At 36.5% G+C, this 72,089-nt stretch overlaps 1 protein-coding gene and 1 long non-coding RNA gene across 3 annotated transcripts; both read right to left on the bottom strand.

Annotated features, from left to right (window-relative positions):
• Positions 1 to 29,823: 29,823 nt before the first annotated feature.
• Positions 29,824 to 49,656, bottom strand: LOC142533367 (uncharacterized). The gene is made up of 4 exons (XR_012816734.1): positions 49,410 to 49,656; positions 49,191 to 49,298; positions 30,471 to 30,692; positions 29,824 to 30,234 (listed from the first exon to the last, which is right to left on the bottom strand). It is a non-coding gene; the product is annotated as an uncharacterized LOC142533367 (long non-coding RNA).
• A 14,076-nt stretch (positions 49,657 to 63,732) lies between these two features.
• LOC142533678 (RNA polymerase sigma factor sigE, chloroplastic/mitochondrial-like) lies at positions 63,733 to 68,094 on the bottom strand. Of its 2 annotated transcripts, none has more exons than XM_075640524.1 (6): positions 67,841 to 68,094; positions 66,488 to 67,264; positions 66,177 to 66,323; positions 65,336 to 65,572; positions 64,997 to 65,254; positions 63,733 to 64,063 (listed from the first exon to the last, which is right to left on the bottom strand). In XM_075640524.1, the coding sequence occupies exons 2-6, from the start codon at positions 67,199 to 67,201 to the stop codon at positions 63,863 to 63,865; spliced, it is 1,557 nt and encodes a 518-aa protein (XP_075496639.1). In that variant the 5' UTR covers positions 67,202 to 67,264; positions 67,841 to 68,094; the 3' UTR covers positions 63,733 to 63,862. The 2 variants fall into 2 exon arrangements, with proteins under 2 accessions (XP_075496639.1, XP_075496638.1); XM_075640523.1 differs by having other exon boundaries at positions 67,850 to 67,981.
• Between the last annotated feature and the right edge of the window lie 3,995 nt (positions 68,095 to 72,089).

Raw genomic sequence — 72,089 nt, 5'->3', positions numbered from 1 at the left:
AAATCTTTGAGAAATACCAGAATCAGCAAACATTGTTCTAGCAGCTTCTTTAAGGGTTCGATTTCTTCTCTCAGCTACACCGTTTTGCTGAGGAGTTCTTGCTGCTGAGAGCTCATGCTTGATTCCAGCATTTTCTAGAAAGCTTGAAAGTGTTTGATTGATGAATTCAGTTCCTCGATCAGATCTGATTCGATCAATCCCAACTGATTTTTCATTTAAAAGTCTTTTAAAGAGTTTAATCAGTTGTGCAGCCCTACGGTCTTTGGATTTGAGAAAGATAACCCAAGTAAATCTTGAAAAATCATCTACGACCACCAAGGTGTATTTCATTCCCCCTAAGCTCATGACTGGTATTGGACCGAAGAGATCCATGTGCAATAGTTCTAAGCATCGGGATGAAGACTTACAGCCCTTGTTTTTGAAAGAAGATCGTACTTGTTTTCCATACTGACATGCTTAGCAAAGTTTTTCTTTTGAAAATTTATTTTGAGCAAACCAGTTACAAGTTCATGTTTACTCAGATAGGCAATGAATTTAAAGTTTAAATGATTTAACCTTTTATGCCACAACCAGTTTTGAGATGATTTTGAAGCAATAAAGCAGACTGGTGCATGAGGCTGTTCATTCCAACTGACTTTATATGTGTTTCCACATCGTTTGCCAGTTATTATGATTTCATCAGTTGATGTTTTAACTGAGCATGAGTTTTTATTAAATTGTACCGAGAATCCATTGTCGCATAACTGACTGATGCTAATCAAGTTATACTTCAGATTCTCTACTAATAAAACATCTTTAATAGTAAAGTTACCATGGATAAGCTTACCCTTACCCACGGTTTTACCTTTGGAATTATCTCCGAAACTGATGTTTGGACCACTATATTTGGTCAGTTGAGATAGCATACTTGCATCTCCTGTCATATGTCGTGAGCAACCGCTGTCCAAATACCATATTGAATTTTAATCTGTACCTGTTACCTTCAAGCACACACATAATATGATTTGGTACCCATATCTATTTGGGTCCAAAACTTATTAGTCCCTTTGGAACCCATACTTGGATTAGTCTAACTGACTTTCCAGTAGCTGTATTCCAAATGGTTTTTCTCGGCTTTTGTGTGCTTGGTGAGTAGTGTACAGTTGATACAGTATGTGTTTTAGTCTTATTCAACTGATTGTTCAATCTGTATCTCTTCTGAACTGGCTTGCAGTTATAGTAATTGACATAGCCATTCGAATAGTTTTTGTGAAATCTTTTTGATGACCCGCTTTGTGAATCAGTTGAAAGCTTTTGGCTATAGCCAATCCAATATCTTATAGCCTTGTTCAACTTCTCAGTAGGTTGTTCAATCAGTTTACTGGGCTCAATTTGTTCTTGTACCACTGCTGATTTGACAAAGTGAATGTACTTCCCTTTGTTCATTGTCAGCTTTGGTTGAGTATCATTTGAAAACGTTTCTCCTTGATTACTGAACCCTAAACCAGTTTTATCAGAAACTGATTTTTGTGAATTCTGCATCTCATTCAATGCAGTAGACGACTTATTCCAAGATTGACTGAGTTCAGTCTGTTGACTTGTAGATTCTGCTTCTGTATCATTGGCCATTAGACATTTGACTTCCTCTTCATCACTTGAGCTATATAAGCTTTCTGGTTCTGATTCGTCACTATCAGTTTCTGCCCATTTGGATTTGTTCTCTTCAGCTAATAGAACCTCATGTCTCTTTTTGTAGGTTTTCTTATCATCTCTGGATCTTCTCTTATGCTCATATGATTTCTTTCTTCTGTCAGTTGATCCTTGACTGTCCTTTTTAGGTTTAGGACAGTCAGCAATATAATGACCTGTTTTGCCACAATTGTAGCAAGCATTTATTTCTTCTTTGGAATTGTTTCTCTGGTATTGCTTCTGAAAGTTTCCTTGGTTCTTTCTCATGAACCTCCCAAACTTTTTGATGAATAATGACATAGCATCATTGCTTAACTGATCGGCAGATTTCTCGACTGAACTGGTTGATTCAGTTCTTAAAGCTGCTAGAGCAGTTGTAGCTGTAGGAGTAAATGGTTCTCCTTCTCTGCTCTGCAATTCAAATTCATAAGCCTTTAAATCAGCAAATAGTTCATGAAGTTCGATCTGGTTCAAGTCTTTAGATTCTCTCATAGCCATAGTTTTGACATCTCATTCATTTGGAAGACCTCTCATCACTTTTAGTGCAACCTCTTTGTTAGTATACACCTTTTCGAGTGCATTTAATTCATTTACAATACTGCTCACCCTTTCATCATACTCATTCATTGATTCTCCAACCTTCATTTTGATATTGTCAAATTTCTGAACAGCAACAGAGAGTTTATTTTCTTTTGTTTTGTCATTTCCTTCATATAACTGAATCAACTTTTCCCAAATTTCTTTTGTTGTTTTGCACATCTTTATTTTGTTGAATGTTGCTTTGTCCAGTGTTTTGTATAGAGTATCTTTGGCCACATTGTCAAGATTGGTTTTTCTTTTGTCCTCAGTTGTCCACTCTTCTCTGGGCTTTTGAATTCTCTGTGGTTCCCCTTCAGTTATAGCAATTGCTGTATTTGCTTTTAGAATCTTCATGGGTCCGTCTGTTACGACATACCACATGTCATCATCTTGTGCAGCTAAGTGAGACTGCATTCTGATTTTCCAGTCATCGAAATCTTCTCTTGAGAACATAGGAATTTTATTGAATGAAGTCATGCTAGCATATTTATAGATCAGAAGTATTCAAGAACAAGATTCAACGGCTCTGATACCACTTGATAAAATCGATTGACGTGTCAAGAGTGTTTAGAAGGGGGGGGGGTTGAATAAATACTCTCAATTAATATTGGTCTTATCGAATTTTTGAGTTCAGTTTGGTGACAAACTGATTCTCGGAATCTTGTTGGTCAATATCAATCGGTTAAACTGAGGTAGTTGCGGAAGGTAACTGACTGACAGATAGAATACAGAACTGAAATAAAATACACAAGGAATGTTTCTGGATGTTCGGAGAATTCAATTACTCCTACGTCACCACTTCTATCACAAGGATAGGATTTCCACTAAAAGACTTTGATCCAATACAACACTTGTACAGACCCACTTCAGTTAGGACTTACCCACTGCCTAAATTGAAACTCTTAGTATTACAAAATGATCTTTGTGCGTAACTGATCTTAACACTATTGAATTAACAAATATTACAGAGTGCTAGTTTGCTCAACTTGTAGCCTTGATTGCTACGAATAAATCAAGTAAGAGTGAGCTGAGATTTTGACAGAGTAATAGCAAGTTTTGAATGATGTATCGTCACTTCTTCTTTTTCTTCTGCCATATTTATACTCTTCTTTTCCAACGGTAATCTTGAGATAAATTTGAATCTTTGTATCCGTTGGTTTCCACTTGATTATTCCTTCGATATTGTTTGCTTCATTTATTGTAATTCGGCGTCTTAATTGCTTTGTCCGGAATGCGTTGTTTTAAGTAGTCTTGGTTGTTGTGCGGTGCTCTTGTAATCTGTTATGTCTTCTTTGTTCTTTCCTGAGACATCTTCAGTTGAGAGACTTTGAGGCATTCGGCTGAATGTTTTAACTGATCAGTTTACTCTGTATCATTTTATCACCTGATTTCAGTTGATAAGTTCAGTTGCCGAATTTGCTTGCGCGTATCAGTTGATTCATATTTTGTTAATCGATTGATTCATGTTTTGTCAAACTCCAGAATCTAGTTTCCAACAGGTTCGGAACGCTGTCTTCGGTATATCAACATCTCGGACTCTCAGCTGGTGATATCCAGATCTCAGATCGATCTTGGAATAGACAGAGGTTCCCTGCAACTGATCAAATAAATCATCGATACGAGGCAAGGGATATTTGTTCTTTACTGTCGCTTTATTCAATTGTCGATAATCGATGCAAAGTCTCATCGAACCATCTTTCTTCCGAACAAACAGTACCAGGAGCACCCCAAGGAGACACACTCGGTCTAATGTAACCCTTGGCCAATAAATCTTCGAGCTGTTCTTTCAATTCTTTCAATTCAATAGGTGCCATTCTATAGGGAGCTCAAGATATAGGAACGGTACCTGGTAGGAAATCAATACTGAAATCTACCTCTCAGACTGGAGGTAACCCTGGGATCTCATCTGGGAATACATCCGCAAACTCGCATACCACTGGCAGATCTGCCAATGCTGGGCTCGATTTCAGTAGATCTACTGAATTTACAAGGAACCCCTCTGCTCCTTTCTGCAACAATCGGCTCATAGACAACACAGATATCAAGGGAATCCGAGCTTTGGAACCCTTATCATAGAATTTCCACTCATCAGCCATCTCTGGTCTGAATCTGACAATCTTCTAGAAACAATCTACAGTGGCTCTGTACTTGGTTAACATATCGATACCGACAATACAATCAAAATCAGCCAATCCAAGTACAATGCAATCTAAGTCAATCTCGTGATCCTCGAACTGTAGCATACAATGTTTAACCGAAGTCACTGATATAAGACCACTTCCCAACGGAAGAAGAAATAGACACTACAGCAGATAATGACTCGACAGGTAAAGCATGCATCAATGTAAAGCGCTCAGAAATGAATGTATGAGATGCACCCGTATCTATCAATACATAAGCAGGATAACCGCAAAGAAAACAGTTACCTGCTATCACATCGTCTGGTGCATCTTGGGCCTGCTCTTCTGTCAGTGCAAATACTCGAGCCTGATGTCAGGGAGGTTGGCTCACAGTCTGGCTCCCTCCTGGCCTCGACTGAGACGGTGCAGATAGCGGCTGGAAGGAATGGACAGATGATGCTTGCCTCTCAGACTGAGATACTGATGCAGACGATCCTGCACCCTGTGATCGCTGTGACCCTCTCTGTGGACAGACTCTGGCAAAATGTCCTTGCTGTTTGCAAACATTACATCGCCCAACAACTCCCTGACACTGATCTGTAGGATGTCTGCCTCCACAAGTACTGCAATACACACCTGTATACTATGCACTCTGGCTAGGACCCCTCTGTCTCGGGCCACTGGAACTGGATGAGCTGTTGCCCGATTTCTTGAATTGCTTCCCTCTGGCATTCAACCAGTCTTTCTTACCACTACTGCTACCACCACTCTCGAATTTAGGAGGAGGGGGTGAAAGTTGTGTAGTAGGTTGTGGAGGTTTTGGAGTCTGCGCCATATATGATGCTCCTCGCTGCTTTATCAAGCCAGCTTCAGCACCTTTCGCCCTGTTCAATGCATCAACAAAGTTGTTCGGTCTGCCGGTATTCACCAGGGTAAAGATATCGGGATTCAAGCCGTTGATAAACTGATCTGCAATGGCCTCGTCATTCTCTGCCACGTAAGGAGCAAATCGAAGCAATGTCGAAAACTTTGCCACATATTCTTCGATGTTCAGCTGCCCCTGTCTCAGATTGGCAAACTCGGCACCTTTATCCTTTCGGTAAGACACGGGAAAGAAGCGTTGATAGAACTCTGCTTTAAAAACTTTCCAAATGATTTCTGTGCCACGATGCTCCAATGATCTTTTTGTGGTAAACCACCAATTCTTCACGACTTCATGCAGTTGATGGCCAATTAACTTCACTCGTCGTTCATCGGTATAGTCAAGGGACTCAAATAACATTTCAATGTCGTCTAACCAGCTTTCGCACTCAATAGCGCTTTCAGTACCTTTCAGTGTTGGCGGTTTAAAGGATTGAAACCGTTTCAGTAGTTTCTCCATCGGTGTTGCAGTAAGATCCATCGGATCATTAGAAGTACTGCCATGTTCTGGTACCGGACGTACAGGCACTGCTGCTCTTCGAGGAGGCATATCTGATTATCAAACGGATTAATACACAATCTATACAATCTGTCTCAGTCCTCCTCTGATCATATACCTCTGATCCAGAATCGGTTCTGATTCATTTTATTCTTAATACATGTAGCAATCGATCAGATAAACAGGTAACCATGGATTACTACAAGAAACATGCTTTCATATAGAACATATGTAAATCAACATACAATTAATAGCATGCTAGCATCATCAAAGCAAGGAAGACGACTCGATCTACCCCGCTCATTCACTTCTAGTTCAGTCTAAGGATCTATCGCTCTGATACCACATGTTGTGGGGACCCGGGCTCTAACTCAATTGTCTTTGGGATTAATTGGATCTTTGCTAGAAAATGTGGGTCAAAATTTTGCTTTTAATATCAGAACAATTGTATATAAATCATACATCAACGTTATCTCAATTTTATTTCAACAAACGTCGGTACATGTCTTGTTCAATTACAGTCATACAAAATAGCGTTTACAACAAACTACATAGCAAATGTACAACTACTAGTTCATTTCTCACGCCCGAAATCACCACGCTATCCAATCTCAGTCACGCTCTCCTTGACCCTGATCATGTCCCACCTGTTGTCATGCACACATACAGACACAACAACAGCAGGATACTCCGGTGAGAACAAATCCCAGTATAAAACATGTATACATGCATGTCATGCAATTACATACAAAATCATAACACATAAATCAGTAATTATGACACATTAGTGAATACAGATAAAACAATTCGACTCTTATTCTTTAACTCAACTCATATCTAAATCTAAGGATCCCGGTGTGAATAAGACGTAACAATCTCCCACCTACTCTCCCAATCAGGGTGGCGGTACGTCTTATTCCCGGACTTCGGCCCTCTCTATATCGAATATCTACAATAGGAGTCGATCTTCTCATACGTACGTCGATATCACCAAACATCCGGTATCTTGGCATGTCTGCCAACGACTCACCTATCTCATGTGCATTGCTACAACTCTATATACAAGGCATAACCGTATCAAATTATAAACAATCTAGTATGTGATTTTGGGAAACTCAAACCAGATCTGATTCGAGTTGTGTCTTCCCGAATCAAATTGAATTATACCTTTCGTTGTTCAGCCTTTGTCGATGTCAAAGCTAGTCAAGACAAATCTAAAATGACATATTCAAGATGCATTCTATCAATCTCTAGCTTAAATCAATACACATACGGATCAATATTCAATCTCGGTACATTTCAACGACATAACGGCGTAATCTCGCAATACCGGTCATCTCAAACACCAGTAATCAATAACAATAACTCATAATCATCATCATAAACACAATCTATCATGCTGAAATCTGCAAATACTCCACTCAATACATGCTGGAAATTGAACAAAATCACATATCATATCCGTTCTTCGATCCGGTTTCGAATATACTATCACCGATATAATAATAACAATTAATAACAATCAAAATCTGATTTCCCCAATCATCTCAACTTCAAAACATGCTGAAATGTAGTAATACTTACATCCTTTAGAAGCCTATGATGCAAGGAACAAGAATCTAAGCTCGGATTCAAAATCGAATGGTTAGATGTTGCACAAGATCAAATTAAAATTACACTTGAGGAGTTTCTGAATCTTGCTCTCGTTCTTTAGCTGAAGAATGAAGGAAATGAAGTACACATAATCTATATAGCATGCATGGTGAGGGGCAATTAGCTTATTTTGTGTCCAACACGTTTTGCGCTCGGGCAGACATAAAGTTCCGCCCGGGCGCGAAACTCTCGGCCCTGAAATTTTATACAAGCGGGCTCGGGCGGCCAAAGACCTCCGCACAGGCGCGAAACCTACGGCCCTCTTCCCTTATCATGTAACGCTCGGGCGGTCAAAGACTTCCGCCCGGGCGCACAACATTCGGCTCAACTCATCTTTTCTTCCTTTTAATTCTTATAATTTGTCCAATCTGGTCTCGGAATGGCCCGGAAATAATCATATCATTTCAAATTCCATAATTCCATATTAACAGAGTCAAAATCTCGGGCATTACAATGTTGAACCTTAATGGACGGTCGCCATGAGTTCCCTCAATAATATGAGCCGAAATCATGGGATTTCCACGTATTTCACATCACCATGTCAATGGATGTCACAGCTTTCCGGTGTCCAGGTCCCCCAATAATATGAGCCGAGCCCCGAACACAGGTAGCGTTCATCATGCACACATTGTCGATCGAAGACATGGAAATTATAAACAACTTTATAATTCCGCTTTTCGGGCTTGATATTAATTTTGAATCTTATTCAAAATGAGGTTTTTAATTTTGAAAGGCCTCATCATTAATTTATTTAAAAGCTCGCCATGTTTGATCGTATGTTTGCCGGATTCATGCAACTTTGTTATTATCATAATAATAACGCACATACTCATTATTTATAACATATCATGCATATATTATAAACAGTAAACAAAACAAAGATGATCAATTGCCCCAAAACTAATGGCCTGTGTGAGCTAAGCACGGGCCTAGGTCCAATCCTAGGGAAATGCATGGGATGCAAATGCAACTTTTACATAAGCCTCCAATATTTACATGTCTTCAATCTTCATAATCATCAAGGCCACCATCTTCCCATCTAGATCTTCCACTATACTAATATTTACAAATAAATATCCATTGCAAATAGCGATACATCTAATGGGGTGGGAACGTGCCATAAACCAAGCCCACTTTATAAATTTATAATTACTGCAATCATTAACACAAAATATCCTAGCATACACCTAGCAAATTGGACTTGGGATTTTGATCATCCTTCATGCATAATATCACATATCATACACCATCAATTAATTATCACAATAATCAATTGATCGGATATTATATATCTTGATCCAATCACTAACCGCCACGATTATAAACTAAATTAACAAAATATACAAACTCCTTTGTCTACTTTCTAATTAATTTATTTATAACCGAATTTCTTGTAAATCAAAATTTACTACAAATAATTAAATTCCAACTTCAATTATTTATTTCATGAGAAAATATGTACAACTTTTGTAAATTTAAACTTAAGGGCCCAAAAAATCATTTTTCACCAAAAATATTTTGGCCCATTTAAATTCACAAATTGTATTAAGCCATCTAATGACCAAACAACTTCAAGGCACATGACACTTTAATATTCCAAAACACTTTTGGAAACCCTAGTCGTCATCGACGTCGCCGGATTCCGGTCAACATGCACAATTTTTTTTTTTTAAATTCAAGGGGCTGTTCGGGCAGCCCAAGGGCTGCCCTTGTTGCCCGTTTTGGGTAGCCCAAGCTGCGCGAAATGGGCAGCAACTTGCTGCCCAAAGTACCCCAAAAATCGGCCTTCGATTTGTTGTTTTGATTGTCTCATGCGGTTAGAAATTGACCTCAATATAATATCATGTATATGCTACACAAAATAATAATCATAGCTCTGATACCACTTGAAATGGGATCGATTAAGGTGCTTGTTTGTGCAACGAAAGTTTCAAAATTATTTTTCTTGCAAAAACCGAGCACCCTAAACACTATAGTGTGTAGCAAATACAATAAAACAGAAAATGACATTCATAGGGTGTTTTAAGAAATATTACCTATCAATCTCAAAAGATTGATGATGGCTCCAACTAAGATGTAAACACCTTAGCTCTTGAATGGTAGATTGATCTACAAGCTTCCAAGAGCACACCTTGCTCAAAATCAAGCCCACCACCAACAAGGAAGATCCACCTTACACTTGCACTAGAAAATGTAAGGCATTTTTCTTTGAGACTGTATATTTTCTTCAACAATTGAAGAACAAAAATTGAAGGGAAAAACGCACAAGAAAATTCGGTCATATGCTTTTGGGAGAGAAGGGAAGACATTTTTCTTGGTTATGTAAAAAGTTAAAGTATGTCCCAAAGGCATGCATGCCTATTGACTCAAAATGTTGTCTCCAACCTTTTACCTCCCAAACATGCAATTCTATTTGGGCTTGTAACAATTACAAAGTCCATGGACTTTAATTTAATTGTCTCAAACAAATTTGACACCAATTAAATCTTACTTGATTTTACTCAAGCCCACTAGTTTAATAATTATTTCTAATTGGGCTCTACAAGGCCCAATGTTGTTTAATTAATTCAACACTTGAATTAATTTAATTATTTAGAATCTACTAGGTCCACTAGTATTTAATTAATTCAACACTTTAATTAATTTAATTTATTGTATAATAATGTTTATGAAAATCACAATTTTCAAATACATTATTTGTTTGGCCAACTTTTAATTTAGGAACTCTTCCACAAGTTAAAATTTACATTCTCCTTATAGAAGTCATACTTCTATTTTTTTTTACACTTATAAACTCTTTTATAAGTCGTTCAACACATTGAACTATTTTAACTTCTCAACGGGATCTAGGAAGTTAGCACTTGTGTGGCCCTCAATGGTTCTGTTGGAACTTTTCAAGTTCGCAATCTTGATTTTGATGTTAACAAAAATTGTTATTGTGTTTCTAACATATTTACTCAAGTGTGAAGTTGCAAACACAAGAAGCAAGCTGAAACTGAATTTTGCACAAACTGAATTTCTGGCGAGCTTTGGTATTTTGATGATATCTCTCAACTGGATTATCCAAATGACAATCCGCCAACTAGACTAATTAGAAAACTCAATTTGGAACAAATGATATTTCACGTCAGTTGGGCAAAATCGGATGTTATGATGGTCTAACTGATCGCTCAATAACCGAACTGATCACACGAAAACAGCAATCAGTTGAGTTTGAGCAGCTGCGGTATTTTGGTCATATCTCTCAGCTTGGTTATCGAAATGAAGCGATTCAATATGCGTTGAGAAGATAAGACGATGATCTACAAATCATATTCAAAAGTGAAAGTCTGAATCAAAGCTTAAGATGCTGATAAATGACGATGAAGTTACTGGTTGTGCACAAACTAAAATCAGCTAGGCTGATTTTAGCACACCAGCTGAAACTGAACCAACTGTTGACCAGCTGACCAATCAACTGAACTGAACCTACCTGCTGACCAACTGAAACTGAACCAGACCAGCTGAAGACCAGTTGAACCAGACCAGCTGAACTGAACCAGCTGAAACTGAACCAGACCAGCTGAAGACCAGTTGAACCAGTCCAACTGAACCAGTTAAACTGAACCAGACCAACTGAACCAGTTGAACCGATTGACAGTTGAGTTGACCAGTTGACCAGAGTTGACCAGTCGAGAAAATGTCCAGCAAGACGAATTTGACCGTTGCAATTCCACAAACAGTAAAGAAACTTTCCAACGGTCATATTCTTGTGTCTAACGTATATATCAGTGTTGGATCCTATAAATACAACATATTGAAGATCAAACAACAGCTTTTGAAGTGGATTCAAAGCATGGGCTGTTAGCATGAAGATATCAGCTAGTTGAGAGCACAAGCCCTTGTGTGAGGATACATTTGAGATATACACTATAAATGATAAATTCCTCACACACAATCACTCACACATATACAAGAGAGTTGAACTTCAAAGATTAGTTGAGTGAGTCTTGCACAAAGACAATAAACTTGTGTATGTAGTCTTTGCATATGAGACATTAAACAATATGCTGATTGTGAGGTGATGCCTACAATCTTGAGTGCTAGGAGTTCTAGTTGGGTGCCGCCCTTCCGGAATGGGTTTGTACAAGTAGTTGTATAAATCAAAGTCTTCTAGTGGATCCTTCCCATGGGGAAGAAGGGGTGACGTAGGAATATTTGAAATCTCCGAACATCCATAAACAAATGCGTGTCTATTTGTTTATTGCATTTGCTTATCATTTTCACTGTTTTTAAAGATGCATTGTTGAAGCATTTTATGTGTTCTTCAAATATCAAAATATTGTATACCAAGTGTTTGATAAAATGCTTCAACTGAATATTTTTACTCATTCAACTTGCATATATTTTAAATGGTTTACAAAATATTTAATCAGTTTCTACGAAGGATTATTTCGAGTATCTTTCGCTTGATTTTTAAGCAAACTCGATTTAATTTATCGGTGTTCAATATTTCAAGAACCAAACTATTGTAACTCAACGATTACCCCCCTAATCGATCCCAACAGGTTCATTGATACAACTAGCCGTGGATTCACATCTCCATGTGATTCGGGACTAAACATGTCCTTATATGAGCATACCCCAATTGCTCCATTTTTACTTATCAACTCTTTGATAATAAGAACGTCAGAACTCAAGTCTGATAGTACCCAACCAATCATGTTAAACGCCTAGCAGCATCGCTTACATGATTCCCTAGGTATCAAATGATAGTGCCTGCAAGAACCATTCAATTATGGTTAGCGTACAATACGGTCCCTTCAACTCATATATCCCGACCGATTCGACAACTATTGGTATATCGAGAGCTGTCAAAGAATCGATACTATGTGTCATGTCGTAGTTGCATCGATGGTGTAATCTATGAAACCCCATTCATAATTACCACCATACTTTGATCAGAGATTTCAAACTACATACACATAGGATATCCATACCCGAAGGTAAGCGGTGAATCTCCGACTACAATGCATCGACTCCTATATGTTTCGACAAAACACCCAACCTTGCCACTTGATGACCCCATATGAGTCGGTAAACAAGTCAAAGTGCAATGTTAGCTTATAGAGTCTCAATGTTGTCACGGGTCGTAAGGACTAATGGTGTACAACCATAAACTAGGACGTTTCCACTCGATAAGTGAGAACCACTTGGAAAGTCCTTTATGGAGGGTTGTTCAGTGCACTCTACAAGGAGCACCTATCTGCATGTTCGGACATCACAATGTCCCCTACTAATGAAACATGGTACTCACATCGCAGATACTAGTCTCGAACTCGAGCGGCCTATATCCTTCTTAGCGACGGCTGAATCGACTAGGAACTGTTTAGAATATACAGTATTGCAAATATGAGTTTCATGATACTCATCATATGAGCATGTCAAATTCTTTATACTATTTGTATATTCAAGGACTTTATCTATGCAACTAGCATGGGTATACAGATAAAGATGTGCCAAAAAAATAATTTCAAATATTATTAAAATAAAGATTGTTTATACATAGAGTTTCATTGTGAACACTCGGCCAACACTTGGCTCGACGGGCACCTACTCTAACACCAACATAGGGCGTGTTATGGATAGAAAGTGGACGTTTAGGAGTAAAACGAGGGCTGATGAAACATCTACTTATTTAAAATATGGAAATATATTTTTTTAAAGCTCACATTTCGAAAATCCCATTTAAATATTTTGCACTCATGCAACTCTACTGAAAAATATATCATTTAAAAACAATCATAAATATTTGACGGTAAGAATTGAGCAGTTTAAAATGATCAAGCTCATCCATCAATATATTCTTAAACATAAACAAGTAAGAATCATAAAAACAACAGCATATAAAAATCAGTGTATAAAAAAATGCTCATGCTTTCTCAAAACTCATAAAAACATCATGTGCGGAAGAAATGTAGTCCTCGGGTCGTGCACGCACATCCAGTCCTGCCAACTCTGAGTTCGGCACCTCCTGTCCCCTCAAAAACATGCTCACCTGTATCACACACGTCTAGTGAGTCTAAAAGACTCAACACATCTGTACCAAAAATAACAAGTACATATACATAGCACACAGCAGCCTGTTTAGGATAATCAATGTTGGTAACGATACGTTGACGAAGAACAACGGTTCCATCTCCTTTTGGAAAAGCTCAAATGCCTATTAAACATGTTTTCAATAGTCTTTCACGCCGTCTCGATCCTCAAATGCTGAAGTAACCCACGCCATACTCACAAGAAAAGTTCGAACGACCTTTAAGGTCTTCTTTATTTAGAAAATATTTTATTTTGATGTTCGAGATCGCCTCCAGTGTGGTTATATGATGATTTTTCAACTTTCTATATATAGAAATGAAATAGAAAGAGAGAGACTAGACCGCAGCTTCCTTGTGGGGGGGAGGGGGGGAGTCAAGTTCCTTGCCAACAATCAGGTTTTATTATTTAATAATATTATTGGTAAATCTTAGGGGAAAGAAAGCTTTAAGAAGTAGAAGCTTCCTCGTGCTTAATGGTTAGGTCCGAATTTGCCTCTACTACCCAATTCTTGTCTTCGGAACTACCCTCACCTAATGCAACCTTTGATTGACCGGGTTTACAATTGGTCGGTGCGGCCTTTACTACCCTCCATAAATGATGTTTTGCCCGAGACAAACCTGGGATTACTTGTTAATTGCTGCACTCCCGGACTGATCATCTTGCTGCAATGAAGGACGTGATCTTGCTGCTGAGGGTAATGCAATTATCCATGAGGCTTGCAAATGGAATGAAAATATAATGTAATCAACATACCTTTCATGCATTTTAAAAGCGTAAATGTGGACGTGCCATATGAAATAATTACATGTCAAAACAGTTCATCATTATCATCATTCATCGTTCATCATTATCATCATTCATCATTTACATAATTTCCTTTGGTTAATTCAGTTCATTAGTTGTGACTATCGTACATCATTTAAGATGGATCCATCATACACAGAATCGCGGTACCCGGCGGCTATCGGACATCAATGACAGTATTACCCATCCACTGTGCCTAGGCCTCATCATCATCATTTACATATACGTCTTAAGCATTTACATATACTTCGATTGCCACAACTAATTCTCACACTTCAAAACATCATCATTTTCATCACTTATCAAAATCATGCACATGCATAAATTTTTATTAAAATCAAGCATGCAACGTATATTTCATAAATTCATAAAATCGTGATCATGATGCATAAACATTTAGAAACATGATAATATTGTGCTCAGGGCGCTGCCGGTACTAAAACTCACCCCGGGGTGCAAAATGACCATTTTGCCCCTAGAAACCCAAAATGACCATTTTGCCCCTGGACCTCTAAATTTCGACCCGAAATCTACCAAACTCCTTAAAACTTCCCAAAACATATTTATGAGCATCCTTAGATGTAAACTCGAGCCCATTTCAATTTTAAATGATTCGTTTTAAAACTTGGACCGGGGTGCCCGGTTTTAACCCGAATCGACTCGAAACTTAACCAAATCTATTCCAACTTTAACCGTGACTTAAACCTAGATGACCAGCCTATAAATAGCCCATTACAGACCACTTATGACCCACGAAACAAGCCCAAAGGTTGCTGGAATATCCAGCGTATTCACACAATTTTCACAGCTTGAGCGATTTTACGATAAAAATCATATCTATCTCATTTCTTATCAGAAAATTACGAATTTGCTATCGAATCGAAGATAACACAGAGTCCTACAAATAATTGTTGAAAAAAGTCCCAGAAAACCAACCTATAAGTCGAAAAATTCAAAATAACCGAGGGTGACGGGTTTTGTGACACAAAATTTCACAGCTTGCGTGGCTTTACGATAAAATCCTATGTCCCTCATTTCTTATCAGAAAATTACGAATTTGCTATAGAATCGAAGATAACACTGAGTGCTAAAAATCATATGTTGAAAACATTTCCAGAAGAGAAATCTTTTGTGACACAGAAATTTCACAGCTTGCGCGGCTTTACGATAAAAATCATATCTCATTCGTTTCTTATCATAAAATTACGAATTTGCTATTGAATCGAATATAACACAGAGTGCTACGTATCATGTGTTGAACACATTTCCAGATAACCAACCTATAAGTCGCATAATTCAAAATAACCGAGGGTAACGGGTTTTGTGACAAACTACAACAAAAAAAAAATTGATCGACCCTCGACTTAACCCATCTAACCATCTACTCCAGCCTATCGACACCCTCTCACCATCGTGTACATCCCCTAGAAACACAAAAACAGGCAGCCCCTTGCACATATACAAGAACACATGAGTTTTTAACCAAACGAATGCACATTCATGCCAATTCTTGCATAAAACCGAAGCTTCAACTAGCCGAAATAAATCCTCATGCATTCATAAATATATCGGCAATAATATTGGCATGAATGATGAGAAAACGAAGATACATGTGTGCCTTGATGTATTTTATGCAAGAAGGTCGAAGAAACGAGCGTCGAGGAAGCACCGGAGGAGCAATGAAAAGCCTTGATGCAAGAACTTTTGAGGATCGAAATGTGCAGCAAGGTTGCTGCTGGTTTTGGGACGTAAATGCTGATGTTGGGAGAGGGGGACGGCTGCTAGTGTGTAGGGTTAGGGTGGATTAGTTTAGTGTTTAAATAATAATCCATGTATTAATGGGCTCTAATTGGGTTCTTAAAAGGTTTAAAAGGGTTTTAAGCCCAATTAGAAATAAAACAAATCAAAAAAGCTCAGAAACACTCTCGAAAAATATTTCGTTTAGGTACGTTTTTAAAATTATTGCCCTAGCCCTCAAAAAGTCCTCCCACTCACTAAAATTCGCTTATCGATTAAAAAAAATACGACCGGGCGAGAAAAAATACCCACTAAGGCCCTTTTTTGAAAAACACACTTAAAAACAGTCCATATTAATTAATTAAAATTAATTATTCCATAAAAATTATTTTCCAAAAATCCCCGGTCTCCGTTCCTCAATCGAGCGCGAAATACAACTTAAAACTCTAATGCGTGAAGCTTTAAATAATCAAAGAATTAAACATATATATATATATATATATATATTCATGTTAAAACCATGCATTTAATGTATTAAAATAATTTAATTAAAATATACAATAAATTGATAACTTGCATGCATGTGGTTTACGTGTACCTTCAAATTTTTTGGGACGTTACAATCTTCTCCCCCTTAAATTGCATTTTGTTCCCGAAATTCGCTCATCCTTGATAATAAAAAAGTTTAGACTCTTACTTCTAGTATCCCAATAATCCACAATTCCGCTGCAGTCGCTCTAATAAAACAAGTTTTATGTTGTCATTATATCTCCTCAATCCTAATTAAGTATGCCTTCAAAATCCTTATTTGTGAATAGCAACTTAGAACGACTTATGGCGACTTAGTTCTATTCTACTCAGGCCTCAAATTTTGACTTATCTCGCAATTCCTCCGAGATGGACGACCAAACTTATTTAATTTTCTTATGCAATACCCATAAAATTTATCGCCCTAATACATTAGCATTTATGCAGTTCAACCTAAGAAATCTTAGCATCAAAATTTACAGATCAACTTCTATCATCGATCATACACTTAAAAGTTAAACCGTATTTCAACCCCATAATATTATTAGTCTAAGATTCTTGAATCGAATCTTTATCGTATGACACAAAACTAACGTAACTTAACTATTTACAAGTACATCCCAAATACAAAATTGTTGCAAATCTTTAAATTCGAGAAGCGTTAATCCATAAAACCCAAATATACACTATCGATCTTCTACCTAATTAATAAAACCTTTCTAGCAACATTGTTAAACTATTTTCTTCTCAATTACAATTTAGTTGATGCCTAAGACACTTGGACTTTCCTCATTGAAGTGAATGTCGTATTCTTACGTATCTTTAATTCTTAATTAATACTAACGTATAAAATTTAATAAGTTATCCCATGTTAGTATTAGACTAACTCTAGTAATTCAACTTCACTTATGCTCCATAGCATTCTAGAATCCTCATTTCGAGATTTTAAATTACTTACTCGACTAAAAATCTTAATATTGGTTCACTGGTAACCTATGTTGAACATCAATACTTTCTTTTTGTTTTTCTTTCACCCAAAATTTTCGTATGAACATTTATCGTATAAATCTTGAAATTCAAGCTTATGCAACTCAAATAATATTAGATAACATAATTCCAACACATATATTCACGTATTCTCAAGTTTATTACTTACTTTAAAAAAAAATTACTCAAGACAAGGTGTCTACCTCAATTCTTACATGTGTCTATCAAGTAATCTAACCATCAATCATACTAAATTTTCTAGAAAAATTTAGCCCTTAACAAATATATAAATTTAACTCTTAAGATCATGATTAAAACTTATGCTACATCAAACCTTAAGTTCCCAAAAATAAGTGAACTCAATTTCTAATCTTATAACTTAACTAAATGATCACTTTATCTTAAATTGTTATCATTCTAAATTCTTAATTTTCCACTGCTTTATTCCATTAACACTTAGATTTTCAAGTCCAATATTGGATCATCCTACAATGCCCTTGATTGTCATTCCTTATTACATTATAACCCAGATATAACAAGGTTCTAATTATCTCTTCAAGCTCACATCACCGAAAATTCTTATCATTTAAACCATTCAATTTTCATTTATTACTAAACTAGTCCCGAAATTTCTTAAAATTGCAATAACTATTACTTTCCTCGAATATTATCTAATTTGTCCTAAATCTCGAAAATTCCATAATTACCCACAAGTTTTTGGCATTCCTAATTCCTTTTTATATGTTTCTCGTAACATAAAGTTCAATAATTTTAAGCTTATTAGATCCAAAATCAATTCTCATAACCTCGAAAAATTACTGATTTAACCCAAGTGTCCCTCTAAGGTTCAAATTTATTCCTCAAAAATTTCAGAATTTGCAATTTTGCCGTTAAAAATTCTCTAAAATTACATTTTTCGCCCTACAACTTTTCGAAATTTGTATTTTTGTCCCCATAAAATTTTCGACTTTGCCTCCTTAAACCTTAAAATTCTCGAAACTCAAAATTTAATCCCAAAGTTGGTAAATTTGAAAATAGTCCCTTAGAATTTTATTTTTGCACTTTGTTCCTCAAATTATTGGTTATTACAATTATCCTTAAAATTCTTAATTCATGCCATTCAATCCTTAAATCCAATTAGGTAGAGCATGCATCCTAAATAAATTCTATGTTTTTATACTTCCAAAGATCGTCGTACTCTTCGAATCATTAATTCTTATATGAAATCCTAAAAAATTAACTCAACTAGCAACCATGAACCATCAATAATTTCTTAGAAATTCTACAAGTCCCAAAAGCATTCATAATCTTCATGACTAACTTCTGACTCAAATAGTAGAACATCAGTACTTACTAACCAAAAATCAATACAAACAAATCATTTCCAACCTTTCCTAATGCCCAATAGCAAAATTCTTATTCATGTCCCATTTCACCACAAAGCCATCATGCATGAAAATTATATAATTTCTCATTTCATGTCGCAACATGCATAAATTTTTTTTTAAAAGCATCTAATCTCAAAACATAACGACAGATAAATATTTCCCGTTAATTGGATATCATGCAAACATGCAGGTGATATCATAAAACTTTCAAACCATTTAAAACCTTTAAACTTACAGACTTGAGGCTTGAAGACTAAGCTGCAGAAGCTGGCGGTGGCACGACTCTATACAGGACCCTTGCTCTGATACCAACTGAAACAGTTACTTATTCAAAATGAGGAAATATATTTTTTAAAGCTCACATTTCGAAAATCCCTTTTAAATATTTTGCACGCATGCAACTCTACTGAAAAATATATCATTTAAAAACAATCGTAAATATTTGATAGTAAAAATAGAGCAGTTTGAAATGACCAAGCTCATTCATCAAAATATGCATAAACATAAACGAGTAAGAATCCTAAAATAAACAAGGTATAAAAATCAGTGTATAAAAATGTGTTCATGCTTTCTCAAAACTCAAAAACATCATGTGCGGAATAAATGTGGTCCTCGAGTCATGCACGCACATCCAGTCCTAAGGAATGGTTTGAACCATGGCTAAGGGCCCTAGGCCAGCCACAATTCGAACCACACCATGAATCACCCGATAGGTCCCACCCGAGAGCACCCTTGCGTGCGTGGGGAGTAATGCTTCGTTTGCTGTCTCGTGCCATTCCAGTGGCCATTTGATTGACCATGGCATGATCTAGACATAAAGGGTATGGTATGAACCGTGGCTAAGGGCCAGAGGCCAACCAAGATTCACACCACACCACAAAACCGAAATATACACATGCAGAAAATTGAAGGGGTCGAAGGGGGCTGTTGTTGTTTTGATTTAAAAACCGATTTCATCATGGACCAAGCTTTGAAATACAGACTTGTTCACGTCTTAGACATAATAAGGAGGTGTTATAACCATTGCTATAGCTCCTAGGGCAGCCAAGATCAGAAACTCCCTCTTGACAGCAAGATAATAGAAAATCGAAACACAAGTGACACTAGGAAAGAGTTGCTGTCATTTCTGAATTTCAGCATGCATAGGGCTTGAAAAAATGGTCCAACATGATCCTAATACACCCTAGCACATGTCTAGGGGCAGCCTTGGGAGCCTGGACACGAGCCAATCACCTGAAAACATCAAACAATACCCAAAACCGTGAAGCAATGAAGTGACCGTAAAATTCTGCACATGATTTTCGAAAAGTGCTGATATGTATTTCGGTTTTCATGCAATTAAATCATGTACTATGTGATGTTTAAAAATACCTATATGGCTTGATTGAAGAGTGAAAGAAAACATATACATGCCTTGGTTTGTTTTGAAGGAAAAATAAACGAAACGACAACGCGGCGCGGAGGAGACGGAGTGCTCTTTTCTTTTCTCACTTTCTCTCTTATTTTTCTCTTGAACCTAACGATTTCTTGGCTGGGTTTTCTTCTGAATATGCTCTGAATTTTGAGATTGGGGGAGAGGGAAATGTCTAGGGAAGAGGATGGGAAGTTTGCAAGATAAAAGGGAGGAATGAATCTTGCTATCTTAGTTGTTGGTGAGATAATGGAAATGATTTGCTATCAAAAAGATTTTGAGGAATATTTTCTAGGGTGAGGGCCGAATTCTAGCTTAGTAAAGTGAGGGAGGATATTGCTTAATTGTTAATTAGTGGTGATTAAAATGAAGGGTATTATCTACTATGCAAAGAATAAGGAAATGAATCAAAGGAATGAGTTGCCAAAAGATTTGAATCTAGAAATGGTGATGGCCGAAATTTAGTAAAAAAAATGGATAGGAAAATTGCTTAATTAATAATTATTGAAGATTAAATGTTGAAGGATTATCTATCTAGAAAAGGTTAAGGAAAGATAATAAAGAAATGAGTTGTCAAACTAATTTAAATCTTTTATAATAAGGGGTGACCGATTTTTTTTTATTTAAAAAGTAAGGGAAAAGTTGCTAGATAACATGTTAGAAATATTGCTTAAATAATAATTAAATGAGGATTAAATGTGATGGAATTATCTCCCAAGAGAAGATAAGAAAATAAATTAAAGATGGAGAGTTGACAATATTTAAATCTTTTTAAAGTGCTATGGCCGAAAATTTTAATAAAAATGGAGGGGAAAATATTTCTTAATTATTGAATTTTAAATCTCTAGTGTTTTATCTACCCATTAAATATTTTAGTGAATTAAGAAGTTGATTATTGAACTTTATTTACTACTCTTCTCAAATTATTTAAATAATTCCTTAGATATTCGTTTACATTAAAGTAACTTATTATTTATCTTAAATAAATTCTAGGAATGTTTTCTTAATATTAAATTTTATCTCAATACTCCGACTCCAGTCCGACCTCACTTATTTAACTAAAAAGGTAACAATTAAACTATTACATGAAATAATAAAATTTAAAGAAAGGAATTTAAGTTTTCATGCATAAAAATCATTTTAATTTAAATACTAGAATTATGCATGGCTTATACGTAGTCTAATTTACGGGTTCTACAAAACGAGTCACCTAGACACGTACACGCCTCGGCCCTTCAACCTACAACAAGCAGTAGCAAAACCTATCCCCCAAAACACCATTTCGTCACCTTTCTCAGTCCCTTAACAACCAGAACTCGCATCCCTTGCACAACAATAAAAAAAACGTGAGTTGGAAGCCAACCATGCAAGGTTTTCATGCCAAAAATGTTCGAATGTGCAAGCTTCAATCAGATCGAGACATTTTCATACAAATACATATATTACAGCCTACTATTGGCGTGCATGATGAGAGAAGGAGTATAAAAACGTGCCTTTGATGTATATGAACAAAAAATTTGAAGAACCGCGCAACGGGAAGGTACCGGTGAAATTTCTTGCAAGAAAAGTGCTATGGACGATGGTTTTGCTGAAGAGGGGCTGCTGAAATCGAGAGAAATTGATAGGGGAGAGGGAAGGTGTCGGAAAGTGTAAAACAATTAGGTTTAGTGGGTGTTTATGTGTTAATTAAATAATAGAATTGCTCTAATGGGTCAATAATTATCATTTAAAAGTTTAACAAAAGTTTTAAGCCACATAAACTTAAAATTAGGCCCATTAAGCTCAAACACACACGCGAAAAATATTTTATGTTGGAATGTTTTTGTAAATATTAGACGAACCCTCAAAAAGTCTCTCGATTCGATAAAATTTACGTGCCATTAAAAATTATGCTCTGGCGGGTAAAAATACCCAAAAAAGCCCATTTCTTGAAAAATACCTTTAAAAAACCTTATAATAATTAATAAAAATTAATCATGTAATAAAAATAATTTTCCTGATAATTCTCCGGTCTCCGTTCCTCGTTCGGGCGCGAAATGCATCAAGAAACCCTAATGCATGAACTTTTAAAATTTCATGCAATAAATCCTATCATGCAATAATTATGCATAAAAATAATTAAACAAATAATTTAAATAAAAATCCTAGATTGCATGCATTCAGGTTACGTAATTAAATTCTTGGACCTTACGACTCTCCCCCCTTAAATAAAATTTTTTCCTCGAAATTTAGAACGTACCGAATAACTCCGGTAGCGACTCCTCATCACGGTCTCGGTCTCCCAAGTAGCATCCTCTTCGGAATGATTCAGCCACTTGACCTTGACCATCTGGATCACCTTGTTCCAGAGTCTTTTCTCCTGCCTGTCCAGTATTTGAGTGGGTTTCTCCTCGAATGATAGGTGCGGTGTCAGCTGAAGTGGCTCATAGTTAAGCACAATGCGAAGGATTCGACATGTACTTACGCAGCATGGAGACGTGGAACACGTTATGAACTCTTGCCAGATTCGGTGATAAAGCAACTCAGTATGCGAGTGTCTCAACCCTCTCTAGGATCTCAAAGGATCCTATGAATCTAGGACTGAGCTTGCCCTTCTTCCCCATCCTAATCATACCCTTCATCGGTGCGACTTTCACGAAAACATGATCCCGTACTGCGAACTCAAGATTTTGCCGTCTCTTATCTGCATAACTTTTCTGACGACTCTGAGCAGTCTTCATCATGTCCCGAATCCTGGCAACTAAGTTTACTGTCTGCCTAACAATATCCGGACCCAACTCTATTTGCTCTCCCATCTCATCCCAATAAACTGGCGACCTACAATTCCTCGTGTAAAGTTCCTCATACGGATCCATACCTATCGATGCCTGATAACTGTTGTTGTACGTGAACTCCACAAAAGGCAATTTCGGCTCCCAGCTGCCCTAGAAGTCAATCATGCATGCTCGGAGTAGGTCCTCTAGAATCTGAATCACCCTCTCTGACTGACCATCTGTCTGGAGGTGAAAAGCAGTACTGAACAGTAGCTTCGTACCCAATGCCTGATGGAGACTCTTCCAAAATGCAGACTTGAACCTCGGATCTCTGTCTGACACGATGGACACTGGAATCCCGTGTAGTCTGACTATATCTCTGATGTACAGCTCTGCGTACTGATTCATGTTGAATATCTTCCTTATCGGTAAGAAATGAGCTGATTTAGTGAGCCGATCGACAATCACCCAGATTGCATTTAATCCTCCAGTTGTCCTCGGAAGCCCTGTCACAAAATCCATATTAATATTCTCCCATTTTCGCTCGGGAATAGTGAGTGGTCTCAGCTTCTCTGCAGGTCTCTGATGTTCTGCCTTAACCTGCTGACAAGTCAAACAATTGGAGACGAATCATAGGATATCTCGCTTCATGCCCAGCCACCAATACAGAGTCTGTAGATCTTTATACATCTTTGTACTCTCTGGATGGATGGAGTACGGGGTGATGTGGGCCTCGCACAAGATATCCACTCAAAGGGAATCACTGTCAGGAACCCATAGGCGGTCTCTATATCTGACAATGCCGTCTACAACTGTATAAAGTCTCTGGCCTTTGGTCTCGTCTCTCTATCTCCACTTCTGCAACTGCTCGTCAGAAGTCTGCCCTGTCCGGATTTTGTCTCTCAGAGTCTGCTGTACTGTCAGAGTAGAAAGATTTGGGGCCTCCCCTAGCATAAACTGCAAGCTCCAATCTCTGAATCTCAGCATATAGTGGTCTCTGCACTGACAGATGAGCAATCATTGTGTGCTTCCTGCTCAGAGCATCTGCAACAACATTAGCCTTACCCGGATGGTAGCTAATTTTGCAATCGTAATCTTTCACCAGCTCAAGCCATCTCCTATATTGCATATTCAGTTCCTTCTACGTGAAGAAGTACTTCAGGCTCTTATGATTTGTAAAAATCCTGCACTTCTGCCCATACAGATAGTGTCTCCAGATCTTCAGGGCAAATACCACTACTGGTAGCTTGAGGTCATAAGTCAGATAGTTCTTCTCTTGGACCTTCAGCTGTCTGGACGCGTAGGCTATCACTCTATCCTTCTGTATCAGAACTGCGCCCAACCCAAGCTACGATGCATCCGTATAGACCACAAATTCTCCCTGCCCTGATGGCATAACTAGTACTGGTGCAATGATCAAAGCTAGCTTCAGTCCGTCAAAGCTCTCCTGACACTCAGGTCCCCAGATAAACTTGACATTCTTCTTCGTCAAGGCGGTCATAGGCAACACAATAGAAGAGAAGCCTTGGATGAACTTCCTGTAATAGCCTGCCAATCACAAGAAACTACGGATCTTTGTCACACTCTTAGGAACTGGCCAATCTCTGACTGCCTATACCTTGCTAGGGTCGACCTCTATGCCATCCTGAGATACAATGAAATAAAATATCACATTTTAAAATTTCCAAAATTGTCGCCGGTCTCTTTTCCTCGATCCCGCGTTGAATAATCGTCTGAAACACGAAACTCATGAAAACAATTTAACGTGCATCACATAAACATAAATAATTTAAAATAATGCAATTTCACAAATTATGCATCATTAATTTCAATTTAAACTTAAATAGATAATTTAACAATTTAAATAAATGCATGGGTTTTATGTGTGCTGAATTTGGGCTCTACATTTAGCCTCCTGCATAGTCCCAGTCGGCTCATTGGTCCTCACCCCTAGTCTCCTCAAAGTCTTCCTCACCTGCATCGATCAAGTCTAGTAAGTTTAAAGACTAAACACGTATAAACCGGAGCTAACAAGTAATACGTAATAAAATCACATGCAACTTAAAAGTAGAACGTAAATACATAAACTTGAACGTAATAACATAACCACTGATGTGTCATCATCATAAAATTTTTATAAAAACATACTTGAACATGCATAACATCATCATTTTGCGTTGAGATATGTTTCAAAGCAAGTGACTCATACATAAATGTGCCTGATCAGATTAAACCACGGTACTAGGCTGGCAGGAAAAATCCACTACCACATACATGAGATCCCCAGTCATGATTTACCGGGTGGATTGGTCCTTGGTCATGCTTTACCGCTTTTCAATCCTAATCTAAACTCGGTCATGCTTTATCGGGGTGGAAGGGGTCCTCGGCCACGTTCACCAACTTCCAAACCCGTTCATAATTTGTCACAAGACATTTAACATACCTCAAAAACATAAAATATATTTTCCTTTTCACGTCGAACATACTTACATAGCCTTGAGGGATTCGTTGGATCTCGCTTGGGGCCACTGCTGCACATACTAATATGAGTTCAAGCACTTATCTTTCATAATGTAGACGTATTAATCATGCTCACACCCATAAATGACAAATTTCTTATGACGTTCTAAATTTCTCGGGACTCGACCTCTTTTAATCATCGTACTAAACCATGACATCAAATCCCAAAACAATCCCTATACTTTCCCAAACATGGAAGACACGGAACTCATGTACACATCCGGGTCTGGGTCTGTTTGTCCTCTACAAACTTAACCTACGAAATTAACAAAGGCACGGACTACGTGTCAGGGTCCGGCTCCGGGTCCGTGTACTCAGGAATTTCACACTCCGAAAGAAACAAGGGCACGACCCCGTGTCAGGGTCCGGGTCTGTGTAGACTCTGAAAAATGATAACCAACGGAAATCAATACACTTGTGGCTTAATCCTCATAACTCGATCGTGCGGACCGTGAACCAACACCTCGAGACCCATCCTAGGATTCTATGGCAATGTTTCAAACCCATCCTAGGATTTTATGGCAACGCAACTCAAACCGTCAACACACTATTTTGACACCAAAATGCTTCCTACGACTTCTAATGCAACCAAGTGCCTATCGACACAAAACGAAGCACCAAAAATCATCCCAACATCATACTCACAATACTTAAACGCAGCAGCAATCACCCAATGGTTCCCAACGAAGCTTGCAAAAAATAAACTTCAAGAACAGGTCAAGAACACATTTTCAGAAAATTACAGTTTGAGCAGTCCTACGAAAACGATCATAACTCGCTCATTTCTAGTCCAAAAATTATGAATTTACTGTCAAATCGAAGGTATCCAAAAGTACTACGTTTTATATGTTGAAAGATTTTCCAGAAAGTCGACCAAATTTTCGCAGAAATCGAAACGACGGTAGAATTTGGGTTTCCAGATCTAAAATTGTTTCAAAATCGATCCAACCAATTTTTGCTCAAACTTTACACAACATTCATGAATTTTTACACATAATAAACATGAGAATATGTACTATAACGAGATTGATGCATAAACGAAAGAATATTAATGCCTTTTCGTATTTAAAATTACCGAACCAACGATACCGAAGCGGGAAGGATGCGAGGGTTGATCCGGGACGAATGTGTTACGATTTTCTTTGAAGAAAACGAACAAGAATTGCTGAAAATACAGAGGAGAGGGGCGGTGGCTGAGAGAACTCAAGGAACCCTAAGTTTTGCTCTAAAAAAAATTGAAATGAAATGAAAGGGAGAATTGTGTGTGTCGTGTATGTGTGTGTGGGTGATAATGTGTGTGTGCGTGTGTTCGTAGGTAATTAGGAGTAATGATATGCTTAATTAATAATTTAACAACTAATTAAAATACTAATCTCCCTATAACTTTAAATAAAATATCTTAATTTAAAATAAAATGTACAAGTGACAAATCTTTAAAACTTTAAAGTCATAAAATCACTTAATAATTAAATTAAGCTTTAAAAATGATAAAACTAAATAAATCATTTAAAATGCCTCAATCCTAACTTAAAATAAAATACCACATTTTAAAAATCGCCAAAATCATCGTCGGTCTCTTTTTCTCGATCCCGTATCGGATAATCACATGAAACATGAAACTCGAGAAACATTTTAACGTGCATTACAAAGCATAATTAATTTAAAATAATGCATTTGAATAAATCATGCATCGCTAAAAATCAATTTAAACATAAATAAACAATTTAAATAAATGCATGGATTTTACGTGTACTGATTTTGGGCTCTACACCCTAGTTCCTGCACAATCAAGATATACACACGAATCTATAACATCAATGCTTACCTCATTCGACCCTTTCATGGCATGACAGATATTAAAAATGATTGATTCTCCACCAACTTTCAAGGTGAGTTCTCCCTTACGTACATATATCAATGTTCTTCCTGTCGCTAGGAAAGGTTTCTCAAAGATTAATGGAGCATTGTTATCTTCCTCCGTATCTAGAATTACAAAATCAGCAGGAAAAATAAATTTATCAATTTTTACCCATACATCTTCGACGATCCTACGTGGATACGTGAAACTTCTGTCTGCAAGCTGCAAGGCGATAGTGGTTGGTTTAACCTCTCCAAGCTCCAATTCCCAGTAAATAGAAAATGGCATTAGATTAATACTTGCTCCTAGATCACATAAAGCTCTACAACATTGAGAACCACCAATAAAGTAAGGAATAGTAAAACTCCCTCGATCTTTTAATTTATGTGGTAGCTTCTTTTGCAGAAAGACGCTACACTCCTCAGTCAACTTCACGGTCTCATACTCCTGCAGCTTCCTCTTCTTAGACATCACATTTTTAATGAGCGTTGCATAGTTTGGCATTTGATCTAAAGCATCAGCAAATGGCATGTTCATGTGAATCTTCTTGAAAATCTCTAAGAATTTTGCAAACTGATCATCCAAATTCTTTTTTTGAACCTCTGAGGGTATAGAAGGGTCGGCTTCAATATACGAGTCCGTTCAACCTCAGTCTTGGACTCCTCAATTTTCTTCTCCTTTCTCTCCTCAGATTCACCCTCTTCATCTGTCTTATCACTTTCCAATTTTTTTTTGGATGTTTCAACTTCAAGTTCTTTTCCACTTCTCAAAGTAACTGTTTTGCACTGCTCCTTTAGGTTAAGTTCAGTTTTACTTGGGAAACGGACTTTATTTTGATATCTTAATGCAGTAGCCAACTGTCCAATTTGTGTCTCCAAGTATTTCATCATGGCACCCATATTTCCTATGTGAGTTCCCATACTGTCAAGGCGAGACTCAGTCCTCGCCATCCTTTTACTAGATTCAGCGACAAACCTCCCTACCAAATCCTCAAACGAAGGCTTTCCTTCTCCTCTTTGATGTATTGAACCCCGGTGGAGGATTCAACACATTTTTGTTATTTGCATATGAAAAATTTACATGATTTCTCAAAACAGGATGATAAGTCACTACAACAAAAACGCCAAAAGACAACAGATTTTATCCGTTGTCTATGTGGAGAAAAATGTGTTGTCATAAGCACTGTTGTTAAAATTTCGCTCAACTCTGTCAAAGACAATGGTTTTTATCTATTGTCTTTGAACGGACTTTTAAAAACACTGCTAACGACAACGCTTTTTTTTACACATAGGCAACGGATAAAATCCGTTGTTTTTTTAACTAAGACAACACTTTTGCAACAGATTAAAAACGATGTATTTTTTAAATTTTAGAATTTTTATTAATTTTTTACCTATTAATTAATCTACTGTTTAAAAATATATTTTGAATATAAAATGTATAAACATCTAAAAATAACAATTATTATTATAACCAACAAATTTAAACAATAATTATTTTAAATATCAATCAACATTTCAACACTTAACAACTACTAAGTATGCATGATTAACAAAATACAATAAAAATTTTAAACATAATAAAAAATTAATTCTAGAACATATTCTCATATTCACTCTTTTGAAAAAGCATACTCTTTATTTTCCAACTTGTGATTGACCAAAATTGCTGCATCCGGTTTCACGTATTCGTCCAGAAGAAACGAAAGAACGTAAAACCAACAAAAAAAAATCACGACATGAAATAATCTATCAAACAACGCATTTGTTAATTATAACTCACCCCTTTAAAAATTCAATTGAGACGGATCACCCTCTTGCTCCCTACTGCATAACGAGTAGCATTTATAGTTTAAAACAAAAAAAAGATACGAGAGAAAATTTGAAGAAGATAAAGATGGCATGTTGCATTAGACATAGTAGTGATTTAAATTCATGGACATATGGATACTTGTTAACTCAAGAAGTCTATCGAGCCCATGTAAAGCAGAATAGGAAAATCAAATGAAGAAATTTTGTAATCATATGCACAACACTGAAGAACCTCGAGGGAGTACTAATTTCAATATCAACTCAAGGAAAGAAACTCCGAGTATATATTTCAATTCAGCATATAAAATAAGCTTTTCACAAGGAATATAAAAACAATGAACTATAAAAATCATTTAATTTATCACAAGTTTATCGTTAACAAGGAATAAAAGGTGTTAAGTGAAGCTTTGCAATGATTGCTCAAGCTCCCAACAAGCCATGACTGCTTCCATTGCATGAACACAGACATGTTGTTGAAGTTGTTCTTTAAAAATTAAAGGAAGATTGCAATAAAACATAGTGGGTCTACATTGGACAGAAAGACGGAAGCTTTGTAAGGTGAAAAGCGAAAATATAGATGGAAAAACTTAGCACTCGAGTAAATTTAGAGACTATTATTTGTCTATGTAGTACAAACAAATTCATACAAGTCAATTCACAAGCCAAATAATGTATTCCTACATCCATTAAAGTTCAATTAAGCCCATTTTCATAAAAGATAAAAATTACCTCTCAAGATCCTATGTTTTGTGATTTGCCTTCACCCACCCATTTTCAAACAATAGGATTCCTTTTTTGACAACACAAGAAAAATTCCAACACATTATATAGAGATGTAAAATCAGAATATTGCTGATTCGTCATTTCCCAAAGCTTGTCTCGACTAAGATATATGGGTTCTGAGGCTGTATTCTTGCACCTGCTCATGTACATTCAAGCTAATTTTCAGCAATTTCATACACCAAATATGTACTAGTCCTTGCAAAAGAAATGTAATGCGAAACAAAAAATAAAACAGTAGAAATACGTGATAATATATAATGATGTCTCTTTAGCAAAACCTGAATGTCTATTTATGATTTCTAAAAATATACATTATAGTTCTGTGGTAAAGTAGATAAATATTATTTGAGAAGAAAAGTTCTATAACCTCACCTGAAATGCAGCTGTAATGCTCATTAGTGATTCGCATTCATCAAGCATTGCTCTTTCTTGTGCTGCTATTTCAGCAACTTGGGAAACAAAGGAATTCATCCCCTCCATCTGTATGGTACAATTGATATCTCAAGGGTGGTTCGTTTGAATAATGTTATCCCCAAACATCAATGAAAAAATAGACTACTCAAGATCGGTCACTCATCAGGATCAATAAGACATCTGAAAGAATTATTGCGCATAAAGTAACAGGAAGTAAATATTAAAAAGTTGTATATCAGAATTGTGTGTTGTGCTCGATGTTGTCAACACTGCACACAACACAACAGCTGAAATTTATTATTAAACACGGATATAACTTTACTAAATAAACACTTGGATTAAACTATGCACAAGTACAAAGACTTGTGCGACGCCTCATGGCAAAAATTTCACTAGAAAACTTATGTAAATTGTTTACACCAAAACAATACCAGTGAAAGAAACTAGAGCTAAATTCCTTGACACTCCAAGGAATTAAAATATGCATCAAAAACTCAAATCAAATCTAGATACATAAAACAAACACGTATTGCTTAAAAACAAAATGAAACCACTCTTCGTTCAACACTCTGCGTCAGTGTTGTTCTTGAGTGTTGGCAACATCAATCGGCAACAAAGTCACTAGATAGACGGGCCACCCTTGCTTCCTATGCAAATCTTCAAGAACTGAATATGCTTCAGCAAAGCTCCTGTCGCCGTCAAAGTATTTTTCTGCGTCTCTCCTACTTATTGATAATTGACCCTCTTATATATATAGTCCTTTTTTGACCTAGATCTTCATAGATCATTCCCACATATAAACAAGGAAACTAGAGTTTAATAGGAATCAAACTCTAATTTAAAGCAAATACCTTATATCTTATAGATAAGTTTCCAACTTAATAAATCATTCATAATAATAGGATTCAGTATATCTTGAAAAACAAATCTATTAAATTTGTCTAGAAGTGAAAAATCGAAATAATATCTTAAATGAATTCGGAATACAATATTCTTTTCATTCTCCCCCTTTTTGCAATTCTGGACAAAAACTTCCCAAAAAAATGACAAATATAACCCAACTCCCCCTGAGTCACGATTCCCTTGAGTTGTATCTGAGCTGTAGGTTGCTTATCCCCCTGAATTATCAAGACACGATATCATTACTTCAACAGCATATATGGAACAAAAATAAGAAGCAAAGTAAACATAAAGCAAGACCAACGCATAAGCCTAATCAGCTTGTTCATCAGTGTCCTCCTCATTATCACAATCTCCCTGATTAGCATTCGAGGGACCAGTCTCCGATCCCGGTGCAGCATCTCCATCTCCCCCTTTTTGGCCAGAATGTACGCCTACCTCGAGGAGCAGCCAATAATCCACAATTAGTTTTCATAATAGGCGATTGTGGCATTGGATTGGCTGATCAGCATGTTTTCAGAGGCAATGGTATCCCGGGCCTGTTGAATCTGTTGAAAACCGAAAGCAATTTGTTCATGGACATTGGGGAATATCAAAACGATATAGTCATCAGAGTTGGAGAGGGACGAAGTAGTGGTGTTGCCAGCACCAGGGGCAACACCAGGAGAAACACCAGCAGGGGGGACAGCAACATCAGATTCCACATTGGCCGACCAAGGGAGGTCCACTTTCCGATTTCCTCAAAGAAAAGCAAGAGAGATTTTTAACGGTTCTCCAATCTCTGTTAGCTGATCATCTTCATCAGGCACAAACCCTTGAGATTCAAGGATCCCAAATATAAGAGAGGGAAATGGCAATTTTACAGACTTCATCTGCCCTTCAGCAAACTGCATGACAGTGGTGAAGACCAACTGTCCAAAATTAAAAGGACGCTCGGTGCCTATAGTGAACAAGACAATGGCTTGTTGCCGTGTAACCACAGTAGATTTTGTAGATGGGGTCGAGTTACGGATCGCCGTTTTGTGTAGCACAGAGTAAAACGAAGTCAAGTTTGCTACAGAAAGGCGTTGAGGAAGGTATGGAAACGTAGTGACCATTCCGCCAGTAAAAATATAGTGATTTTATCAATGTGAGGAAAGTCAGCAATACCGTCTTCCGATGGGGTTTTGTAGAATTCATTGATAGAGGACGGAGAGAAATCGTAAATGATATCCCAAACAAACACTCTGCCGTACTTGACAGATCGCCCATTTCTGATAGCAAAGACCAAGTTGCAGTAGAATTCAAGTATTGGTCTTCTTGCATAAGGCATGATAGAATTAACAGTAGAACTCAGCCTTCGATTTTGCAAAAAACGTAGTTAAGTTATACCTTCCGTACGCCTCGAAGTCGATATTTCGTTCTTCGATAAATTCTAGATGAGCATAAAGAGACCATCTGCTAACAGCCGCCTCAGAGTAGAATCTCGTCGAGAAGGAGTGGGCAACATTGTAGTCTACAGTTTCTGTGTTGTCAACATTATCTTCAACACCTATGTCAACACCATCAGTAGGTTCTTCAGGTTCAACTTCAGGAGCAGGGGCACTCTCAGATTCTTTGGCTTCAGAGTCAGAATCAGAGTTTGTTTCAATCTCCTCAGAGACAACAGGTGGGGCTTCATCCCCAGTAGACCCCACAGCCTGTCCGGCTTTCGCCTCTTTCAAACTGTTCATAAAGTTTGCCAAAGATTGTTCATCCTCAGAAGAGAAACATACCTCGTTAGGGGGCTCAGGAGATTTATCAGTTGGAGGAGCGGAGGAGGATGACGGAGCTGATGTTTTCTTTGTACGAGCTGACTGCTTTCGATGAACCAACTCAAAATTATTATCACTTGAGTCATCTCCGGACGAAAAGTCTGGATCAAGAGTAAAATAGGTTGCCATTTTGGGTTTCTTCGGTTGGTCGAAATTAGGGCTATACCCTTCTTTCCGCTTTGATCGTCGTCGGTAATTCTGAGGTTGTGGGGGAAAAGCCCGTCGATACGCTTCATAATTCGAAGGATTGTCTGCATCCCAAGGATATCCTGGTTCTCAAGGAAGAATTTCTTCCAACGGGATAGGTTCTGAGTCAACAGCCACTATCTGCAGAGGGTTCTCAGGAAGGCTCTCAGAAGGTGGTATTGTTTGTGGTGTTGTCTCCGGAGGAGAAACACCGTGACTTGCCGCCATTTCACTTCGTATATCCTGTGGATCAAATTGATGATCTACCATTGTTTTCAAGAAAGATAATGTTAAGCGAGTAATTTGAAAACAGTTTGTCACAGATAAGGGAGGAAACAAAAAGAAGTAGTCAATATTGTGAAGGCAGAGAGAAGAGGGCAAAAAGAAATTGTTCAAAATTTTATTTGGTATAAAAACCCTCGCAGCAACGGTAACAAATATTTTTTTATTCCGGAACGTTGCATAGTAATGGTAAAAAAATTTCAGGACTCAACGGTTACCATTTTCGAAATATATCCTACTTAATCACAATTTTACCCCTCGCATCAAACGGTAAAAGAAAAATCGAGTCACAACAATTTCAAAGAACAGCCAGATCAACCCCACATCGAGTTCACCCCATATCCATAAGAAGTCACTTCTTTTCAACATGGCCAATTAAGGTTTTTATTAACCATCATGAGTCAATACTGAAATGTACTGTACATGATGAATTCACGAAACAAAAAAAAACAATATGCATGTCCTACATATGCCTCCAATATGATGTATTTTCAAAATGTCAGGCAGTGTATAAATTGTGCAGTGTCTGAAATTGGTGTTAGCAACACCTCATGGCAACACCACTAAGTTTCATTTAAAACTTCCATAAAATTTTCTTTTAATTCAGAAATGCTAGTTCCCACACTAGAAGAACGATCTTCAATGGACTCCTCTAGGTAGTTTTTTCCATTTTCTTCTCAACAATTTTTTTTTATATCTTTTTGTTTACCTCTTTTCTGTTTTTCTCCTTATGCTCGCGTTTTCCAAGTCACTTTTTCACATTGGACAAGATCACGAAATTCATGAATATCCTCAACTACGCGATGCCTTATTCGAGCATAACTTATTTCTCAACATTTGATTGGAAGTATGAACACTTAGAGAGTACCTTTCAGAAATTGCCTTCACTGTTCAGACATTGCAAAAAAAATATTATGGTTATGAATATGCAGTAAGCCTATCATCCTAATAATGGGCATGCACAAAAAGGATGTTGTCTCTGGTGTTGGCAACACCAATGACAACACAAAACAAAAGATTTATAGTACGCACATGCTGAGAGATTTCCGAAGATTGGTGTGGGAACCCGGACGCTAATCATCTTCTTAATCATTTTTTATTTTGGATATAATTATCAATTAAGATAAACAGGGTCTAAATTTTTTTTCCTTTTACAATACAAGAGCGGAACGTAATGGAATTTAATTAATATACATATCAGTATAAAAATACAGTTCTGTACAATAAACATTCAGACTAGACTAAGGTTCAACTACTAGATTTCAAGTGTTAGAACCATATCTACAACAAGTCCGGAATCACCACGCTAAATTTGTCCTCTCTCATTATCTTCTTGACCCCGATCATGTCCCACCTGTTGTCATGCACACATACAAACAAGACAACAGCTGGATAACTCCGGTGAGAATAAATCCCAGTATAAACAATGTGTACATGCCATGGTATAATAAAGCATGAAACAGATATCGCTACATGTATCATAATTTGACAATGCGAATCAATATCAAACTGTAAATAAAACAAGAATTGTAATCTACGAAACATAATTTATACAATCTGTGACTCAACTCATGACACGGCATCTCAGACTCGACTCATCTCTCATCTAATCTAGGGATCCCGGTGAATAAGAAGGTAACAGGTCTCCCACCTACTACTACCGGTCGCGGTGGCGGTACGTTCTTATTTCTGGACTTTGGTCTAGTCTATATCGAATAATCTGTAATAAGGATGCTATCTGTATCTGAAGCATCTCGATATACCAAACGTCCAGTGTCTTGGCATGTCTGTCCAAGACTAACCCTATTCTGACAATGTGCAATGGGCCAGTGACTCCTCTGTCATAATCTAGCCCCTCTATCAGTGACTCTCACTCAATAGCTCTCTGCTTTCTACTTTCTAATTTAATAGAATAAACATAATCATTAAAACACAAAGGTATAAAACAATACCATACAAGTATGTGGTTTAGGGAAACTCGAGTTAAATCTAACTCAAGTCGATCTCCCAGTTAACATCGATTTATACCTTTCTCTTCTCGGTCTGACGAAGACGAAGTCTCGAATTCAACTCTGTCCATACCCAATCTGGCAATGACAATATCGAACAGGCACAATATCAATATATAACTCAATTCAGAACCTGTTCTGATCAATACTCAAATCAAAATAAAATCTGATCAATGTCAATCGACATACAGTACAACAATACAATCTCCATCAATCGTAAATCTGATCAATATCAATCTACTGATGTTTCGACGGCATAACAATACAGTCTCGATAACCTCGTCAATCTCAACATCACAGATATAATAACAGAACTCATAATCAATATCGGTACAACTCATAATATCAATAACAATACAAATCTGATATCGAATCTAAATCAAATCAACTCTGAAAATCATAACAATTACATAAACAGTCTGTTCTTTAATCTGACTTCAATTATACGATGTCTACTGTATCAGAAACACCATATATGAGTCATATTCAATTCTGACAATATCATAATTTCAAATCATGTCTAAACGTAACAAAACTTACGTCCAGTTGTAGCCTGCGTCGATAGGAATTCAGTACTGAAGTCGGATTCAAAATCTGACGGACGGATCGAAATAGAAAGGCGTAAGGATATTTCTTCTCAAAGCTTCGCTCCCTTTCTCTGAAATCTGAGGAACAATTCGTGCTTGCTATATATATATATACATATATACGTTGCATGTAAGGCAAGTGGCTCCTTTCTTTCTCGCGCACGTCGCACCGCGGGTGCGCTCACCTTTGGACTGCGGGTGCGCTGCACGTATTGGATCACCTTCAAAAAATTCAGAAGGAACGACCGCGGGTGCGCTCATTCTTGGACCGCGGGTGCGGTGACCCTACTGTAGCAGCACCGCGGGTGCGCTCTATTTGGCACCACGGTTGCGGTGTCCCTACTGTAAAAATAGCCAACTCTGTGTTCATCAACCGCGGGTGCGGTATATTTCATAGCGCGGGTGCGGTGGCTTTTTCCCTCAAAACACAACTTTCTGCCCTTGCACCGCGGGTGCGGTCTACTTCTTGGCGCGGGTGCGGTCTCTCTCTTTACCGCGAGTGCAGTCCAGCTACCGTTAACTTTCAACATTTTATGCTAAACGACCGCGGGTGCACTGTCTTTGCTGTCCCAACAATATATTTTGCAACTCAATTCGAATCGCAACGTCACTTCCTCGCCCTTCGATAAATACATAAAATCATGCATTAATAAGTTCTGCTTACCAATCCACATCTCGGGCCTTACATTTCTCCCCCTCTTAGATATGAGTTCGTCCTTGAACTCATAGGCAATCGAATCAGATATATATATAAGAAAGAAATGTATAAGAGAGGTTACTCAGAAAACTCATCTCCTTGAAACAATCCTGAAATCTCAGTCTCATATCAGATTCTGTCTTTCAAGTAACATTTCTAATGCCATGACGACTTTACTGTATATTCAACAGTAGAATAGTCTTCGTTCTTAATTTTCTTTCTTTCACGGATCTCTGATTCCAGACTGGAGTAATAATTCAAAAAGTATAATATCATAATATCTTTCGGAATAACCCTGTTCGAATCAATCTTGAAATACTGGCTATACAACATCCGTATATACCAATCCACAGCTCCTAAAAAATCAATATCAGCATCTGCTACCACCTCTGTTTATCCCAGTCAGTGCTATATTAAATTTTCAGCCTCAAATATCAACAGTCATCGTAAGACGTTGGCTTATTTAGTCTGTCTATTCTGAGCTGTCTTCGTTCTCTTAGTTGCATTTTCTTTATCGTATCTCTGACCTTATCAGATCCAATCTCAGGTATCTCCGAGATATTATCTCTATGCAAAGGAAATTTACAGTTCTCACTATATAATACCGTAACTGAAGCTATCTCAATACTCATCTGATAGCTATAGTTATACGATCATTCACAAAGTGACAATAAATCATGTCAACTAGTGCTAAAATCCAACACTACATGTCCTGGATATCCTCCAGTCTCAGGACAGTTCGCTCTGACTATCCGTCTATTTATAGACAATAGATGAAAGAGTTTATTGTATACTCTGCCAAAAGTACAGAATCAATCAAAAATCATAGTATGATATAATCAACTTTGGCATTCAATACAATCTGACCCCTTTTCTTACATAAATCTCAGTCATCTGATCATGTCTGTACATCTTCCTGTACAACATAATAGAGGCATATTTGAGCAATCTGTCAATCATAATCACATCACAGCACTATCTTGTCAAGATTTCAGTAGTATCGTCACACAATCCATAGAAATGTACTCCCATTTCTATTCAAGAACCGATAATCTAGATAACCAATATCCTGGTTTCTATCTTTCTGTTTTCATCTGTCGACGATTCAGACATTTCCGTACAAATTCTGCTACAACTGATCTCCTCTGTTTATATCAAAACTGTCTTTTCGAAGTATCATATCTTTTCTGTTACTAGCAAGAATACTGAATTGACTACTGTGCGCTTCTGATATTCTGATTGACACCCTACTCTGCTTACAGAAATCAAGTTCTGTACATTCTGATCAAACTTCTGAACTGCTGTAACTTTCAAAATCAGCTCTGATTCGGCTTGAACTGTATATAATCTCAACAATATACAACAATCTGTATCAAATACGGATTCAGAATAACACCAATATCGGCTCAGATTTTAAATATCAATCATCTATACTGATCTAATAAACTCATAGAACGTGATTTCTGACAATATTTTCGATCTGACTAACCGATTACATCTTCAACGTTGTTTAGATCAACTACTATATCATCTTCGAATGTAATGTCCCCCAAACAATATACTCTGTCTCAAATACTATTTTAGAACAATAACAATTCGTAAGCAATTTCAAAACAACAGTTACATATCATAATCTGCTAAACTCATGAAAAAATAAATTTCTGACATTTCTGACTCGGTGTCATTCTCAGCCATTGATCACTGCCTCAGCTGTGCTAATATCAATCGGTATACCATATTCGGATATCACATACTCGGAATACAATATGTTTTAATCAAGATTCATATCTGAACAATTTATGTATACAACAATTTCAGTTCTCAAATCCTTCAATAAAAGATATTCGATTCAGTCAGTCCTATGCCACGAGTATATCACAAAATATCATAGATTAACGGCATAAAATCATCAGAATACCTCTGAATCCAGGATTCATCAACCTATAATAAAACTGAAGTATTTTACAGAGAAACACTCAATCAGATGTAACTTTCGGTCAGTAAATTTTCTAACTGATATTTCAATTCTTTCAAATCAATCAGTATCATTCTGTACGGACTTCTAAAACCAGTACCTGGTATCAAATCAAGGCGGAAATCACTCTCCCTGATATAAGGCAAATCCGGAATTTCATCTAGAAAGACTTTAGCAATTCTCCTGCTACTGACAAATCAGCTCATGGTATATTCATTTTCAGTAATCAACTGAATGCATAAGGAATAACTCCATTCCTTTCGATAATCATCGAATCATAATTAATACGGAAATCAAAGGAATTTAAAAATCGAAAATCCTTACCGTACATTATTCATTCTTCAGCCATTTCAGGTCCGAATCTTACCATTTCCTGGTAAGAATCTACAATAGCTATGTACTTGTTCCATATATCCCTATCAATAATGCTGCCAGAATCAGACAATAAAAGTACAACATAATCTAACTCAATCTCATTCTCATCTTACTGTAGTATACGATATTTCACAGAATATCACTGATATCAAATCATCTCCCCAAAAGGTAAAGAGATCAATACTACAGTAAATACAGACCCAATACATAAAGCATGTCTCAATGCAATTCATACACAATTATGAATAAGATGTATTAATATCTCTTAATACATATGCAAAATAATCATAAAAGAACAGTTACCTACCAATATATCATCAAGTGCCTCCTGGGTCTGTTCCTCGGTCACTACCACCAGATGATTCTGCTCCCTGAAATCTTTGGGAACCTCTCTGTGGACAAACTCTAGCAAAATGTCCTGACTGTCGACAGATATGGCAACTGCCAAGTACTCCTTGGCATTGCTCTGTGGAATGTCTTCCTCCGCAAGTCCTGCAATAAACTCCAGTATAACTCGGGCTAGAACCACTGGAGCTAGATGAACCGCTCGGTCCGCTCCCTAATTTCTTAAACTGTTTCTTTCGAGCTTTCAACAAATTTGGCTTCCCACTCGTACTGTCACTATCAAATCTGAGAGGGGATTGCTGTGTCTGGGGTCGGATCACATCCAACCTCCCTCGTTGTCGACTCAAACTTGCCTCATCTCTCTTTGCTTTATTCAAAGCATCACCAAAATGCTGGGGTCGCTCTACCTTTACCAAGGAAGATATCTCAGCATTCAATCCGTTGATGAACTGATCCGCTACAGCTTCATCATTCCCAACTATAAGAGGAGCAAAACGTAATAAAGTAGAGAATTTAGCAACATATTCTTCAATATTCAATTGGCCCTGTTTCAAATTCTCAAACTCTGCTTTCTTGTCCTCCCGGTACGAAACTGAGAAAAATCTTCGATAGAATTCAGCTCTAAAGATTTCCCACGTAATTACCGTACCACGCTGTTCTAATACTCTTTTGTTGGTAATCCACCAACTCCTTGCGACGTCGTGTAACTTGTTGGGCACTAGTTTAATTCTCCGTTCGTCTGGATACTCAAGTGAATCAAACAATATCTCTATATCATCTAACCAATTCACACAATCATCAGATGTCTCAGTACCTCTCAGAATCGGCGGTTGAAATGACTGAAACTGTTTCAACTGTATTTCCATCGGAGTTTCTGATACATCTATCTGATCAATCGAAGTACTACCTCTTTCTGGAATTCTTCGAGGAGGTATATCTGATTACCAAAAGCATTAGTAACCAAATACAACAAACCTGTTTCAGTCCTCCTCTGATCATCTTACTGCTGATCAAGAATCAGGTCTGATTCATACTCAAAATACATAATACCAAATCAACTCAGATAATCAGGTAAACATGTATTGCAGAGCAGTAATTCATAGTATCATGCTAGCATATACTGTAATTCAACATTATAATAAATCACATGCTAGCAATCAAAAGCAAGAAAGAAACTCAATCTACCCCGCTCATTCTCCTCTATCTCAGTCTAAAAAAAAAAAACTTACAGTTCTGGAACCTAATGCTCTGATACCACCTGTTGTGGGGACCCGGACGCTAATCATCTTCTTAATCATTTTTTTTTGGGATATAATTATCAATTAAGATAAACAGGGTCTAAATTTTTTTTCCTTTTACAATACAAGAGCGGAACGTAATGGAATTTAATTAATATACATATCAGTATAAAAATACAGTTCTGTACAATAAACATTCAGACTAGACTAATGTTCAACTACTAGATTTCAAGTGTTAGAACCATATCTACAACAAGTCCGGAATCACCACGCTAAATTTTTCCTCTCTCATCATCTTCTTGACCTCGATCATGTCCCACCTGTTGTCATGCACACATACAAACAAGACTACAGCCGGATAACTCCAGTGAGAATAAATCCCAGTATAAACAATGTGTACATGCCATGGTATAATAAAGCATGAAACAGATATCGCTACATGTATCATAATTTGACAATGCGAATCAATATCAAACTGTAAATAAAACAAGAATTGTAATCTACGAAACATAATTTATACAATCTGTGACTCAACTCATGACACGGCATCTCAGACTCGACTCATCTCTCATCTAATCTAGGGATCCCGGTGAATAAGAAGGTAACAGGTCTCCCACCTACTACTACCGGTCGCGGTGGCGGTACGTTCTTATTTCTGGACTTTGGTCTAGTCTATATCGAATAATCTGTAATAAGGATGCTATCTGTATCTGAAGCATCTCGATATACCAAACGTCCAGTGTCTTGGCATGTCTGTCCAAGACTAACCCTATTCTGACAATGTGCAATGGGCCAGTGACTCCTCTGTCATAATCTAGCCCCTCTATCAGTGACTCTCACTCAATAGCTCTCTGCTTTCTACTTTCTAATTTAATAGAATAAACATAATCATTAAAACACAAAGGTATAAAACAATACCATACAAGTATGTGGTTTAGGGAAACTCGAGTTAAATCTAACTCAAGTCGATCTCCCAGTTAACATCGATTTATACCTTTCTCTTCTCGGTCTGACGAAGACGAAGTCTCGAATTCAACTCTGTCCATACCCAATCTGGCAATGACAATATCGAACAGGCACAATATCAATATAAAACTCAATTCAGAACCTGTTCTGATCAATACTCAAATCAAAATAAAATCTGATCAATGTCAATCGACATACAGTACAACAATACAATCTCCATCAATCGTAAATCTGATCAATATCAATCTACTGATGTTTCGACGGCATAACAATACAGTCTCGATAACCTCGTCAATCTCAACATCACAGATATAATACCAGAACTCATAATCAATATCGGTACAACTCATAATCTCAATAACAATACAAATCTGATATCGAATCTAAATCAAATCAACTCCGAAAATCATAACAATTACATAAACAGTCTGTTCTTTAATCTGACTTCAATTATACGATGTCTACTGTATCAGAAACACCATATATGAGTCATATTCAATTCTGACAATATCATAATTTCAAATCATGTCTAAACGTAACAAAACTTACGTCCAGTTGTAGCTTGCGTCGATAGGAATTCAGTACTGAAGTCAGATTCAAAATCTGACGGACGGATCGAAATAGAAAGGTGTAAGGATATTTCTTCTCAAAGCTTCGCTCCCTTTCTCTGAAATCTGAGGAACAATTCGTGCTTGCTATATATATATATATATATATATATATATATATATATATATATATATATATACATATATACGTTGCATGTAAGGCAAGTGGCCCCTTTCTTTCTCGCGCACGTCGCACCGCGGGTGCGCTCACCTTTGGACCGCGGGTGCGCTGCACGTATTGGATCACCTTCAAAAAATTCAGAAGGAACGACCGCGGGTGCGCTCATTCTTGGACCGCGGGTGCGGTGACCCTACTGTAGCAGCACCGCGGGTGCGCTATGTCTGGCACCGCGGTTGCGGTATCCCTACTGTAAAAATAGCCAACTCTTTGTTCATCAACCGCGGGTGCGGTATATTTCATAGAGCGGGTGCGGTGGCTTTTTCCCTCAAAACCCAACTTTCTGCCCTTGCATCGCGGGTTCGGTCTACTTCTTGGCGCAGGTGCGGTCTCTCTCTTTACCGCGGGTGTAGTCCAGCTACTGTTAACTTTCAAGATTTTATGCTAAACGACCGCGGGTGCATTGTCTTTGCTGTCCCAACAATATATTTTGCAACTCAATTCGAATCGCAACGTCGCTTCCTCACCCTTCGATAAATACATCAAGTCATGCATTAATAAGTTCTGCTTACCAATCCACATCTCGGGCCTTACAATTGGAAAATCTCTCGAAATCCAACGATTTCGTGAAGATATCGGCCAGCTGGTTTTCAGTCCTGACAAACTCCAGTCGAATAATACCTTTTTCAACAAAGTCTCGAATAAAATAATGTCTTATATCTATGTGTTTAGTTCGAGAATGTTGAACAAGGTTCTTAGAAATGTCTATGGCACTAGAGTTGTCACAGTACACAATCATTATGTCACTATGGAATCCATAATCATTAATCATTTGATTCATCCACATAAGTTGTGAACAGAAACTGGCAGCTGCCACATATTCAGATTCGGCCGTAGATAGGGAGAAACAGTTTTGTTTCTTGCTAGCCCAAGATACAAGATTATTTCCTAAATAAAAACACCCTCCCGAGGTACTTTTTTTATCGTCTAAATCACCTGCCCAGTCAGAGTCAGAGAAACCTACCAAGTTTGTGTTTGTGTCATGAGTGTACCACAAACCGAATTCTAGTGTACCTGCAATGTATCTTAATATATGTTTCACTGCTTTGAGGTGTGAAATTTTCGGATCTGCTTGGTACCTAGCACATAAGCACACACTGAACATAATATCTGGCCGAAAAGCAGTTAAGTACAAAAGACTCCCAATGATGCTGCGATACATGGTGTTGTCAACACATTCGGCAACACCATCTTTAGACAACTTTTCACTCGACCCCATAGGTGTTCTCACATGTTTTAAGTTGTCGGTAAAGAATTTTTTGATCAAATTTTTTGCATACTTGGACTGACACAAGAATATACCATCATGCAATTGCTTAATTTGTAATCCAAGAAAGAAATTTAGTTCTCCTACCATGCTCATTTAGAATTGAGAAGACATGCAGTCCACAAAGTTATTCACAAGTATTTGAGATGACCCACCGAAAATGATATCATCTTCATACACTTGGCAGATCAAAATATCATATTTCAATTTTCGAATGAAGAGAGTTTTGTCAACCTCACCTCGTTTGAAACCCAAGTTTATTAGATAGTCAGCTAACCTGTCGTACCAAGCCCGTGGAGCCTGTTTCAGTCCATACAGGGCCTTTTTCAGTTTGTAGGCATGGTCCACGTGGTGAGGGTCTTCAAATCCCTTCGGTTGACAGACATCGGCTTCTTCATTTAAAATGCCATTCAAGAAAGCACTTTTCACATCCATTTGATACAATTTAATACGCATATGACATGCAACAGCAAGTAACAATCGGACAGACTCCATTCGTGCCACAGGTGCGAAGGTTTCATCAAAATCCACCCCCTCAATCTGTGTATATCCTTGAGCTACCAATCGAGCCTTATTTCAAATAATGTTAACGGATTCATCTGTTTTATTTTTAAATATCCATTTTGATTCAATAACATTGACATTCGAAGGTATGGGGACTAAGTCTCACACATCATTGCGGACAAATTGTTCTAGTTCTTCATGCATGGCATTGACCCAAAATTCATCCTTTAGTGCCTCATTCACATTTTTAGGTTCAATTAAAGACACAAAGCATGAGTGGCTTACCTGGGAGAATGTGGAGTTCATACACACTAATCCGATCATTTTTCGGTAGTCAACCTTCTCCTTTTTCCTTGTTTGCACATCTTCATGTATTTCACCAATAATTTGTTATGATGGGTGATTCTTCTGAATTTTTCTGGGAATATTTCTTCCTTCATTGTATATCACATCATCATCATCGACGTTTTCATTCTCCATGGCTTCTGTTCTGATTAGTGGCGGTGTTGTACATGGTGTTGCCTCACTGGTCTCAACACCAGTCTTAACACCGATGCTGGTTGATGGCTCACTTGAATCCAGTAGTCCCTCAGTATCATCCTCTTTAGATTTTCCTGTTAGTCCTGCAATATCATCAAAAACAACCTTAATAGATTCAATGGTTATTCTTGTTCTTAAGTTAAACACACGATAAGCCCGACTATTCATTGAATATCCGAGAAATAAGCACTTGTCACTTTTGGAGTCGAATTTTGCAAGATGTTCTTGATCATTTAGAACGTGGCAAATACGTCCGAAAACATGAAAGTATTTGAGGTTTGGTTTCCTCCCCATGATGATTTCATACGATGTCATGGTGGAACCACCCTTAGAAACACACGATTGGAAATGTGACAAGCTGTGCTCAAGGCTTCGGCCCAAAACCTTTTTGACACATTCTTTGAACTCAGCATGACTCGTGCCATTTCTTGAAGAGTTCGATTCTTCCTTTCGGCTATTCCATTTTGTTAAGGAGTTTTAGGAGCAGAAAATTCATGAGAGATTCCTTTCTTTTCGCATAGGGAAGTAAAAAGAGAATTTTCAAACTTTTTGCCATGATCAGTCCGTATTTTAACTAACCTCTCATCATGCAAATTAGTTATTCTGGCATGCAATTTCTTGAAGACATCAAAGGTATCTGATTTTTCTCTTATAAAGCTTACCCAAGTGAAACGAGAAAAATCATCAACACAAACAAGTGAGTATTTCTTACCACCCAAGCTTTCAACATCCATTGGACCCATTAGATCCATGTGCAGAAGTTCAAGACACAGTGTTGTCCCAAAATGTTGCAACACTGGGTGTGCAACACGAGTTTGTTTACCTTTTTGACACGGTCCATAGACATATGTATTACCTGAGCTCGGATTGGGTAAACCTCTCGCAAAATCAAACTTACACAAATTCGTCAAGGTCTTGAAACTCACATGTCTCAATTTTTGGTGCCATAGGTCCAGATCACTCACCTTGGCACTTCGGCACTTATCACCTTCTCCCACCAGATAGCAATTGTCAGCAGACCGAGTACCTGACATTACACAAACATTTGCATCATTAAGAACTTCACAACTATTTTTGTTGAACTTAACATGTAAATCATTGTGACAAAGTTGACTTATGCTTATTAAGTTCGAATTAAGTCCTTCAACGTGCAGAACATTATGAAGTTCAGGAAGGCCATCAACATTCAGTGTTCCTTTGCCTACTATTCTTCCTTTGGCACCACCACCATAGGTCACACGCCCAGATTTTACTTCAACATAATCTGTGAGATGTTCTTTAGATCCGATCATGTGGCGTGAGCATCCACTGTCAAAGTACCATGCACCTGCAATGTTAGTTTTTAAAGAGGTATAAACGACATTGCATTGAATAACAGTTTTGGGTACCCATATTTTCCTTGTAGTAGATTTCTTGACTGAGGTGTTGCGCTTGGTGTTGTGCAACACCCGATTTGATTGCCAATTCAGGTAGTCGTCTCTGAGTTTGTAGCAAAAAGGTTTGATGTGCCCAGCCTTGTGACAGTAGTGACAGATGAAGTGACACTTTCGTTGCTTAGGTTGAGAGGTTGGCACAGTCTTCTTGACTTGAGGTTTTTTTGATGGATGGAGACCTTTTGAAGATGAGAGCATTGAACTTGGTGTTTTCAGCTTCTGTTCAGTGGTCATTTTTAGAATTGGAACATTTTTCATGGGTGGATCTAAAATTGAGGGGACAGAGTAGTCTTCTACACCTTTCACAAATACTGTATTCTTCGAACCAGCATTGGATGACTCATCGTGTTCATATATACTTTCAACGTATCCAAGGCCGGTTCTTCCGTCCTTTCCCATAGTTAGCATGGCATCAAGTTTAGATGAGCTTGAATTGAATTTAGCAAGTGTCTTCGATGCCTTCTCAAGATCATCCTTGAATTTACATAGTTCAAGATCCTTCTTACTCAGCAAGACTTCAAGGCGAGACAGACTATTTTTTAGATTAGTGTTTTCTTTTAAAGGCATTTTATTTGTCTTATTCCTCTTGAGCCAATCACCATACAGTTCTTCGTACATCATCTGCACAATCTCAATAGTGAGTTCTTCTTGGTAAAATTCCTGGATTTCTTCAACTTCAGGATTCTTCATTGATTTGGCATTAAGACATAGTGATTTTGACACAGTGTTGCGGCCTGGTGTTGCAACGCCAGTGGCAATACCAAAAGGATTGACCTGCAGTTTGCATGTATCTTTCTAAATGACAGACAGTGAAGTGCAGTCATCACCTTCCTTCAAGTCGCTTTCTTCATCGGAGTCATCGTCACTTAAGGAGACTGCCATGTTTTTATTTTTGCAGAGTCGGTTTGCACACTCATTTGCATAATGGCCAAATCCAGAGCATTGTCGACATTGAACTGTATCAAGTTTGTTTGTTTCTGTTCGACCTAATGAATCATTTCTTGATCTAAAATTTCCTTGGGATGGGGCGGTTATTTTATTCCTTTCAAAAGGAACAAATTGTGGTCTTGATGTTGGTACAATCTTCTTCTTATCTCTCATTCCTTTTAGGTAGTCGCAAAACTTTTTTGTGATTAAGGAGATTGATTCCTCGCCAAGATCAGAATCCTTCGCCTCTTTTATTAGGCTATTCACAGAATCATCAGTCGTTTGTAAAGCAACAACCTTCCCAGTATTTCTTTTCTATAGTTCTAGATTCATCTCAAATGTTCGGAGAGAGCTAATTAGATCATCCAGATTAAGTGTAGAGGTGTCCTTGGATTCGTCAATGGCACAGATTTTGATATTAAAACGCTCAGGAAGGGATCTCAGGACGTTTCTAACCAGTATTTTGTTTGACATAGGATCACTGAGACTAAAGGCCTCATTTGCAATATCACGCAATATACGATCATATTCCACAATAGTCTCGTTCTCCTCCATCCTTAAGCTTTCAAATTTAGAGGTTAACATCCTGAGTTTGGTTCTGCGAACACTTTCAGAACCTTCGCAGTGCTTTTGAAGAATATCCCAAGCTTCTTTGGCAGAAATGCAGTTGGTGATGAGACTGAACATGTTGACATCAACAGAGGTGAATATAGCATTGAGTGCCTTTGAGTTGAAGTTCGAGGTTTGAACTTCATCATTGGACCAGGAACTCTCTGGTTTACTTCTACTATCTCCATCATCATCAACTATCCTTGGTGGAGACCAACCATCTAAGACTCGTTGCCATGCCCTTTCTTCGATAGATTTGATGTACATCCTCATCTTGACTTTCTAGAGAGCATTGTTCGAACCATCTAAGACTGGTGGTCTAAAAGCAGTGTTAGACGCTAGTGGATCCATTAAGCTATTAATGTATTTCCTGTAAAGACAGCAATAAACCAGAATCCATCACTTAGTGTATCAAGTGTCAGCTCTGATACCACTTGAAAGAATTATTGCGCATAAAGTAACAAGAAATAAATATTAAAAACTGATATATCAGAATTGGGTGTTGTGCTCGATGTTGTCAACACTGCACACAACACATCAGCGGAAATTTATTATTAAATACGGATATAACTTTACTAAATAAACACTTGGATTAAACTATGCAAAAGTACAAAGACTTGTGCGACGCCTCATGGAAAAAATTTCATTAGAAAACTTATGTAAATTGTTTACACGAAACAATACTAGTGAAAGAAACAAAGCTAAATTCCTTGACACTCCAAGGAATTAAAATATGCATCAAAAACACAAATCAAATCTAGATGCATAAAACAAACACATATTGCTTAAAAACCAAATGAAACCACTCTTCGATCAACACTCTGCGTCAGTGTTGTTCTTGATTGTTGGCAACACCAATCGGCAACACGGTCACTGGATAAACGGACTACCCTTGCTCCTTATGCAAATCTTCAAGAACTGAATATGCTTCAGCAAAGCTCCTGTCGCCATCAAAGTATTTTTCTGCGTCTCTCCCACTTATTGATAATTGACCCTCTTATATATATATAGTCCTTTTTTGACCTACATCTTCATAGATCCTTCCCATCTATATACAAGGAAACTAGAGTTTAATAGGAATCAAACTCTAATTTAAAGCAAATACCTTATATCTTATAGATAAGTTTCCAACTTAATTAAATCATTCCTAATAATAGGATTCAGTATATCTTGGAAAACAAATCTATTAAATTTGTCTAGAAGTGCAAAATCGAAATAATATCTTAAATGAATTCGGAATTCCATATTCCTTTCAACACCAATCTCATTAACTCTTGAAGCTGCAACAGCTTCTCCATTTCAGATGAAGTCTTTTGTAAACTTAATTGGCATGACAAAATATTGGATCTATTCTCAAGCTCCCCGTTCTATTCAAACACAGACATAAGCATAAAGCACATGTTGGATTTGAAACATAGCACCAAGTTTATGAAGTATATATGTTAGCAATTAAAACACATTCAATATATATTTATTACCATATTGTTACCAAATAACTTGTGAGAATCATCAAGTTCCCTTTTGATGTCAGTAGAGAATTTTTATGTGAAATTCAAAGAATCGCTCCAATAGCCAAATGGGAATCCAAATAGACTGCATGGTCATTGCCATTCCCGTTTGAATCATCTGGTCAATTTTCGACCTTCGAGATCTGAGGCACGGTTCCAGAAAAGAAAATGTTGTGATTTTGTAACCTACTTGAACATGGACTTAAGTCTCCATTGTTATCACCACAATCAGATATCTTATAGCTTCTGGTCCTTGATCTTATACTTCCATGCCCTGAAAATTACATTCTGATAATTTGTGAGCAATAGATGCACTTTACCCATTCAAACATAAAAAAATTTGTTCAAAGACAATAGTTTTTTTTAAAACCATTGTCGTAGTGCCCAAAAAACCCGCTCAAAGACAACGGTTTAAAAAACCGTTGTCGTAGCCACAAAAAACTCGTTCATAGACAACGGTTTTAAAAAATTGTTGACTTATACTCAAAGAAAACCGCTCAAAGATTTAAAAAAATTGTTTTTTTTTAAGTGTTATTAAATCCATATTTTCTTGTAGTGAGTATTAGGGAGAGGGTTACCGCGATATCCTCCATAGCCACTAACATTCCTGTTGTTGTTGTACTGAGCTTCTTCAGGAAGATGTGGTTCTTTAGCAACAATCGATGGACCCTCAATCTCTGTTGTGCTCACCTTATTCATAGATTTTATTCGTGTGGTCAGTGCAGATACTTGGGCAGTGAGTGACGTAATAGGATCCACAGCATAAACTCCAGCTGTCCTCTTTACTCCTGACCTCTCAGATGGCAACTAGTAGCTATTTATAGTCATCTGCTCAAGCAAGTCAAGATTGATTAGGACATTTGATGAAGATCATGCCACCAGCCGCTGCATCCACTGTTCCTCGTGTTTTCTCATTTAGACCGTTGTAGAATAATTCAATTTGCACCCAGTATTCTAAACCATGGTTCAGACACTTTCTCAACAACTCCTTGTATCTTTCTCATACCTCGTACAACTGCTCAAAATCAGTATGCCTGAAAGTGCTGATCTCGATCTTCAACTGTGCAGACTTCGCAGGTGGAAAATTTTTAGCAAGAAACTTCATTGCTAACTCCTGCCATGTCGTGATGCTCCCTGGCGGCAGTGATTGGAACCATCCTCTTGCTTGGTCCCAGAGAGAAAACAAAAAAAAAACGCAGTCTAATAATATCATCAAGAACATTATTAATCTTTACTGTGACAGTAATCTCCAGGAAATTTCTCAGAGGCGAAAGTGAGGATCTGAAGTGGCGGTTCCAGTAAACTGGTTCTGCTGAACCATATTTATCAGAGCAGGCTTCAGCTCAAAATTGTTCGCATTTATAGTCCACCAAGAAATGCCATAATAATGAGTGTTGATCACTGATCGGAAGTGATCTCTGTTAGGTATAGCCTCTGGCAGGTTATGTCTGTCATTCTCTCTGTTTTCGGCCATAGCTTGAATATCTTCTCTTCTCGCTTTTCTTATTTTTCGCGCAGTTCTTTCGATCTCTGGATCAAAGATAAGCAAGTCAGGGCTTTGTGATATTCACATGCGCTGTCAAACAGAGAAAATGAACAAATTAGTAATTATTATAATAAAACAAAAATAACTCTAAATTAAAATCTAGAATAATTGGTAACAACACTGATATAAATTTAAATTTGACACTCCTCGACAACGGTGCCAAAAACCTGTTGCGTATTTTCCGCTCGTTAGCGCACGGTTGTCAAGTTTTAATATATGTGAGTAAAGTATCGTTCACACGAGGAGTGTGTATGTAAACATATATCAGTGCTTGTAATTAAAATAGTCACGATTTTATCTAGAAAAATCAATAAAATGTTTGGTTTGCTGAAAATGAATTAATTATAAATAAATGTTAATCTAATCACCGAATCGAGAAAATATCTAGATGAGTGATTTCATTAAATTTGCACGATAATTATTCCCGGTTGAATTTATATTCATGAAGTCCAATTATTTAATGGCCAAGAGCACTTAATTATTTCATTCCTCATTTCCCAAGTGACGAGTAAATTGTATCATTCAAACTTTGATCCAAACATTTCTAATAAAAATCTAAGTTTAAATGATAAATGCAAATGATGTTCTTGCCTAGACCTTGCAAAAATTATACGCCTTTCGAACGATATAATCATTCAACGATGTGCCTCTAATGATCTCTAATCCTAGTCGTTCTCTCGAGTTGTAGAATCAATCAGACAACAAAAAATTTATGAAGAATAAATTGCAGTCTAATAAAGACAAAGAAACACAATTAAACAAAAAAAAATTCAATCATATAAACAACCACGTCAAATCATCGTATCCACAAGCTACATCATCATCTAGACTGGAAAATTTAGTTCATAACGAAATCTAAACAAAAACAAAGTATGTTTGAAAGTCTAGACATCACAACACAAGAAATAAAAAGGGCGAAAGTTTGGATGACAAATCAGAAGTGGCATCTTTGTCCCAAGGGTCGTCATTCTTCGTCCTCTTGATCAATCTTTGTGCTCCAGATCGTCTCCCATGTGTGCGGCTGTTTCTCTCGTGGAATTCCTCTCCAAAACGGTTCTCCTTCGTCTGCAACCCTATGCCTTCTTTTTATCTCTCGCATGGGCCGTAGTTTGAAGCCCATTTGTTTGATTCTCGGTGTGGCGCCTGTTGTTTTGTAGTGTAGGTGTTGTGGCGCTGTCTTTGTGGCGCTGTGGCACCTATCTCTCGAACACAGGAGCGCTGAGGCTCTGATATATGGGCGCATAGGCGCTTCTTTTCCTCTTGTGAAGTCTTAGCGTTGCAGTGCTAGTTCCTTGGTGCTGCGGCTCTACTCTGTCAACCGTTCGACATCAAAATTTTCCCTAATCATCATCAATCATCCAATAGTGGTTTAACTCCTGCAGGGCACAAAAACAACAGATACCAAATGTATTTATGTCATAAAATAACATAATTCAAATAGATTCTAATATAAATTAAGTGCAATTCTTGCACTTATAACATGCATCATATATATGTTGTTGAAATGTGAAATACATGAACATGGCTCAATATCGGAGCCAAACGAATGATACGATCAAGACGAATAATGCTCGAGCAACACACATGAGAGCTACATCGTTATGCAGTTAAACTGCCCTGCCAAGTATGTGAGGTATGCCAGGTTGTGCTAATCATCACCCCCAACTCGGCCTCCATACAGCTGTAACGATATAAAACAGGAATGACACTGTAACGTCCGAAAAAACCAAACATACGTAAACCACATGCATGAAAATTATTTTAATTGCTTAATTGATTTTAAATGCATGCAAAATATTTATTATATGATTAAAGGTATGATGTCATGATTAAATGATTATATGACATGATTTCATGAAATTGAAGGATTTTATCCGAATATTCGATAATAGGCAGAGGAAAGGAGACCGGGTACGACCAAGACTAGAATAAATATTTTTCTTTAAATATTTTCAAGGCTTCCTAATATGATTATGTTGGAACATTTCATGTTCGCAATCTTGATTTTGATGTTAACAAAACTTGTTATTTTGTTTCTAATGATTTATCTAAGTGTGCAGGAAGCTGAAACTGATCAGGCTTCAAACTGATCAGTTATCGAGCCAAAATTAAATCTAACAGATGCGAACTGAAAGTGCCAACTGATTTCTCAAACTGAATCAACTCAACTTATATATCAAAGAACAGTTCCACCGATTGTCCAGCTGATAGGTTGTTTAGCAGTAGAACTTCAGAAGCCCGGCCAGCTGATGAAGTGCTCAGCTGACCAGTTCAACTGAAAGAGTGAAATCAGTTAAACTGACAAGTCAACTGATTTCACTAGCCTAACTGAAGATCAGTTCAGATGACCAGTTAGAAACATCGGTTAGGAATCAATCAGTTTCAGATCAAGACAAGCTTATCTAAATGGATTCCAGCTACGCACAAGGGTACAAAAGCATATGTACTATCAATACTACAATAATGAACGTTGCAGCAAAGCTTAAAAACAAAATGTTTCAGCATAGATTTCAGAAAAGTCGAGACATGAATCTCAAGGAACACATTCAAACTGCAACAGATATAATTGTGGAGTCTCACTATACAATCGGTTACCCACCTATAAATAGAAGATCAGTGAAAACCAACAACAACAAGAAGAAGAAGAACAAGTGTGGAAAAACAATAGAAAGAGCACATATATTGCATATCAGCTTACTAGAAGCAATTTTTCCAGAGGGAACACTTCATCGTGTTATCAAGCTTAGTTTAGAAGTACAATTCCCTCAGTGTGTGAGAACACTTTCTGATAGTGTTCATTGTTCAGTTCTCTCTCACACACACACACTTTACCACCCAAATACAGTCTTGCACAAAAACAATAAACTTGTGTATGTAATCTTTGACACACAGACGTTAAACAAGTCTTGACTGGAAGGTGCTGCCTTCAGTCTAGACTAGGAGTTCAGTTAGGCAGTTGGGTAATTCCTAAGCTGGGTGGGTTATTACACTTGTTGTAATTAATCAAAGTCTTCTAGTCTATCCTACCCGAGGAGGTAGAAGGGGTGACGTAGGAGCAGTTGAAGCCTCTGAACATCCATAAACATATCTTATGTATTTAATTGTTTAACTACTGTTCTCAAACTGATTTGATCAGTTATCACATCCGTCAGTTCAGTGTTCACCATAATTGAACTGATATATGTCACAACCCTATAATTTCAGTTATTCAGTTACACAGGATAAGTCAAAATCGAGAAATATTTCACCTTAAAAGTTTAAGCTTAAATAGTTATTATGCCGCACATGATATATGTCTCGGGAGTTTACTGCCGCAACCATGTAATTAAAAGTAAGAAAAATTCAAAATCGAGAAATATTACGTCGGGAAAAATGATCATTTTACACTTGGGAATTACGTAAAAGCTTGACAACATCCCGAAGGATCATAATGCATGTTAAATGATTTAAAATGTTGATTTTGATGAAAATATGATATTTTATGATTTATGGTAAAGCTGTGCAATTTTTACTGTTAAAATGTTATTTTGGAAAGTTATGATATTTTATGCTTTTAAAAGAAAATGAAAAATATTTTGAGGGATGTGAATTGACTATGACAAATGATATATGATATGTGGGAGATCCGTTTTAAGAAGGAACGATGAACTTACACTTTTGTGGGGATGTTGTGAGGGAAAAGGCCCCAGATGGACACCGTTTACAGGAAAAGGCCTCAGAGGGACCCCAATGATCGTATTTCCACGGCGGAGCCTAGTTCCCGCTCCCATGGACCATGTGGAGCTGAAGACTGATCAGTCGACCAAAGAATAAAGACTAGTCACTTTCAAGGAACAAACTTCACCCAAAATGATAAAGGATTGAATGCTTTACGATTAAAATGATTTTTCGAGATACGATTTATTTATGCTGATAATGAATTTAAATGGTTTATTTATGTTCAAAAGATTATTTTTAGTAAAAGTATGATTTTTAATGCATGTGATTGTATATGTATTATTTTATACTCATGTTTAGAACGTGCTGAGTAATTGTACTCACTAGGTTTGAATGATACAGGATTTGATGATTGGAGAAGGCGTTGACGCTTGAGTAAATCGAGTGCGGCAGTACATTCCCGAGGGACCTTTATTTTCTGCACTAGCTTGATAGATAAAAGATTTGAAAGATTTCTGTAAATGAATTTATTAGAGATATTTTTTTATGCTTTAATTTTATGTTAGTTGGTCTTTTGAAAGGTCAACGTAGGATTTTTGGCTAGTTGATGATTTATGGATATTTTTTATTCACTTGAGATTCCAAATGTTAAATTATTATGATTTATGAAATTGTTAAGTTTATTTCATTTGGTATTTTCGAGTTTATGATTTAGGAAAAAAAAAGTCGAGGTCGTACTAGACACAAACAACCAGAACTGGATATCACAATCTCAGCACTCACCCCGAGGTCTAAACTAACAGTGAGATTGATCAATCTTAGTTATGGTTTCAGGCGTATCAATATAGGCCTAACAGCCACACCCTAATCTCGAGTTATACAAGAACGAGTACCAAATAACAATGAATAACAGTAACTGGTCAACAAGAACGATAAGGCTCAAGATATATGTCATAACAGTATGCCCCAGACTAAATTCCATATAACTGAACATATAACTCAATAAGACATTTAACAACTCAAACAATTAACATAATCACATAAACAATAATAACAACACAAAAATATTCTTAAAACATAATTTAAGTGTTGTCGTTTTATGTTACCGAACTGTAACATACCTATACCAACTAACGACGATCAATGCACAACTTTAAAACTCCTCGGCCTAAAACACATAACAATAACCCGAATAATCCAACATTTCACAGGAAGAAATCAACAAGGAGTTTGATCATTTCGACAAGACTAAATGCCCAAAAACAGAAACCGTGAAGTTACATTTTGTTATAGTTCCAGATTCGACAATTCATAACATAAAATTCATATCTCCCTCAATACTGTCTCAAATAAATATTCTCTAATTGGAAATGAAAAACAACTCAAATAACAAAGTTTATTTATAAGAAACCATTTTTAGAATCTTAGAATATTAATCCAAGAATTAACAAGAACACGATGCTACTAAGAAAATCACGAACATAATCTCGCATACCGAGCATTTTCAGAAAAACAAGCATAACTGTCTCAATTCTCACTATAATTTAACGGTTCTAGTCTCATTTTGAAGACAACACATAGATCTACAACTTTTATTTTAACCATAAGTCAAAAATGCAAATGTATAATGTCATATCCTCGAATTGCAAAAGGTATTCTACACACCAGAGTTACAGAATTCAGTTTTGACACATTATGGTAGAAAAATCATATTAAATCCGCTTTAATCCCATTTTTCCGGTGGCTATATAAAGCTAACAAATAGTCTATGAGTTTTATTTGAACCACAAGTCGAGATTCTTAGTGCACAATACAACATAAACCCAAAAATCCGAAACAAAAGCTCACGAAATCAGACAAGAACTGTGCAGAAATTAGCAACTTTGATTTAACTGAATCCTTGCTCAAAATCTAAGATTGGTAGCTTGAATCGAAGCTTAGGATTTGGGGAACAAAACCCATCAAGAATTTTGAGATTTTGACAATGGAAGAAGAAGTTATGGCGATTTTTCTGCGGCTGTTACTGTAGCTGTGGGAATGGCTTTTTCCTATCTTACTTCTCCATCCTTCTCTCTTAAGGTAAGCTGCGTGTGTATGTATATGTAAATAATATAGAGAAATTTAATTTATAAGAATAGTAACTTATGCTTTTTTTTATCCTGGTTTTTCATTTATTTCCTCTTGTGTGTTGTTTAAACTCTATATGTATTTTATATCGTTTAATTCTCCAATATTCTAAAATATATATTTTTAAGACAGTTTTAAAAATTATTTGTCATAAATAACTATTTTAATTTATAACTCAATAATTATTCTAATTATGCCAAATTACCAGATAATATAATCAAGGGTCTTACATATAAATTATAATTATAATTTATTAGCATTTGTCAAAGTTTAGAGTTTTTTAATGTAATATTTTAATATCTTTATTTAATTATTTTGAAATCAAACTAACTAATTCAAAAAATACAAAAAATAACAAATTTTTATGAAAGTATATTTATTCAGTTATATTTCAAATTTTTATGGTGATAATTATACGGGTAGTTTAAAATTTATATTTAATAATTATTATATGAATTTATTTGATTTTATTTGATATTTAACATATATTCTTATTTAAATGTGTATTTATTTACATGTGTTGATTTATTTATTATTTTAAAATTGTATTTAACAAGAAATTAATAGTTATCGATGTAGTCTACTAAAGATCGATTCTGTTATAAAATTAATTATCTATTATGTAGAATTTTAAATACAAAAGGTAAAAAAAATTTGTAGGAGGTTAAAATAATATTTAAATTGAATATGAATTATATTTTACTATCAATATTATTATTTCATTTATTCTTATGAGTTAGTCTTGAGAATTTTAAATTGATATTTATTTATCTTTGCGTGTTTCATTTAAGTAAATTATGATTTATGCATTGATAAATTTATAATATGGTTGATTTTTAGGTTATTATACCTTATGTTTTTGGATATATATTTAAAATTTGTTTCACTTCATTCCGTTCTATATGAAGGGAAATATTTATTCCTAATTTTAATTGATATATCTTATTGATTTATTTCCCTAATATTATCTTTTCTTTGTTGATATGATATTTAATATTTAATTATGGTTTTGCCTTTCTAGATAATTATGTTAAGATTTTATTGTGATATGATATCTTCCTTTAATTTAATTTCCTATTGATAAGATTATGTGGAATATTGGGTTTGCATTTTATAGATGTAATATTTATGATAATGATTTACATGATATGGTATTGTTTATTTTGTTTCTAATATAATTCTTGTTTACCATATCTTATAGGTTTTCTTATGGAAGATAAACTCTAGGAGAGATGAAGGTTATAAATAAGAGGTGATCAACATGTGCTGAGGGGCGACGGAGATTTAATAAAAAAAGGGGCGAGAAGAGTTTACTTAGAGGAATTTTTCGTGGAGATTTTTTGTGTGAGTTTTCGTGAGAGTGTTTTTTCGTGAGAGAGTTTTAGTGGAAGAGTTCACGTATAGGATTTTCGTGGAGGTGATTTTCTTGGGAGGTTAAAAGAAAGAGTTTTTCGTGGGAAAAATTCAGAGAGTTTGTGTGTAGAATTTTCGTGGAGTCGAAGTGTTTTTCGTGGGAATTTTTCATGAAGAGTTCTTCGTGGGAGATTTTCGTGGTGGTCTTCTATCTCGGTCAATATTCACTCATGTGTGCACGTTCAGAATTTTAGAGAAAACCTTATTCGAGAAACGTGATGTGAAGAGGGTGATAGAGTGTTGCTGTGAATGTTAAGAACATCTGCGGACAACATCTGGGAAGAAGTTGACCGAAGATTGCTTCTCGTGGATCTACTGTTTGGCAACATATTTTTGGCTTTCTTGTTTTAGTTATATTCTGGTTGTGTGTTTTTAGAAAGCCTTTGTTTTCTCAATTTGTTGAGGAAATTGATTTTATTGAGAATCACTAGTGATTGGTTTTTTGTAAACGATTTTTTTTAGTGATTAATTTTTGCCATAAGGCACCGCACAAGTATTTATACTTGTGCATATTTAATCTCGTCCATCTGTTTATTTAAAGTGAATTTGTGTTACAAAATATAATATTCTGCTGCATGTTGTCCGAGATGTTGTAACATCTGGCATAACATTTAATTCTTATAAAACACGAATTTACTATTTTAAATCATATTCTGATATTCTTATTATTTCGATCATCTGTCGGACAAAATAATCCTAACAAGTGGTATCAGAGCCTACTCTTGATATACTAAGTGCTGATTCTGGTTTTTGTTTTGTTTGACAGAAATATTTAAATGGACACATCACTGGCAAATGCAGCACTTCGACCACCAGCTCCTATACCTCCTGTCCAACAACAGTTTCGACCAAGGAATGAAGAGAAACACAGGCTGCAAGTAAATCCTTTAGGTGTTGCCCTAGGTGTTACCACACCTGGCCGCAACATCTGCAAAAATTCAGTGTGCTTGAAATCCACAACTTCTAGAAATTTGAGTGGAGATGACGAATCAGGAGCTGATGATGAAGAAATCACTCTTGAGAGTGTGCAAAAGCTTTATGAAGAGCTATTTGAAGATTGGACCAAAAGAAACAAGTTGAACTCAAGTCTCATGAAGGAGAACGTTGATCTAAAAGCCGTGGTTGCCAAACTTGAGGTAATTTTGAGCAAAAAGGATTTGGAACTTGGTAAGACCAAAGAAGAACTTCAAAAGGAAACTGAAACCTTGTCCAAGTTTAATTCAAGCACATCCAAGCTTGAATCCATACTTTTGATGGGAAGAGATGACAAGAAAGGCTTAGGGTTCAAAGATAGTGTGTTTGAAATAGGTGAATCTTCCAAGTCTACTGTTTTTGTGAAAGGAAAAGCTGATACATCTCCACAACCACAATCCAAGTCACCAATCAAAAGCTCTCCATCAAAAAGACAACATACTACACATGTCCCTAAGAGAAGAAAACGAAGGTATGTATGTCATTACTGCTTTAAGCCTGGTCATATCAGGCCATACTGTTTTAAACTCAGGGATGACTGCATGAATCGAAAGTCGAGCAGGATGTTGCCCCGAATGTTGTCCAACACTTTCTGCAACACCTCCCACCATCGACCTACAGTAAGACAAATTTGGGTCCCAAAGGTAAAAACTCACTGTAAAGTTGTATATACTTCGTTGAAAACTAATACTGCAGGTCATTGGTACTTTGATAGTGGAAGCTCACGCCACATGACGGGATCACGAGAATATCTCACCGATTATTTTGAGCAAAAATGTGGTAGAGTGACATATGGAGGGGGAGCTAAAGGAAAAATTGTTGGAAAGGGTACTTTGAGTGTTGAAGGACTGCCAAAGCTCCATAATGTGCTTCATGTTGAAGGATTAAATTCCAATCTTATAAGCATAAGCCAATTGTGTGATGATAATTTACTTGTTAAGTTTGATAAACATAACTGTGAAGTTTTTGATGAATCTAACAAGTGCATTATGACAGGTACAAGGTCTTTGGATAATTGCTATCAAATAGGTGAGGAAATTTCATGCAAACATGCAGAAGTTAGTGAACTCGACCTATGGCATCAAAAACTTGGACATGCAAATTTCAAAACCTTGAAGAACTTGAGCAAGTACGATGCAGTACGAGGTATGCCTAATCTTTCATCTGGAATATCATATGTGTGCGGAGATTGTCAAAAAGGAAAACAGACGCGCGTGTCGCACCCAGTGTTGCCAACATCTGGGACAACATGCTGTCTGGAATTACTGCACATGGATCTTATGGGTCCCATGGAAGTAGAAAGCGTTGGAGGTAAGAAGTATTCTTTTGTGTGTGTTGATGATTTCTCACTGTTTTCATGGGTAAGTTTCATTAGGAAGAAATCGGATAATGAGATAATTCGAGTGCAATTGATATTTCAAAAAAATCCAGTACAACACTATCGAACAAAACACATTAACATTAGACATCACTTTATTCGAGATCTAGTAGAGAAAGGATTGATTCGGATGGAATTTGTTGATACAAATAACCAATTGGCCGATATATTCACAAAAGCATTAGACTTTGAGAGGTTCTCCAACCTTAGAAAATCTCTCAGCATGTGTTCTATTTGATCATACATGGATGTTGTCTCAGATGTTACAACATCTCGGACAACATCTAACATGCATGTGCATTTCTAGGATTTAGACATACTGCATTTTCATGCATTCTGTGATATGATGTGTTGGAATGATGTTGTTTAATCTTCTGTTACGCTTACAATTCCTTATTCTATCTTAATTGACACACTTGGATATGGTTAACAATCTGATTAAATCACAAAGTAGTTGAAAGATGATCATGTACTCCATGACATTGTCCCATACGAAAAGTGACTTGAAAAGATTGAGTAAAAAGCAAAATCAATCATGAATATGCTCTGTATCAGAAGAAAAGATGGAAAAAGCTACCTAAAAGAGTCCAATGAAGACTGTGCTTTTAGTGTGGGAGCTACCTCTTCTGAATTTAATACAGAAGGCAAAAATAGAAGAAAATGGAAAAAGCTACCTAGAGGAGTCCTAAAGAAGACCGTTCTTCTAGTGTGGGAGCTACCACTTCTATGGTCAGAAAAATAAAAAAATAAAAAATCTCCAAGTGTGCAGAAAAATCAAAATTATTTTCATGAATTGGACGTGTTTTCAGAAGATGCTGCCAACATTTGTGACAACACCTCATCTGTAAACATATCTCATACTTTTTTTCATGTTTTTATTTCTGTTACATTCTGTTATTAGGCATAAATAGGTCATGCATAAACATAACATTGTGAATATTGTTGGTCAAGAGGGTATGCGTATTTTAACAGAGAAAATTCGATGAAAATCCGGATTTTGCTAGAAATCCAATATTTGTGATTTTTGATGGTTCAGTGGTGTTAAAATCGATGTGGGTTTCAATTCTGGAATTTTTTTTTGAAATTATTTTTGACGCAATTATCTCAGTAATTTTGGATAGTGATTATGAGCTAAAGCTGATCTTGTCTCTTATGATAACTTAGTTTCTGACTATCGTCTGGCTATGGAGGTAGATGTCCATTATGGACAAAAAGGGGGAGAAGACGCGACTCAAACTCAAGGGACTGTGAATTGAAAGGATCAAATGATACCATCTATCTGATACTTTTGCTTGATTTTTTTATATGTTCTGCTTTGTTAACTTCTGCTTCCCTGATATGTTTCTGTTTTAATGAACTGTTAATGACTTTTGCAGGTGTTGTCTCAGGTGTTGCCAACAAAACGAACAACACCCGTACTAGCTTGATTTTATTCAGGGGAAGATAAATTCTCATAAAAAGGGGGAGTTAACTGGAGTTCAACTGATAAATTGAGTTTGATTTGATTTTGTCCAGAAAGGCAAAAAGGGGGAGATTGAAGGGAAATATTTATTCCTAATTTTAATTGATATATCTTATTGATTTATTTCCCTAATATTATCTTTTCTTTGTTGATATGATATTTAATATTTAATTATGATTTTGCCTTTCTAGATAATTATGTTAAGATTTTATTGTGATATGATATCTTCCTTTAATTTAATTTTCTATTGATAAGATTATGTGGAATATTAGGTTTGTATTTTATAGATATAATATTTATGATAATGATTTACATGATATGGTATTGTTTATTTTGTTTCTAATATAATTCTTGTTTACCATATCTTATAGGTTTTCTTATGGAAGATAAACTCTAGGAGAGATGAATGTTATAAATAAGAGGTGATCAACATGTGCTGAGGGGCGACGGAGATTTAATAAAAAAGGGGCGAGAAGAGTTTACTTAGAGGAATTTTTCGTGGAGATTTTTTGTGTGAGTTTTCGTGAGAGTGTTTTTTCGTGAGAGAGTTTTAGTGGAAAAGTTCACGTATAGGATTTTCGTGGAGGTGATTTTCTTGGGAGGTTAAAAGAAAGAGTTTTTCGTGGGAAAAATTCAGAGAGTTTGTGTGTAGAATTTTCGTGGAGTCGAAGTGTTTTTCGTGGGAAGTTTTCGTGAAGAGTTCTTCGTGGGAGATTTTCGTGGTGGTCTTCTATCTCGGTCAATATTCACTCATGTGTGCACGTTCAGAATTTCAGAGAAAACCTTATTCGAGAAACGTGATGTGAAGAGGGTGATAGAGTGTTGCTGTGAATGTTGAGAACATCTGCGGACAACATCTGGCTTGTTTTAGTTTTATTCTGGTTGTTTGTTTTTGGCTTTTTGTTTTAGTTTTATTCTGGTTGTTTGTTTTTAGAAAGCATTTGTTTTCTCAACTTGTTGAGAAAATTGATTTTATTGAGAATCACTAGTGATTGGTTTTTTGTAAACGATTTTTTTTAGTGATTAATTTTTGCCATAAGGCACCGCACAAGTATTTATACTTGCGCATATTTAATCTCGTCCATCTGTTTATTTAAAGTGAATTTGTGTTATAAAATATAATATTCCGCTGCATGTTGTCCGAGATGTTGTAACATCTGGCACAACATTTAATTCTTATAAAACACGAATTTACTATTTTAAATCATATTCTGATATTTTTATTATTTCGATCATCTATCGGACAAAATAATCCTAACACTATATATTATGTTCATTAAAATTTATTATATAACATAAAATCAACATCTTAAATTTTAATTTGAGAAAAAATTTTGAAAATTTTTAATTAATTTATTCGTTAATATGACAAGAGATTATACTCAGATAAATAATAAAATGATTCAAATTATTTTTTTAGAAAATCAAAATTTTAATTTTATTATATAATTAGTATTGCACGTATTTAATGCTAGTAAATTATAAAAATATCGATATGCTAAAATAGTAAAGAACAGAGACTGCAAACGATAAAATGGCCTTTTCAATTCACGGCTTCAAATGTAGTTTTATGTTATTATTCCACCTTAGTTGTCTAGTTCACTTGTAAAAAAAAGTATATGCGATCAGTAATGGGGACAGCAGCCCAACCAAAAATGGTTAATTGCAAAATAAAGTAAAATTGGTTAGTAAAGATAATTTTACTCAAGGGAAAGGAAAAAGGAATGCTCGAAAACATCGAGACAAAAACCTTCTTTATTTATCAATAAATATACCTTTATGTAATGTTAAACTATTTTGAAGATTATATATACACAACAATTATTGGTTTCCTTGTAGAAATTGTATTTGACGTAGGTCATGTAGAATCATTTGAAAATGTAACGTTGAAGATAATCGACTCGAGCTGGATGCTTGAGTTTCATGAGGGCCTTAACTTCATGTTTTCTGACCATTTCTCTCGAAATATTCAAGTTTCCTGCAATTTCCCCGAGTGTTCTATCTCCTCTGCCATCTAGGCCGTACCGTTGTCTAATTACCAGACTCTCCTTTGGTTTCAAAGAATCAAGCTGTCAAAAAACAAGAATCATGGCAGATTAGTCAAGAGAGATGGAATAGAAACCATTATGCTATTCGACTTTAGACGTGATAAATGCACCATGTATATCTTAAGAAAGCATATTTTGTTTGACCCATTTGCAATAATGGTATAGCAAGTATAATCATGTATTAGTACTCCCATACACTTGTTACGTTCTCTTATATAGTTCGTTTTTTTTAAAGAAAACAAAAAAAATTGGTAAAATAAAACAATACAAAAAATGTAATATTTTCGTAAACAAATAGTCATCAAAACACAATAGATACATCAATTTTATTATTTGTATTATTTTACAAAGACGAGTGATATTTTCTCGTAAATAAAAAAACACCAAATGGTAGAAAGTGAGTATTATATTGATAAATAAGAATATATTTAACGGCTAAAAAAAAGACAAAAAAATTACTAATTTGCTTAATAATTTTGATTTTGTTTAGAATTAAATTAAGATATAATAATAATTTCATCTCACATACCAATTAATTGGAAAATTGTTAATTATAGGACTTCTACGGCAATAAGATAGTAAGATGTGAATTCTTCACTAACACAACTTTGTAAAAATGTCCTTATACTGATTGAATGTTATGTTTTCTACAAAAAATTATTGAATGTTTGGCGTGGGTTAAGGAAAGGACACGCAAGACTCGCCCAGTAAATATTGTCGAAGATGCAGCACTAATTGCCACACAAAATTTAAATCCCATATATTTTGTGTTAGCTTCCAATTCAAAAGTCGGAAACAATATATTCAACTCAAATACAATATTTGAAATTTTCGTTTGGACTTGCAAAAGAGTACGAGGAAAGTTGAAAAGTTGAAGATCTTCGTAAATTTGTGATGAGCAAAATCAATTTTGATATAACATGCAATCATAGAAAAAGACAATGATTTATTTACCACATCATCCAGGGCAAGCCTGAGAATCGCAGGTTGACTTCTTTTATCCCCTTCAATACCATCTTCAATGTCATTGATCAATTCTTCTTGAGTTACCCTGTTACGTGCATTCAGAGAATAAATGGGCTTTGACACTCTCATCACTTCATGGTATCTTTCAGGAGATATACCAACTCTGTCTATGATTTCTTTCTCTGTTGGCAATCTCTGAAGCTCAAACAACAACTCTTGTTTTACCTTCTGGATTTCTGCTCTAACCTACATTAGAAACGAGTTTAAGTTAAGTTAAAGTGATTTGGTTTCAATAGAAAAAATATGACCTTGATACAACAAGCTTACCGACTCAAGGCCAAAGGAAACCTTTGTGAAGCTTGAAAGTGTCATAGAACGGACGATGGCATGTCTGATCCAAAAGAGGCCATATGTTGAGAGACGGAAGTTCCTTTTAGGCTCAAAGCGATCAATAGCTGTTATAAGACCCTTTACTCCAGCCTGACAGAGGTCTTGGAATCTTGAGCCATTTGCCAAGTCATGAAAATATTTGTTCATTGCAAATAAAATCAAACGGAGGTTATGCTGCAATAAAAGAACATATGCATTCAGTGACATTATTTTCCTGAATTTGGCAACTCTATGCAAAATTTTAAGCTATCATGCAGTAAAGGGTCTAGGACCAGAGCCGTCAATGTATCTAAGTTCATGGAATTACGGAGAGCTACTAAGATCACATGCTGGATTCAAAAAAATTAATATCACACGACTTTAAGAAGATATTGCTACTTTTTCTAGTGTTCTAAAAATCGATAGGGGTAGGTCATAGGTGGCAGACCACCCACTGCTTAGCGCGCGGTTTTTCTTTTGCCTAAATATCTAATTCTTCTGTTAATCTCCAAATTTCTCTAATAATTCCTTCATATCAAACTTAAACTCAAAATCGACATATTCCTACTCTTTATCCATTAATTGATTGAAAAATACGAGAGAACAATTTTTTTTAATAAATAAAAAGTTTTATATATTAAATTAGGATTTTTCTAACAACGTCTTGTGGCATCGCTTTCTTAAAACTCGGCCACCGCCTAATCGACGCCTTCTAGAAGACTGATTTTTTCTTCTGTTAGATGAAACTCTGTCACTTAAACCAGGAGATGCCAAAGCATTTTCATGGCATCATAATTACCTTGATCAACTTGCTTCTGGCAGCACGACCAACTTCCAAACGTTTTCTCAGATGAGTTATGCCCATATTTACTGCTTCTGCTAATTCTTCATCCGTTACATCTCTTTGTAAATCATTCTGTAAAGTCTCCTTTACTTGGAGAATTTCCTGAATGACAATAACCAAAGCTAGATGAAGATACACTGACAAAATAAATAATTAATTAATCAATAACCAAAAAATGGAGTTACAATTTCCCCTTTTTTCATGCCTTCAACTTAACGATGCAAATTACACTAATCTAGAAGGAGAAACTTAATGTACTTGCTCACCTTCATTGGTTGCATCAGCTTAAACAGCCAACTATGCTCAGATGAAGAAAGAACGGGAGGAATCTGCATTTTCTTCCAATCTAAGCTGACCAAGTTGGTGGAAGATGAATAGTCCCTCACAAGCCTATCGATCTTCTCATGTTCATAATTTTTACCAAGTTTCCTTTTCTGAGACCATCCAAGACTTGCACTTTCTTTCCTACATCTCAATGCAATCCTCTTCTCAAGACTCAATCTCTTCTCTTTCTTCCTAAAACTTAGAACAAAACTTTCAGCAACTTTCTTCTTCTCCACGTCCACCATATCTTCTCCAATCCTCTTCCTCATTTGCCGCCTTCTTTTTGCCACATGATCTTTAACTTCATTGTCATACAAATTTGTTGCATGGCTTCGTTTGAATAAATTCTCTAATTTAGCTGCAGCTTCATTGTAATCCAACTGATCTAAAGTACTTGAGGAGGCTTCATCAAGAGACGCAGCATGCACTCTTTCTGAAGGCCTTTTCCCCTTTCTTAACGTCTTTTCATTTCCTTGGTCAGTCTCAACAGGTAAAGAGCGAGATTTTGGTGGCGCAACTAAAGCTGTATTTTTACTTTTATCAGTTTTGAAAGATAGTATTACTGGCCTTTTCACTACTGCTATGCGAGATGAAATTCTTGAGTTCAATCCAAACGGATTTCGTGCAGCAGAACTAGAAATAGTCACAACTCCCATGGCAAAGTTGTATGATCCCAAAAAACTGATAGCTAAATAAGCTGGGCTCTGGGTACTCAAATCCTGTAGCATTAACTAATAGTACATTAGCTACACATTCCAAACATTGAAACTACATTAGTAAACCAATACCCCAAACAATCAAAAGACTATAAAGCCAATTACATCAATGTAAATTATGCCACGAAGTATAAAACACACTTCAAAATATTCGCAGATGCGTCTGAAAACACAAATCACGATCAATTCTGTACAACGGAGTCAATAATGTTGCTATTGCCTGAACGCGGATTCATAAAATTAATTCTTCGAAATTGCTTATAGCGCATGTAGACGCTGGATAATCTACAATCAGACCGTTTCAACATCTTTTCCATCCCTAATCATACTTGAAAAAAACTCACCTATATTTTCCCATAAGCTAATCAGAGATCGTACAAACAAAAAAATCATCACACCACAAACCAACAAAACCACCGCCATCAGTGGAACTGCAGAAGCAGAGACAAAACATACTCTAAAAAAAACCAAACAAAATTCAACAACAGATTTGAAAATTTGATCCATTTATAAATCAAATAATAGAAAACGGTTTTAACAATCAGATAGCAGAATAAATTATCAAACATCAACACCCACAGCAGATACCTGAGCAACAGAAAAGAACTCGACCAATCCAAATTCACCAAGTGGACACAGAGTTTCCACTCGCCGGCGAGGGATATTCCGGTAGTGAATGAGCTGAAAGCAGGAAGCTGAACGGAAGGCAAAATTACCTTCTTCTGAGCAATGTGAAGAATATAAATACCCTTCCGAATTTTGGCGTCCACAGGCTTTTCTGCAACAATCTACGGCTGAAATTGAAGAGACAAATGATCGACGGCGGCCAGCGTATCCACGTAATCCACATAAGCTGGGTTCACGTGGCCGATGGCAGAGCAGAGAACGTTATGAGAGAAGTTCTCACGTGTCGTGCTTACTGGAAGGGATTGTATTTGCTGGAATTTATATGGATATTGTCATCGACACGTGGTTGGTGATGATTGGTTAATTTGTAAAACTTTGACTTTATCGGTCACCGCCTAGCATTATCGGTGGTTTACGATCGCAAACGCCGCCTTATTGCAGCCACTTAATTTTAATTTTAATTTTAATTTATTATATTATGGATTCGAAAATTGAGAAGGTGTAGACAAGAGAAATTAGATTTAAATAAAGAAGTTGGAAATATATAGTGTGTCGGAGCAGGACACCGCGATTTTTTTTAGGACACTCATAAAGTTCACTTGATTAACGGTAAGAGAATGAGTTTGGCTATTTGGAATTATAACTATGAGAGTTCTGAAATGGTTACCAAAATGAAGCTCTTGAATACTTGGCTCACATTTCTTCAAGCATTCAAAAAATGACCATGATTAGAGAACTTCAAATTCTGGTATATATTCAATCTAATCTTTCAAATCTTGATATAATAGTGTAAATCACATCTCAAGGTTACATGTTAGACTAAGTGTTTAGTAAGATAACTTTTGATTTGAACTTTATTGACAATTATGTAATTATCAATATTTATTTTAATAATATTTTACGTTTTAATAAATTATAAAATTTATTTTTTATCTGTATATCAATGTAATATGCATAGATAAAGTGTAAGCACCCTCACTTACTATTTAAAATACCCGGAAAATAAAACTTTTCTATCTAATTAAATTCACAATTCTTAACTTTTAAACTCAATAAAAACCTACGTATCATTTTCGAAAATTCCAAACAAATAAACCTAAAATTTGAAACTTTAAAAAATATAAATAATTCAAATTCTTAATATTTTGAGGTATAAAAATGATTCATGTCGACATCAATAAAATATTTAAAAACATCCAAAGAAATATTTGTTTCCCAACCAAAACGCAATAAAATAAATCAGGGTATTAAATCAATTTTAGCATGCATAAAACTCATAAACTGCAAGGCCATCGGGCGTGCACTGCCTACGGTCCGAGCCTGCTCATTGGTCATCATCTCCAATCTCTTCGACATCATCTGCATCAATCAAGTCGATTGAATCTAAAGACTCATCATTCATAAACTGTGAATAACAAAAACTACATAATAAAAATTGTTGCAATTTACACATACTTGATACATAAATTATCTAGACATAAATAAATATGACGTGACTTTCCTGAATAAATATTTTCCTAAAACATGCTTCGCTTGACATAATATAAACTTAAACATTTTGCATAGAGTTCTGCTCATTGAAATGTGGCACCATAACATAATTCGTTTTATCAAACTAACATTACAGCGCTTGGCCGGAAAATATCACCACAGCCCTTGGACTGGATATCCACTACCAATCATAAGATAAGTTGGAAATGTCCTTAGACAAGTTCTCCGGCTTCCGGACCCCCGTATATGCGTAATTTGGCCAAGAGACAAATTACATACCTCAAAATAAATATTATTGCACGTTATATTTATTTAAGAACGTCGTGGACCTTGATGGATCGATCCCCGGACCCTCTGTCACCACTTATAACTTACAATTCAAAACATCTCATAAACTTGCATCTTACCCGTATGACTCTAGAATTAAATAAAACGACTTGTGACTTACCTCCACGACTCGGGACTTGACTCAACCTTGACCAGCAACCTACCAACCTGTCCATAGCCTTAGAATCACCTATAGAACATCCTCAAACTATCCCGAAACAAGATAAACAACTATAGGCTCTATTCGGCCCCTTTTTGACACCTCCAAACTTACCACGGCTCGAACCAGCCTTTAACCAAGCCCTAGAACATAACCTTAAACCCTAACAAAGCCATTGAAATGGTCCTTACCAACTCAGGTTTCACTTGGACGTCGTGGAGCAACCGCCCGTGACATGTCCTTGCACGCTCTTCATGCGCGTGCTGCCCTTTTTGTCTCAAGTGAATTTCTTACCCGACCAGCCCATAAACGACCAAGAATGGATCAACCTTAACACCCTAAAACACGGTCTAGAACCTAGCAACAAGCCCTAGCCCAGCCCAGCCCAAACCTGCCCCAACAAGCCGAACACCGAAAACAGCCCCCCCACGCGAACACGAAAGCAGCTTGTGATCCCCCTTTTCTTTCGCACGACTAGGCCCCTTCTGACCCTTCAAGGACTGATAAATAACATCTTAACACATCCTATACATCCACATATATAGCAACAACAGCGCGGACGATCCACACGAAAACTAAGCATCAAAAACTCATGAAAACTTGAAGGAACTTGTGCAGAAAATTTCAGCATGTGTATAAACGATTTTGATTCATATCTTTCATGCAGGGAAATATTTTTCATGATTATTTATCACCAAATAACAATATATAACAATATTAATTCATAAAAGAAATGTTTAGAACATGTATTTGCGTTTAAATGATCGAATAAACGAATACGAAGCTAGAGAACGTAGAGTATGAATGGAGGATGATTACTAGACGTTTTCCTTGCCAAAAACTTGTGAAAAAACCCCCCAAAACATTGAAGATATGTGGGAGAAGGAGTGGTGTAACGTCCAAAAATCAGTTCACATAAACCGCATGCATGAAAATTATTCAAACTGCTTATTTATTTTAATTAATTGATTTTAAATAATTGATATATTTTAGTAGGATTAAATTATTAATTGCTTAATATGACATGATTTCATGAAATTAAGGGTTTCTGCTCGGATATTTGATATTAGGTCGGGAAAAAGAAACTGGGGACGATCATGATGTTTCTAAAGCTCGATAATATGATTAAATTGGATAAAATTTTCTAAAAATGCTGGAGTCCAAATTATGTTGCGAGTCAAGCCTCATTTCATCCGAGAAGCTGATTTTAGTCAAACGAAGGGTTTCTATAGACCCGAAAGTTATTATTTTTAAAAATTATTTTTGTAAATTTTAATTTTATGATTAAATGAGCCTTAATGGGCCTAATTTACTTATGATTAATGGATCTAATTATTCCTAAACTTAAAACCTAAAAACCCTAACTTCTAAAATCCTAAATTTCTAAATTTATAAAGCCTAACCCAGTGTTCTTGAAACCTAGCAGCAGCCAAAATTTTACACACACTTATTTTCGAAAAATTCAGAGAAAAAATTTGAAGCCTAGACATTCCCCGATGGCTCCTCCTCACTACCCCGCGTCGAAGATTGAATATTTGAGCGTTCTAAACGTAAAAGTACGTTTCTAAACTTCTTTTTTTGCACCATTCAAATCATATTATGCATGATTTACGTTTTAGGCATGAAAAATATATAGATTAATTTTATTAACATTTAAAGGTTTGTTTTCTTAAAATTCCTGACGTTTTAGGCTTATTTGAGACGCTTTATGATTTCTGAGGACACATTGCCAATACATGATGTTTTAAGGGATGAGAAACTGTCGGTTAAGGGGGGGAGGGGGCGACGTCTAGAACTGAGCAAGGTTAAGGAGGACTCGAACCTAGGGTTTTCTCGGGTCTTCAATGGAGTTTTTGGATATGTAGGCTCGCCTAGTGCGGGAGTCGCAAAAATGTCGATCATGACAGGTTAGGGCCCTTGTGCATGCTACAACCAGGGTGAGTATAAGGGTTCCTAGGTGCTAGAAGGGCTATGTCGAGAGTATTGTGTGGCCACAAACACTAGGAAAACCTAGGGTGCACACACGCGGCTCAACAGGATAGGGTAAGGACGCACGCTATAGTTCTGGTTTGGGTTGTTCAGGGTGGTACTAGGTAGGGGGCAGGGGTCTGGTCTAGGTTGCTGGGTCCTGGCCGTGCGTGACTAAGAGGGAAGTGTGTGCCATGGGTTCTAGGAATGTGGGAGGCTGTTGTGGTCGGTCTAGGCGGGTCGGTGAGGGTCCAG

Source organism: Primulina tabacum, chromosome 18 (genome assembly GCF_025594145.1).
Source record: "Primulina tabacum isolate GXHZ01 chromosome 18, ASM2559414v2, whole genome shotgun sequence".
Taxonomy (NCBI): domain Eukaryota; kingdom Viridiplantae; phylum Streptophyta; class Magnoliopsida; order Lamiales; family Gesneriaceae; genus Primulina; species Primulina tabacum.
The sequence above is the reverse complement of the archived record's forward strand: the minus strand, read 5'-3'. Positions and strand labels throughout refer to the sequence as shown.

Excerpts from the sequence above, each read along its gene's own strand:
- LOC142533678 (XM_075640524.1), bottom strand. The coding sequence starts at position 67,201 with ATGGGAGTTGTGACTATTTCTAGTTCTGCTGCACGAAATCCGTTTGGA. Across the intron at positions 65,573-66,176 it reads CCAGAAGCAAGTTGATCAAG|CATAACCTCCGTTTGATTTT; the intron begins GTAATTATGATG and ends CTTTTATTGCAG. Across the intron at positions 64,064-64,996 it reads GGCTTGCCCTGGATGATGTG|CTTGATTCTTTGAAACCAAA; the intron begins GTAAATAAATCA and ends GTTTTTTGACAG.